Source organism: Motacilla alba, chromosome 4 (genome assembly GCF_015832195.1).
Source record: "Motacilla alba alba isolate MOTALB_02 chromosome 4, Motacilla_alba_V1.0_pri, whole genome shotgun sequence".
NCBI lineage: Eukaryota > Metazoa > Chordata > Aves > Passeriformes > Motacillidae > Motacilla > Motacilla alba.
Window position 1 is genome coordinate 10415318 of NC_052019.1, and position 61411 is coordinate 10476728.

A 61411-nucleotide genomic window follows, 5' to 3' on the forward strand; every position below is an offset into this window, starting at 1 on the left:
GGCTTCACCTCCTTCTTCCTATGCCTCATCTTCTTGTTCATAAATCCCAGAATTAGATTTATCCCTCTTTTGCAGATCCTTATTTAGTTTGTGATCTATTATATGATCATCACCCAGTCAGTAACTCAGTATGTTGTATTTTTAATGCTCCCTGCCTGCCTACAAACACACACCTACCCCCATGTATTGAGCACCTGAATTTAAGTAAATTTCATCTCACTGATTTCAAATCACTTATGCAACTAATCAAGACAATTTTGAATTGTAATTGTGTCTTTCCCTTTCATTTCTTTCCTCCAGGAACTGCCTCCTGCCAGCCAGATGCTGTCTTTTTTAGCTCCAAACTTCTTCTGCATCAAAATAATTTCATTCAAGCAATGTAACAAGTAGCACAACACTGGTATACTGCTGGTATGGAGCCACCTTAGGACTTGCTACACCAAAGCTCAAACACAGAGACTGACTTTCTTCTTTCATAATATACTTATCACTGCATTGTGTATAATAAAGCTACTACATAATGTTTTATTATTTAGCATGGTTGAATTGGATGATCTCAAATGTCTTTTACAATTAAATTTAAAATTAGCCCAGCTGAAACCAGCACAGCACATCATGTTTACACTACTTTATTATTCTTCATGTATTTTCCTGTCTTATTATAAATATCACAGAATAAGCTGAGTTGGAAGGGACCCACAGGGATCAAGTTGTACTCCTGGCCCTGCACAGCTCCATCCCCAAGAGACACACCATGTGCCCAGGAGTATTGCCCAAACTCTTCTTGAACTCTGTCAGGCTCAGGGCTGTGACCACTGCCATGGGAGCCTCTTCCACTGCCCCTCTGAGCAAAAACCTTTTTCTCTGAGCAAAAAATGTTTTCCTAATATTCTACCTGAACCTTCCCTGACACAACTTCAGGCCATTCCCTGGGGTGCTGTCACTGTCACCACAGAGCAGAGATCAGTGTCTGCCCCTGCTCTTCCCCTCACGAGGAAGCTGTAACTGCAGTGATGTCTCACCTCAGTGTCCTCTCCTCCAGGCTGACCAGACCAAGTGACCTCAGCCGCTCCTCACGCGGCTTCCCCTCAAGGCCCTTCACCATCTTTGTTGCCCTCCCTTGGACACTCTGTCATAGTTCACTGTCTTTCTTGTATTGTGGTGCCCAAAACTGCCCCCAGGAGTCAAGGTGAGTATGTCATGCTATGTGTCAGTGCTTGCTTATGCATAAGCCTGGGTTGATGTGAAGGGTGCTTCCATATGGAGGAAGATTGCATTGCAGCTACACTCCTCTTCTTTGAAAGAAACAGTTTTATGCCTTCCATTTGCTTTTGACAGCTAATGAGTCAAAGGAGAATTGCTCAAAGCTGCCTGACTCATGTTAAAAAAACCTTAAAAAGAACTGAGCATACACAGATCTCATCTCTGCCTAAACACCTTCTACTTGTTCAGGAAAAATGCAGAAATGGTTGACACACTCAGTAACAAAAGGTACAGTCTATTTTCAGTGTCAGGCAGCCAACAACCAGAACTAATCTTGTGGACATAAACTATGCAATGCAGGCAGCAATTATTTCTTTCAGAAGTATCCAAGGAACACAAGTGCTATCCTGCTTTTAATCCTCTCTAAAAACCATTGGTTGTGCTCACCTACTGGGATTTATCTTACCTCTCTTTCTCTTCAACACCCACTTGCAGAAGGAAACACAACCTATAGGTTTCTGTCAAGAACATACAGCTGATTCACAATTTGACTCTCCACAGATGTAAACATGGCTTTCTCTAACATGTCACAGTGCTTGGCAGGAATTGCTTGGCAGAAGCAGAACTTCTCCTGACCCTACAGAAGGTCTGACAGTAATCCACAGAGTAAAGTACTTCAAAGAAGCAGCTGGAGCATAACCTGTTTCTTTCACCAGAAACATCAGTGCCCTATTCATAAGAATTGACCACTGATTAGGCTTTGACAAGTCAAAGGAGAAAACACACATAAGAAGCCATTTCCCATCAGGGCACACATTTAGAAACAGCCAAAGCTGATTGCCGGTTGACAAAATTACAAAACACATCTGGATTTTCCAAAATTAAGCCCATAATCTACTAAGAGATGCAGTGCTGTGATGGATGAGTAATGGCAGCAAAGGTGTTCAAAAGAACCCAAAACTGATCAAGGCTTGGTCCTATATCTCAAAAAAGTTAACAGAAAATAATTAATGGCCTTTGCAGGACCTTAATAAAGGGTCCTTTTTTTGGAGGAGAAGAGAGGTGATTTTCCCTTTTTCCCTAACACCAGAATCTGGTTGTAAATAAAGAAGGCATAGGAATGGTGGGGCTTCCTGTGCAGCTGCAGAGGTACCTCTGCTCTGTGATCAAAGTGTCCAAGTCCAGCTCTGATGCACTGGTATGGCTCCAGGGACCTGCCTCCATGTTGACAGTGGTGTGGGATAGATCAGCATTGGAACTTTCTTTCATGAACATCAAGAGCCATTTATATGGCTCAGTGTATTTCTTATTATTATTAAAGTTAGAATCTCTCTACCTAAAAGTCACCCTCGCTAAATTTCTGTCCAGGGAAGTTCCTTCTCCATTTGCTCAGGAGAGGGGTTGCTACTGCTTGGTTGGCTGTTCTTACAGTAGTCAACACCAACACTACTAGTTTTCTTTCACTTTCCTCATCAAACTAATGCTTCTTAGTATTTTTATGGACATTTCCAACGCTTTAGCAGCATTGCAATATGACACAGTATCACCAAAGAGATAAAAAACACATGGTAGCACAAACAGAAGGAATCCCCTTAATCCAAAGAATAAATATTTTCTGAGGAAAGCATCAGTGTTTAAACACAGAGAGTGCTTCAGTGACTGAGACACCACGCAAATCAGCTTTGCAATCTGACACCCTGTGTTAGATGCAAATTGATGCTAAATATCTGGTGGCAAAGAGCAAGAAAGATGACAAGCTCTTTCATTTGGGAACTTGAGCTACGAGTAATTACCTGCCTGAGACACATTTTAAGAGTGTAACTGGCTGTGTTCAGCTGGCATCTTGCTGATCATCCTTTCTTGTTGAATGCCCATAAGGTACATTTATTATTATGACTTTTATTGAGACTCTTCAAGTTGGTTATTCATTTAGTTTTACAGTATTCTTTTGATGGCACAAGGTTCAAAAACATCTTTAAAACACATTTTCCTATTGCAATGATAATTTTACCTTCAAAAGCTGGCGCAGTAAGGAAACAAACAAAAAAAAAAGAAAAAAAAAAGGAGTTCACAAAGGCATTTAATTGCACCATAAAGATACTCCTCCACATAGGGACCCCCATGGACACTAATTTGTACCAGTGCAAAGCATTTTGTGATATTTTTTGGCCACTACAGTCACACAGATTCCAAGAAGCCTTTAAGATTTTGACAGCTCTCTGTTATCAGGAGGCATTCAGGAATTATGAGCTTACCAGAATAGGAAAACTGGCAAAAAGCACCATTATTTCCCATCTACTGCAACACCTAGAATACCACAGGCATTTTTAAAAAGTAAGGAAATGTTTCAGAGGGAGGAAAAAAAAAAAGATGCAACATAAAATACCCACCTTCTTACTAATAATTTGCATTTCAGCTTGCTGAAAAATGACTTGACAAGTCTGTTTCGTGTGATTAGGGCAATTCTCAAAATAATGCCACTTACTTGTGGCGTACTTGAGTTACTTCACTTGGTAATATACTTGAGATACTTATGTTTATTCAGAAGGAAGATGCCAGAGAGAAGTAAACGCAGGTTATCTTTTAAAGGGAGAAAACCAGGAAGAATTCGAAAGAAAGATTCAAGACTCAATTGTCTACATCATCTAAAGAAAGGCAACGCAACCCCACTCAGTTTCGCAGCTGGAGAAGCAGCCCCGGCGCCGCTGAGCTGGGGATCGGCAGCTCCGGCTGCGCTGTCTCTGCTGCCTGGTCCCTTTCCCCACCTGCTGGTCACGCTGGAAAGCAGCACAGCACCAGCGCGCTCAGTAACAGGGAAATATCCAACTCAAGGGATCCTGTCCTCGCACCCAGCTACTTCCACGGGCCACTAATAAAATTGTTCTGCTATTTTTTTTTACTGTTAAAATTGAGATTAGAATCCCTGAGGAGACATCCGAGGGAAAAAAAAAAAAAAAAAGACATGAAAAAAGTGCAAAATTCTGATCATTGAAGCTTTTCAGAGAAGAGAAGACTCACTTGAAAGCACTTCCCATCTGCTTCGATTCCTGACACGAGAAGGAATATGGCTGCTGGGCTAAACTCTGTAATTATATTCACAGCACTGTCAGATCACAGCTAACAGGTGATGTGTTTACTACAGGATTTAAAGTCGTTGAAATAATCTGTCAAAACAAACATTAAACAAAAAGAAAACAAAACAAAAAAGCCAAGCACACCTAAAATTACTGTGTCTATACTGCTCCACAGCAAAACAGAGATAAAGATAACAATGACGGTACCAGATGGATTTTCTCACAATGCACCAAAGGCCAGTGAAGATACACCATGCTGGTGGAAAGTAAAAGCATTGCTCCTAGGAAGGCTACACAGTCAAAGGAAAGAAAAAAAACATGATGTACTGACAAAAGACAGACATCTTGAAAAATCTCTGCTCTCTCAATATTTTGTACCTGAGAAAAGGACAAGCAATTTTCCCTTACTCTCCCAGCTTCATTTTTTTTCCACTGGATTGAAAACTTCTAATGCAAAACAAAAAAAGCAAAGCAAAGCAAAAAGGCTCTAATTTCACAACAGTTGTATCTCTGTGTATAATATATTATATTATACACACTCATAATATAAATTAAAAGTGAGGGCACTTCCCTTTTTGCTTATTCAGGGCAGACTTTCCAGGAGCAGATTGTTTGGATTTTGTGTGCAGTATCTGGCCAGCTGTCAGACAACCAGACTGACTGGCAGCATGAAGGAGGGTGTTTGCACAGTGTGACGGGTGCATCCAGCTTCAGCCGCCAAGTGCAGCTCCCTGGGCATCCCTCCACAGCCCCTCACACCTGAGCAAGGCTGGATGCACAGCTCTGAGCCAAGCACAGGAGGGCTCACAGAGAAATTAATGCAGATGGATCCACTAATCTCTGAACAAAAATTTGCTGTGATTCTCCTGCCACAGAGGAGACCAAAGCTACACTCACCTATTCAGAGCTGCTAAAACCCGTTACAATAAAGTTGCAGAGGGAAGAGAGGCTGTCCTGCAATTGCTAAGCAGTTTTCACCTAGTAGTATTGTAATAGCACCCAGTTAGTACTGCCTAGAGCAACGTTTATGAGGGGGTAAATGAGCACTAACACACACGCTCAGGTTGGAACAGTGTTCACTGAAACCTGCTGGCAGCACACAGAGCCCACCAGGAAGCCACTGCCATAGGAGCACAGAGCTGCTGCACCAGGCTCCCACGAGAGAAATGTGCCAACGCGCATCAATAAATACACTTGCAGTGATACAAACAGAAGTAATGAGCAATAAAAAAACATATTGTCTGACATCAGTTAGTGCCAAATGTTTAGACATTTTAGTGGATACCTGCCTCATTATTTGTTTTAGCTGTGACTTGCTAGGATTGTTACAGATTTTTTTATTTCATCTCTGTTGAGTCTCAAATATCTACCATTACTATGACCTCAGGAAGGCTATTGATTGCTCACTCTTTCCTATTTTATACAAATAAAGCAAGATTCCAGCTTGAGAGCTGAGAATGTGCAAACCTCATAAAGTTCAACGAGTACAGACTATTCAAACTAGCATTTAAAATCTGAACAAAAAAGCCCCCAAACCCATAGGAAGCAGCCTAATTTTATTATAAAGCATAGCTAGAAACCTACATTTACTGTCAGCAAGCTGTAAGACTTCCTCTAGAAATTGCTCTAAATCTGGGCTAATAATTGAAGTACTGACAGTAATATTGTAAACAGACGACTCTAATAATACACATAGAGAAAATTTTCTGGTTTGAGGTGTATTAAAAAATCAACTCTTCTGAGGCTATACATATATATCCCATAAGTAACAATATAGTCTTGGAATTTGCTGTTAGTTTAGGTATGAGCAAATAAATGCAATCCTTTACTGATGTTTAAGGGCAAAGGCAAACACATATTTGTTATTTAACTTAGAATATTTCTTCAGCCTTAATGAAACTGTAGTAAGACAAAATCTCTAAATCCCAGAATTTTTGATTGCAATCTGACATCTAACATCTCGTTATACTCTTACTCACATGAGATATCTACACAGCAAGTATTCGGCCTCTGTAAAATAGGCTTCAAATAAAGCTGAATTAACTACTGGGTAGTGATGGTAAAAAACTAAGGAGTTTAATGACAGCATCACATGAACAACTGAAACTTTATGCTTGAAGTCCTTGTGGAGCAAGAGCTTTTTATAGAGTTGAGCTGATTCTTACTCCACGTAGTATTTCATCCATTGCCAAAGCTGGATTAATGTCATTTCAAGGCTGTGGATTACACAGGAAGCAACAAGATAGAGAATTTACATAAAACAGAGCCACTTTATGCTTTCAGCAGTTACTTTCACATACAAATGTGGAATTATATAAGGTTGGCATTTGGATGCAAAAATGTTCTCTTCCCATTTTTGCAAACAACAGGGAAGTTTCTGTAATTCCAGAAGATTTGCTGGCTGGCTCTCCACCTGCAGGGATGCCACACGTGGAGGGGAAGAACCCTCACCCATCTGTGACAGAGCTGAATGCTGGTGAGTTCAGAAACAAAGCCTGTACAGAGGAGGCAGTGTGCTACAGTAGCTATTTTAGTTATCATAGCATTGCACAAATTTAAAAAAAGTAGTTTTAAAACTAATGCACTAGTCTTATAATATTTGCAACTTCAATGAGTCATTCCCCTTTTACTGTAAAGAAGAAAAAACCCCTCAAAACCAACCTTTTTTCCAGCTTCTTAACCCTCCAAGCCTAGCTAAAAGGCTCCACATGCAAGCTCAGGAAATCACCACTTTCATGTAAAAACATCCTACCTGAAGGTGAATTATCAGGATAGACACCTATGACTGGAAAATAACTCAAAGTCTGTTTTTCCTCTTTGCACCCTTTTAGAAACAATCTTCACCTGGAGACAGCATGAACTTAATTTTACAGGGGCCTCCTCCTCAACAAACACACTAGTATGTTTACCACAATAAATAAGCATCTTGAGATTCTTCTTACTCTGCACATAGCCAAACAAAGGCTAACTCGGGCAACATCATCCTTTGATTATGATTACGTTCAAGTTCACACAATTTCTTCTCTTTTCTCAACTCTTTCAATAAGCAAAACCCTTTTCTGATTCTTACAACAGTAACTACTCTATCAGCTGTGTTCCCTTTCTGTGCTGTCCTGTTTCATGGCAGTTGCAGTTTCCCTGACCTATTCTATTCTTTCCCTTAGTCCAATAACCTTCACTGAACAGCATCCAACATGCCCCTCAGGGTACCTTTTTTTTTTTTTTTTTTGGTAAATGCATAAATTCTGTACTGTCTGTAACACAGCACTGATAAGAGCTGAACTCGGGATGTGATACCAAACACAACACTGCACACCAGAGTGATGGGAAAGGCTCAGAGCCCACAACAGCTCCTGGCACTGCTAGGCCAGGTACCTGTACTACTTAGCACATTGGCTAACGTGGTACACAATCCACGAGCAAGATGCAGCTCCATTTATCGGCGTCTTTGTGCTCTAGCAAGTGCTGCTTCTTTCAAGATCAGAAGAAAAATGCAAAGGAAGAAAAGAGAATATGCAACACATCAGTCAGTTCTTTGGTCCTATCCTGCCAATAGATTTGGAGCCTGTTTCATCTTCATGCAATGGACTGCACTCTGCTCCTTGAAGTTAGGGTGCATGGAACCATTTTGAAAAGTGTTTCCAGTGTCATTTTTCATTTCTCCTCTGCTTTGTATTCAATTGCTTCCTTCCTTTCTTCTCCAGATTCCAAGCTCTTACAGAGTCCTCACGTGGCTTATTTACTCTTACCCCCAGATCTCACCTGCACTCACTTTCTGTGTCATTGCTCCCTCCTCCACATTTCTTCTTTAGTAACTTTCTTCTGTAATCTTCATCTTGCCCTTTCCTCAGTAGGTTTTTGCAATCAAAGTCTTGTCTCAGTAGATCAGAGCAGAGTTTCCACACTGTCAATGTACAAACTGGGCCAGAACACAAGTCCTTGTCACAACTTGTACAGCACATATTGAACTTTACAAGTACTTAACAGGTATGAACTATGACACCAGTTCAACGACTGCCACTGAGTAGTAATTAGGTTCACTGGAAAGTTGATAGAATTATAGAATTGGGAAAGGTCTCTAAGGTCATTGACTCCAACCATTTACCCAGCACTGTCAAGTTCACCACCCTGTCCCTAAATGCCATACGTACACATCTTTTAAATACCTCCAGGCATGGTGGAGTGATTCCACCTTTTCCCTGGGCAGCCTGTTGCAATCCTTGACAAGTCCTTTGGTGAAGATGTTTTTCCTAATATCCAGTCTAAACCTCCCCTGGTGCAAATTGAAGTCATTTTCTTTTAACCTGTCACTTGTTACTTGGGAGAATGATCCCCACCTACTACAACCTCCTTTCAGGCTGTAGAGAGTAATAAGAGCCCTATGAGCTTCTTTTCCACCAGGCTAACAAGCCCCAGTTTCCTGAGTTGCTCCTCACAGGACATGTTCTCTACACCCTTCATCAGCTTCATTATTCTTCTTAGTATGTGAATTTAAAAGTTAAACCTTTTCAAGAAAATGATAGTCTACCAAAGGTGCTAAAAGTTGCACAAGGTGCTAAACATTCCTTTGTTATCTGATACACAGAAACCCCATCATCCTAATATTATTGAACAGATTTTCTACTTTTACTCCCTAATTTGAAAATAAGAAAAGGCCAGGTTGGATGAGGCTTTCAGGAATCTGTGAAAAATGTCCCTGCCCATGGCAGAGGAGTTGGAACTAGATGGTCTTTAGGGTTGCTTCCAACACAACTCCTTCTATGAATCTATGACAGTGCGGCCTACAAACCCCTAAAAACCTACACCTACATCTGAAGGTTTCCACAGTAATTTCCCAGAAAGTTGTGCTAGCAAACCAATTACTTTGAATCAAAATAAAACGCAAGGAAAGGACTATGAAGGGTATTATATAGTATTACTGCATAGTAACATGGAAAGGAAGCTATCAAGCCAGGAAAGAGTGAAATCTCTCTCATTTCTGGCTCTAAGACTCCCAAGAGCCACTGTGAGTTATAAGAAACTATAAATGCTCTTGTTGAGGAACACACTCAGCACAGGTAGTAAGGTGAGTAGCTGCAATGTGAGCTGCAGGTTGAGCTCTGAGTGGTGGGAGCCCCAGGCAAGAGGCTGAGAAATGCCACCCTTTGCATAGGAAAGGGCCTGGGGACCTGCGGCAGCACTGGACACTCAGAGGTGAGGCAGGAGCTGAGGACCCCCAGACTTCGTGTGCTGGGCCTGTGAGGGTATAAAAGCCCAGGAGCTCCTTTGTACAAGGTCCCTCATCAGAGGCAGCAGCTTGAGCTGTTATTTTGTTTGTTGCACAAGTTTCAATTATTTTAAGGATTGAGACATGTGAGACTGTGCTATGGGAATCCTGGGGCCAGGGAGTAAAGGAACCTTGTCTGACTGTGGGAGTGTAGGGGGTGTGGGGAGACAAGCAGGATAACCATGGGCTCACTGGAGCTGCCTGCTGTGAAGGGGCTTCAGTCCCAGCTCAGGTGCTGCAGGTGTGGCTCCCCGAGTGGCACCTGGATGGCTGGACAGAGAAGTTTCCTTAACATTCTTTGAAAATGTGGAAGAAAACAGGCTAAATTTCAGGGTTTGAAAATGCTATATCATGGACTTTTGATCTGATTAAGGACCATGAGGAGTTTCCCAGGAAATTAAGTTTTTAATACTTATACAAATGCATGCTAGACGAGCTGTGACAAATCCAAAAATATATATATATACTTTACTATACCTATTACCTGTTAATAAAAAAATAAAGAATCAGAAATACAGGAGAACTTGTAAACCAACTGCAAAATAAGATGCACAGAAATGAGGAAAATCCCTCCATATTGTACAGATGTTCATGCACTAGGCAGTCCCAAAGTCAATCACAGATTCTGTTATGTACATAAACCTAAACACAAGTTGCAACATTTTATTACTGTGTATGTTTTTTCTTTTTAATCATCTGAGACTGCCTTAGCTCCTCAGTCCCATGGGCATATGGGCAAGCTTCAGAAGGTAAAGAACAACCATCAGGATGATGAATGAAAAACCAACAGAGGCGTGTTTTAAATGCTTCAGCTGAAAGGCGCCGTTTCACTTCAGGTTTAGTTTTACTTGGTGGTTTCTCTTTTCTCCAGTCACGAATATGAACTCTCCCATTTAGAACTAAGATTTAAAAACAAACAAAAATGCAGCTGTTAATAGACATCCATGGCAATTATACTGGAAAAAACTGTAGTGACATTCTGTGAATAAAAAAACATTCTACAAATGGATCACTGAGGCAAAATCGTCTGAGCCATTTGTACAGAAACAGAAAGAAGTACACAACAAACCAAGACAATGTAGACACAGCACAAAGAAAACTTGATTGATTTCCCTGAGAGATGTTTCACTGGGATGCTGAATAGTTTGAGGCACCTTTGCATCTTCTTTGTAGAAGTTTATTAGCTCATTTTAAATATAGCAGTTGGGATCATTTAGACTAAAATCATCTGAACTTAGATTGCAAGTTCTAACAAAAGAAGTTTCTACTTCAAGAACTGTAGTTCTTCCCATGTTTCTAACTTTATGATTCCACATTTAAAATGTGATTACCAGCATCTTCTACTATTTTCACAGTTCACTGACCCAAAAATGCACTGCACCAAGGAGATGACAAGTCTAATCCCTCATGTGAACCAATGCTGAATTATCATTGCTTAATAATGATTCAACACTTTGGGTTTTTCAAATTCATTTGCTGTGTTAGGACCATAAACTGCACATGCACACACTTGTGAATCTCTGTCAACTTCTTAAACGAGTAAACAAAACAGATGAAAGGAAATTTGCCAGAGAGGAAGAAAAAAACAGATGACAAACAACAGTGAAAATGAAGAGGGAAGAATCTGTCACTTTCAAGTTGCCATGCTCTATTTTCATATTCTGCTTCAATCACACCTTCTGTCTCAGACACTTGTAGCTTGGGATAGTTAACCAATACCATTCTGCATTCTGATCATTGCTTTTCAAACAGTAACAAGTGCAGTGAAAGCTAAATATCACGCAGTCTGTCCTGGATGAATTAATGTCTCCAGGTTTCCTTGTGATACACAGGCAGATCTGAACTCATACTAAGCCAATCAAGAAGCAATTTCAGCTGAGCTTTAAAATCCCTCACAAAAGATGAAGAAAAATTAGCAGCTATTTATTATCGAACATAATTTTTCTCTAGAAAATCAGTCTTGCATTGGACAAGATACCTGATCTAAAGAAACTGCCACTGATCAGTTATTCTAATACCCACTTTCTGTTTGGGGGGTATGTGTGTGTGTATCCATCCATTTCCGTGTTTTAAAAGCAAAAAAAATCAGTAAAGATGACAAAAGAGCTGTAGCCATGCTCTTCTCTGTCCTTCTGGGCAGAAGCAATGTCCTTGGAGACCACCAGAAGTTTCATGTTATGGTGACATGCTAAGGGAGCAATCACATGGTCTCTCCCCAGGCCTTGTGACATAAATTACTTAGATAGACTAGGATTAAGTCAGACCTTTCTTCATAGGCAATGTGCACACAGCCTCCAAGCCAATTTAAAATGCTCATTCTGTTTACAATGTAACACATTGCAAAACCTATTTCAGCTATTCCTAATGATAGGGAACCAAATTCAGACACATAAAAAACTCCATGTGACCAACTCTTTTTAATGGATAGTAATTCAGGAGGATTTTATCTGCCAAGTGTACACAAACATTTAGTGGATGCTAAACTTGCTTAAATTGACCACTGGCAACAAACAGGTTGCATACTCAGGTTACTTGCCATGGATTAGTTGAGCAGTGGATTAGCTGAGCAGTGGATTAGCTGAGCAGTATTTTACAGGAGACATAGAACTGTTAGGACATAAAACACTTTGAAATTTGAAGCAGCTTTAATACTGATAAAACTTCGAAGATCTCGTATTACTGCAAAGCTGCATTTTAGTTTTGCGAAACTTCACACTCAGAAAAAAAGCCTCAAAGCACAAATTACACAAAGCACACTGTCACCACACATTACAAGAGGGAAAAAAAAAGCCTAACCCAAAAAGCTGCTATAAACAAACCCAGCCAGCCATGGAGACTTGCTACTGAGTTCTTTCTGCCATGCTACCACAAGCTTTATAAACACGTCAAGCCTCACAATTATAGGTTCTTTAGGAGGCTAATTTTGCTTCATGTCAGCATTTACACTTTGGGGCTTGGTGTGGTCAGACTAAGCCTCAGTTAAACACTTTAGTAAAATTGCTCTGTATTTGACAGCTTCAAAACCATCAGTACTTCATAGGAAGAAACAAAAAAAAAAAGGTCAAAGAATAGCATCAAATCAGCCTCTTAAACTAAAGGCTTATCTTTTCAGACACAGTCAGTGCAGAACATTTTGCTGATAGATGCCTTACTAATCTCAATTCTTAAGAGCTTTACTAACTATATCTTGGAGCAATGGGCACATAAAGAATATGCAGTTTTCTTCAGTGATACAAAAAGCAGTTAAAAAACCACCACCATAGTAATTTTTCAGTTAAGTTTAATTGCACATGGAGGAGATAAAATAAACAATTAAGGAGAAAAAAAGAAACAAACCTCAAAACTCCTTTACCTTCAAATACTTGATGATTGTTCTTGAGTAGTGTCTGCAGGCCTCCATATTCACTTTTCAGCTTTTTTAAAATCTCTTTATCCAAGTGTTCTGCCACTTCTCTCAAGGAAAGGCTTTCTGCAATTAAAAAAATGGTAGAATTATTAAAAACTTTTCTCTATAAAACCTTAACACAATTCAACTTCTGTATAAGGTAATGATTATGAGCAAAATGTCAGAATTATCTACCGGGACTGCACCAACTTCTTTCTCACAGTAGGATGTATGGTATATATTTTATATGCATATTGTTTGTAAAACAGCAGCTTTCATTTTCCAGGACTCAGGTTCAGAATTTCCACACTAAGACATAGTTTTTATTTGCTCTGTTTTTTTTTATAGTAACATGTAACTCTCATTGCAATAAGCACTGTTTATAAGCATGTGGTTAGAAGACTCAGTAACATATGACAAACAACAGTAGGTAAATAATAAAAACAGATGGAAGAAAATGGAAAGATGGTCATAGTGAGAACTGAGTGCTTATACAATTTACAGCAGCTTAACATTCTTTTTGTTCCTAAAACTAAACTAAAAATTCCTAATCATGTTGTAACCTAATGGCACTTCGAAGGACTTCTTATAAACTCTTACAGAATTATAGCTAATTATTATGTTAATATTCTAAACCATAATATTCTCCCCAAATAGGGTAGAGTTGTGGGTTTAGTTGGGTTTGGTTTAATAAAAATCGATTCTATAATACTATTTAAGTGTAAACCAGGAAAAAAAACCTCACACCAATTTCAGAATATTCTTCTACGTGCAATAAAACATAGTGGGAATAAAAGCACCTTTGATTGCGACTGTATTGTTCTCAGTGTTTCCTAAAAAATCTATTCACAAACTTGTAAACTTGCTGGAAAAGACATGTTCTACCAGCTAAAGATAGTGTAAAGAAAAGATACCTCACCTCCTTGATTCCAGGTATTCATATTTCCACCCTGCTTATCAGAACATGATTTTTGAGGAGCTGCATTTAACAGCAAGTTCGCCACATTGAGAACTACTTCATCTACAAAATCCCGAGGGAGGGAAGCACAATTTCTGACTTGTTCTAATTTTTCTCTGGGTTGAAATCCAGGCATCCAAATTGTACCAGCTGTCTCGGTCTCATTTTCAGGAGGTTCTGAGCCTGCTTCTTTGCACAGACCACCACAGTGATCCTCATGGTTAAGTCCAACCCTTCTGTCACACGTGGCCACAGCACAGGCCCGACGACTGTTAATAAACTGTGTTATCCGCTTGTCAACCAGAGCACGTTCTGCAGCTGGATAGGTCCTGCTTTTCCCAATAAAGCTGACCTATTTTGGCAGAAACAAGTAAATCACTATCAGTGTCCTGTACTTACACCCAGCCCCACAACCTCCACATGTTTATGCAGGTTTCTCACTGCTACAATAAAATCCAATACCAACTCAATGCACAGTAACATCTGAGGGGTTTCTAATTCCAGTCTTTGAATATTGGTGCCCCAGAAGAAATCCAGTAAAGAAATCATAATCCATCATGCTATACAATCACAGAGCAAAAATATTGCTCCTGACCCTCAGATTATTTAAAGCCAGACACCTCTTCCTACTCAGAACATTTCACTTTAAATTTCACTGTACGAGGAAAACAGCAAAATTAAGTACAAAAAAGTAAGACAGGCAGCTAGAAAAATAAAGGCAAAAAGGCAAAAAAAAAGCTTTTCAATTTTTCCATCATATAGAGTGACAGAAGAGAAAATCATTAAACGTTTCATTTTTTCTGTTTTTTTTTTAATAGGGATTATACCTATAACATTAAGAGTAGGAGTCCCAAGAAAACAATGAGTGTTTTTAATCTCTTTTCAGAGCATACTGTATCAAGTAAGGAAGCTGACTATAATCTCATCTTACAACACTAACAATGAACAAACACCCACACGCTTCAAACAGAGCAGATTAAGAAAAAAGACAAAAGCCCTACAGAGGGCAAAATTACCCTCTTTGTTGATGGAATTCTAAGGTAATCTTCTTCCACATGAAAGCCACATACAAATCCCACTTGGGCAACAAAATCAAGATATTCTCTGTACTGAGTTTTCTTGCTTTGTCTTCGGCTGTATTTTCCATGGAAATCAAAGAAGCAGCATGGCAGCACGAAGTAACGACACGAATAGGAAGATCTACAGGAAGGATAACAAACTGCTGAACAGTAAGTTATTTCAGGAAACAGAAAAATTTAACAAACAACCTATCAGATAAAAGCAACAATGGAATTTTTATTAAGCTACAGAGCTTCATGCAATAGTATTTATAACTTCCTCTTTCAAACAATTAATTTAGTCAAAAGTACCATTTCACAAAGTATTTGATGCAGCAACCTACTTTGCCAATTTAGTTTGCAGAAGTAAAACTCTAAATTACTGTTGCTAGTTGTAAAGAGCACAACAACTCAAGGGAAGGCAGAACCATAAGCTTGTCTTTACAAGAAAAAAAACAGGAAAAAACACCCAAACAGCTTCACATATAAGGAATAAAAAAACCACTTCTGGTTTTTGAATTTCAAAAGCAAAAATGCTGCACTGAATTCTACGAGAAAGCAAATACTGCATCTGTGCTTCTCCACAGAAAGCGAAACACTTTGTAAAAACAATCAACTTACATCAAAAAGAGCCAGTCTTAAAAAACAACAGGTGTGGAACTAAAGGTGACAGTTTTTAATCAAGCCTACATAGGTAATTATGGGGGGGTTGTTTGGGTTTTTTCTGCCTGTTTGTTTTTTTAATACCTTCCATCCCACTCCCCTCCCTCTACAAAAATACCTAGCTGCAATTACAGGTATCCATGGTGTTAATTCATCTGAATGGTTTCCTATGAGCCAGTCAGTGTCTGGAAAGAGATGACTGTCACCTGGAATGATCGTAGCTTCCTAAAAAACAGAACAACACAGCGAGGGAATCCTGTTACACATTTCTTTAAAGCATTTTGCTTAAAGCACTAAGCAATAATATAAATACCAGCTGACAAATACAAGGTGAGTGAGCACCACAGACACCAATGTTTTCCTCAGTTAGCAGTTTTTTATAGCTACAGAGAAGTAATTAAGCAAAAAAAATCCAAAAAACATGGGTCAGAAAACAGTAGAATAGCAACTGTGATTAAAATTAAATATATATAAACAAATATCATCCAGTAAATTATGATTTCTTGCCAATCTCCTTCTGTCATTTGTATGCCTGAACTCAGTTTTTCAGAAAGGCACTTGATTTGCTGTCTTGCAGCCTGTAGGGCTCACACAGCAATTAACCAGAACACAGCTTTGTTGTTATTTTCTCCTCCTTCACAGATGCTGCCCAAATCAAATCCTAGTATACACATACAAGTCTTCACATGCTATCATTCACGTATAATAAAACAATAACAAACAAAAGAAACCCCAAATAAAACCAAGAGGATGAATTCTTCATACAGGCTAAATTCAAAGGTTCTACAGTGGCTATAATGTTTGTGCCTCACAAATAAGTTCTCTCACTTTGAATTAAGTTCAGCAGAAAAAGTACTGAAAAATACTGACACCATGCAAGTAGACACTCTTCCCTGAAAATATGTATGAACATTAAAAGAATTACTGGGCAAATTTTAAAAAAGTTTTAGATTTGAATTTCCACAGTCCTTTAGGAAAAGTTCTGAAAATGATGCCCATAATCTCTTTTTATATAGAAAATATATGTTTTAAGGGCTTAAAATTCACATGTACACGCAAAGCAGTATTTGTATGGGAATTAAAGAATAAAATAAAACAAATTTTATTAGGGAATTTCAGACTATCTTGGTTACTTTCCAAATCCCTCTTAAGGATCAATATGGTGATTGTTCAGTTGAAATTGTTCACTTTAAATACTACAGCTAATTTTTAGATATGTATAAATATTTCCAGATAATTAATGTAACAAGTTTTTTTGGCAGATTACTGGATGATAAATTACCAAGCCTTTGGTAAATGTTTTCTTAAGGTTGATTAAACACGTTACTCATACTTTACATTTCAGTTTTGATCATTAAATTTAGGCATAGCATGAATTATCAGTGCCCCACTGCCCATTTTGACAGTCACCCCTAATCACATTTGTATTCACTGTGTCTGACAGCAGTTTGGAAGCACAGAGTGCCACCTGTAACATCCATTTAGGTTGTAAGAACTGTACTGAACCACACAGGTGGCAACATCTACCCTGCAACTCGTGCTGTAAGTAAAGACCAAAACAAAATTAGCTTCAGGGGTAACAACAGGCTGTGAGCAGGTGATTTTTCCTTCTGCGGCTCCTATGGCTACAGAAGCCTTACAAAATCATTTCACCCTTCCTGTTCATGGTCTAACTCCTAACAGCACAAATCATCACTTTCTTCAGCATTTATTTTATTGTTTCTTTCTGGGCAGAAAAAGGGACATGTAACACAAAGATAAAGAGACAATGCTGTTCATCAAGATCAAAAGTGACTTAATACCGTTCATCAGCAATGATGGAGCACCACAGCTTGATGTTTTGGGTTGTTTGTTGAAGTTTTTCAGTAAGATCTGCTTGCAGACTGCAGTAAAGGAATATGGCAGTTTTGGCAACTTGTACCCAAATGGCAGGATGGCAAAGAGAAGGCTACACAACACTGAAGTCTGTGAAAATTGAGGTTCTTTCTAATTTAATGAGTTAGCATCCTCATTGTTGAATGAACAATTCATATTATGTTGAATGAACTTTAAACAACATTAGTACTAGAGAATAACCACAGGTGGAAAATTATTTTACTATATTGGGAGCTAGCAATGTTTGACAGAACAGAGTAAGAAATTTTAGACCTGCAGAACAAAAAACCAGAACACCTCACCCCCAAAGGGCAACTGCTCATTGGCACCGCACTTTAATGAGTATCATAGTAAGAATGCTTGTAATCAAAGTGAATGTTCCTGTGCTCAAATTGTTCACAAAAATGATAACATGAAACTTGAAATATAATTTCTTTTGCAGACTCATTTTCCTGTTTATTTTTGAAGGCTTTTATTGCAATTATTTATGTTGGCTCCTTTGAGGTTCAACACCAATTTTTCCCCAAAACAGAACATAGCACTAGAAGGTCAGAATCACTCTCAAGTGATTATCCCAAATTATGAGTGGCTTTATTATCTTTTATGAACTAGTGGTGCAAATAAAGCTGCTTAATATTGATCATCCAGTAAAAATAAAGCTTGTTTCATGGTGTGCATGTCTGTGCATCTGGTAAGAAATCATGCCAGTGGTTCTTGGCTGAGAAGCAAGCAAGTTGCAAATATGCAAGGGTACAAGACAATATTTTTCTCATAATTCCCTTTACAACTCACTTCACCCCCAAAGGATATGGGTAGCAGCATAACAAATCCATGGGTCCCTTTACACAACTGTGTGTAACCAATATGCTTCTCTACACTGGCATCAAAACATCCTGAAACAATGAACAGATGAATAAATGTACCTATCAGTAAGACTGACATACATTTGCATAATACCTCTAAATGTGTCTCTGGTCCATACATGTCCCATATTTTTCTTCTCCTCACATCAATTCCTCTTCCTGGATGCTGAAATATTTGAACAAAAATATTCAATTTAAGTACTACTTTTTTCAGAAATTTCAAATAGGTTCAGTAAATGCACATACTAACTTCAATTATTTCATTCATGCTAAAATTGAGACACATAACAAAAACCAGCTTTGCCATTTCAGCTGAATACTCTTATTCCCTTTCTTCCCTTTAAAATACAGAGGGAATAACAAGGAAACCTTAAGAATATATCTGGTTCAAAATTTTACCTGGGCGCACCTACTGAGAGTGCTCTTGAAAATCTGTATCTCTACAAATGTAAAAACAGAGGTGTTGATTTTTGGTTTGTTTTTAAAATACCAAAACCTTTCACAAGTTGAGTACTACTGCGGCACCCACAGAGCTCAAAGAAGAATGCTGCTCTAAGCAGTCCTTAGTGGAGAACCACCTTTCAGCTACTGAAATCCAAACGCTTTATTCCCCTGTCTGAATTAAAGGGAAGAGGAAATAGACTGGAAACTAAAGCAAGAAATGAAGAATGTGTAGTATTTGAAATCCAAGAACCCTGTGCAGAACTAAGAAAAATCAATTACTACAATAGTCTCATAAAACTCTCATACAGGATTGTTTTGACAGTCAATGTTTGTCAGCACTGAATGAGTGACTGACTGAAAAATCCACATGGAAAACAGCAGCTTATGTTACACAAAAGTTTTCTGGCCATACAAGAATAGAAACCTTGTGCTAGGAGAACTTGGAACAATTCCCTACTCCCCCAGTGATGTCTCTCTATCTGGTAAGAGATATTAATTTCCTCCATAAATTTCCCCATGTTCTCCCCAAAGTGGAAAATACAACTTTCTGAAACAGACAGACCCAACTTCAATGGGTTTTCTTTAGTCTCACTTTTTTTCATTGCTATTTCAGAAACTATGCCTCAACAAAGTGAATTATGCTGTTGCCACATTTTTACTCTCAAAAGTACAGTATGCTGTTAGGCATTTTTAATTAAGAAATCTCAGGACTGCTTTCAAAGCTATAAAAAAACATTTTATCACATCACAAGTAGAATTCAGTTCATGAACACATCTTGTGAGAGAGAACCTGTGTCAAAATTCCACAGTACTTTTTGCATAATTAGAGTACTCCATTACCTTTTCTTTTTCCTCTTAGATTCTTACCTAAGCAAAAACAGCCCTGAATTAAATTAAATACACTAATTAAGATAAATAAATGAATGGTCTAATCCTCTGGTAGGATTTTCTGTTAGTAACTAGAGTGACAAAATCCTGTTTCAGCAACATGACTTAATTTATTTTGGCTATTTGCATGCCAGATAAAAGGAAAGCATAAAAAGAATACTGATACTAGTTTTTAATAATTATTTCAAAAGCATTCTATTTACCCCTTCATTGTTTAGAATATGAACCAGCAAACCATTTCCACATCCAAGATCTACAAATGACTGTTTCTTGGTCAACCCTTTTTCTTTTCTCTCTTCTTCCCAAAGAATCTAAGACAAGAAAACAGAACATATTAGACTTCTGCTCTCACGTTTCCCTATAAGAAACCATCAAAGGTTATTGGAGATGAAAGAGGAATCCTGGAAATGCAGACTTGACAGAAAACATTTACTGCACTCACAGGTAAAATAAATTTAGAGGAAAAAAAAAAAGGAAAATCTAAAAAACCCCAAACCAAAACAAAACAAAAAAAAAACCAAAACAGAAAACCACTGTTTATGGAGTGAAACATGAATTATTTTTCAGATTATCACTAGTTTTTTAAGTGCTAAGCACATCCTCCACTCCATTTTGAGTTATTGGGAGTTGAAATTCATCAGGGCTTTACAATTCTGGGCTAGAATGGACATAAATGTAAAATAAGTTGCTAAAACAATGGGTGCAAGAGAAGAACAGTGGAATGCAAGGGAAGTATAAAGTAAACTTCATCAGTGGCTCTGCAAGTAACACCACTGATGCATTTATATCCCCTGTATTAAAGAAAGCATTGATGGCAGAGCTGAAAATAAACCCCAAAATATTCTTTATAATCACTTGGTGATATACTGGTACATGTAACATCCCTTTTACTGAACAAAGCAACAGTGCTGCCTAGCAAGTTAACTGCCCCTAATTCTACACCAGCTAAGGGACCCCAAAGTTTTAGCCAAATTCTAGCCCTGATCTGTACATAAGTAGGTTATTTTTACACAGACATATAATCCATAATTAATAAGTGTCTGTTTCTCTGCAGAGCATGGATTAACCTTGACCATTTTCCAACTCTTTTTCCTTCAGTGAGAAGTTAGAGACCACACATTCATAACTCTGCACTCTGACTTTTCCCTATGACTACCAAAAATCTTCAGGAGTATTTAACTATGAAAATTAGTAACATTGTCAGTTTTGAGTATCAGTTCTGCTAGAGGGAAAGAAGCTGAAGATAAATATATTTTGCTAATCTCATGGCTTATGCTTTCAGATTTACCAATTATTGCACTTTGGCACTCCAGGCAGTATCCCAGAAATCCCTAATTACCTCCTTCACAGATCCTCCCTATACTCTAGTTCCTGCAGTTTTTCACAACACAACAGCTATGTCCTTGGCCATGCCCCTGGAAAGTGAGTGATCTCAATATGATTGGAAAATAAAATGAGGTCACATGCAGATGCCATAAACCCATAAAAACCTAACACTGGACCTACTTTTTCTTAGAAAATCACCTGTGCAATGTACTTCTAAACAATGACTTTCATACACCATCAAATAGATACCTGAACATTTTGCAGCAGGTTAGGTTATTAATACCACACTTTAAGTTTCCATTTACTTAAGCTGCATATTGAATGACTTTAATAACTTTCTGATAACTACTGCTATATTAGTCAAAACATAATCACTGTAAGCCAATATTCACATGTACAAAAATGCCGTCACTCCAGAATTTTCTTGTGGCTACAACTAAATTCCTAATTTTCAACACTGAATAGTAAGATGGTGGTCAAAATGGTAAAGATGAGTCTATTACATAGCTCTTTCCATGAGCCAGTATCTAAGGTTCTACAAGGTTAAACAATTAACAAAATAAATTAGTCCTCAATGAGTACTGTAAATGAGCTAACTTACTCAGAAATACTGATTTAGGTAAGATGGTACAAGTATAGTTCAATGTAGACATGCTCTTACCACATCCTGGATTGAAAAGAAAAATATGTATGTGCCTGCCTTTTAAAAAGCTGAAGTTTCTAAGAACTGCAGGCGGCAGAATTTTCATAGAATCTTAAGTAGATAGATGCTTGAGAAAACTGCACCAAGCATTTATCTGCACTTAAAGCATCTGCAGCTGACCTTAGTACACTTGAAGATGGTATTCGCGCTGAAATTTTATCAAGAAAAGGCATAGCCATGAAAAACCTTAAGTTTTTATTTGTTCATAGTATAAAATGAACAAGTAATAGAGAAATTTATAAACCAATCAATCCTAATCTCAAATTGATCCATCTTATCACTTCTAGTGCTTTTGGCTTTTTCCCTTAGAAATAAATAAATCTTGTGTATGTAGATGACAAATTTCCTGTGAGAGAAGACTGCAAATCTTCATCATGTCTTCATGAAGAAGTTTTTGTTTACCTCTAAAATTATCTTCTTTAGAGAGTTTCTATTATCAGGAAATATAACCTTACAGCATATTATTAGGTAAAGCAGCTCCCTACCAGCAAGTAAGTGGCAATGCCAACATCTTCATAAACAAATTTCTCAGGATCTGTCACTTCAGGCCACACCTTCAGGAAAAAAAAAAAAAAAACCAGAATTGAAAAAAAAAATATTTTCTGCATCATCTGAAATAACCTCAAAAAATGCTCAGACACAGTAATTTGGATACTTATTCACTTCAGTAGGTTTCTGGACTTCAAAAATTTTGCATTTTAATCTCATTAAAATACACCCAAAGAATATAAAGACTGTTTGATTCAACCAAACAATAAAGTTTCTAAGAACATTTTGGCTCCACATGTGCAGGTCACAAGTAAACAGCTGCATCTGTTCTGTAACAGACCATGTATCTTTTGCTTAACCTTCTCACGAGAAAAAAATCTTATCTATACCACTGCAACACCGAAAACCTGAATATTTGTAAATTTCTTTTCATAAGGGAACAGACCTAGAATTATCCTGGCACAACAGAACATGAAGAATCAAAATCCGAAGTAGGAAGACAGAAAGTGCAAGTATTATTGCCCAGTGTTACTTTGTAAATGAAGAATTGAAACAAAGACTGAAATGGTCAACACCAGCAATTCTACTGCACAACTCAAGACTGAATCATTGCCTTACCCAAAACTCTAACTCTCCTCTCCTTTGTTTCTTCCTGTTAGTACAGAACTATTAACAGTAAAACCTTTCAGCATTTTCACTCTATGTTTTACAAAAGCATTTACCCATTTTTTTGTTTGCAGCTAGAGCCAAGTTTGCAAGAACACAGACATTACTTCATACAGCACTCTGTTGCTCTTTGGGATCTCCAGGATTAAGAAAAAAAAATTACAACACTGCTCCTCTAATTCAAACACATATTAAGATAGTATCCAAAGGTTTTGGAGAAGGAGGTGTTTTATTTATGCCTTCTAAAATAAGGATGACCTTATTCCACTGACCTACTGCTTCCTTTTTATCACAAGTGATACATCCTGGAAAATGCCTAATTCCTCCAAATATTTATTGTGAATTTGGCTCTAAATCCTGCTTCTGCAATTAAGTTCTTCCAAGTACTAAACTGTTTTATTATCCATATATGCAAAAAAAAATCCCCAAAACACAAAACCAAGAAAAATACATTATAATTCAATTGCTTCTTGTATTAAAAAAAAAAGAATTTATTGAAAGAAGCAGCTTTGTTACACAAAGTAAAAGGAAGAAAAAAAAAAGGAAGGATAACATTACTGTATTTACTGCTTAAACTTACCTTTACCATCTCTTTGTACTTTTCTTTGAGGTCCTGATAAACCTTGCTGTATTTTGCTACTGAAATGAGTGAGAGTGTACTTTTAAACTCACTGGACTTTTGCTGCACGGACCATTTAGCCAGTTTGACCAAAAGTTCATTTCCAAGCCATGCTAGTTTGGGGTACACAATTCCATCTGAAAACCAATCTTCTGGAAATGGAGCTACAACAGATACAGACCTTAAAAACAAACAAACAAACAAACAAACAACTTAGTATAAATTCAGCATTTCATCATTTCAGCTATCTCAAGGACAGAGAAAACAAGGATGAAGTGGAGAAAATCAGATCGGAGATATAAAACTAGACTGGAGAATAAGTAAATATGTAGAGAAACAAAAGGAAAATAAACCAGAGAAATTACTGAATAATGGATAGTTTCCCCTGAATTTTGTTAGCTCATTATCTCTCAATTCAAACACAGTACATAAGAGTCCATGCTGCATTTAACACAATAAATGAGGACTGATTTCACTGAGCAACCTGATTTCACAAGATAGCCAAACACTAAACAGTGAAAGTCAACTTTTCAAATTCCTGAAAAATAACAGGCAAAATTAAGAGAAAAATATATCCATTGTCACAACTTTTTATTTCATCATCTCTAACTTCATTCAGATTTTATTAGAGCATCCCAAGATGCTCAGGACCAAACTGAATGGTCTACATTTCAATGACTAAAGCTCAGTCATTTACAGCAACTCCGGTTTGACCCTCACCCTTACTAACATCCTTACCCTTTCTCACAGGCACTGCTACATCCTTGTGATCAGAAGAGGCCTATTTTTTCTAGACCACACAAAGGCAGAATCAATCTTTACATTCAAAGGTGAAACAGGTTTGTTTTACGTTTTTCTGGGTATTGTAGATGTTTATTTTTAGAGAACACTATGCCCTCATATCACACCACTACTTTAATTTGCTAATCAAGCAGAAAATTCTAAAATCTAAATTGCCTACATACCAATCCTAAACCATTGTGTGACTCTTGCAATAATTTACTGTTCCCTTCCTCTCTCACTCCCACACTTACCATTCCTCATCTTTTATGCATTTAAGTTGAATTTGATAAATATTGCACTTTTTAACCAGGTATTTTCCTTCACTGCTTTCCTCCAAAGGCAGAAAGGTCACAGTTCCATTGTAAAGATCTGAAAAGATATGCAGATAAGGGTTTATTATTCCATGGTGCAACCCACCCTGGTTAGCACCAAAATGAACTTCTGCCTGCAAACCAGTGAGGCAAGATCTAAGACAATAGAGAAAGGACCACAATGCCAGGAATAGATCTGTTTCTTGGAGTTCCTGACATCTGAAACTACCAGACAATTTGAATTCTCTAAATTTAGCATTCTATGGCATGGCATTTCCAAAATATCTAGGGCTGACCAGGAGTATTCATTTTCATCACACCTAACTATTTTAATAAAGTAAAAACTAAACAATAAGATTTTCCTAGTATATGACTGCTGCTTTTCCATATCCCACAGAAAATCCAGAGTCCTGGGAAGCAGGTGTATATGCAGTATTACTTCCTCTAAAAATTAAAAAATCTTTTGAGATATTGTTTACCCAGGGCAACTTCTTCAGAATAACTTACTAAGTTCTCAGTTTTGAAAATGTTTTTTTTTAAATTACCATCAAAACAAATGTTCTTGCGAGTAAAAATGCTACATTGGCTACATAATCAATTTTCAATGGACTCCAAAATTTTCTGAGTTAGACAAGAAAGAATTAATAGCAATAGACTAAATGTTAAGTCTTGCTATCTTGTCCCATCCTTGGCAATTCCACATCTAACATTTTTAATTGTAAAAAATAATAATTTTTAAAAATCTCCTAGGCTTTTTCTTAGAGATATGCTCTATAGATGCAGCTCAGGAGTACCTTCTCTTAGCATCAAAAGAAAAAATAAATCCAAACTGTAACATATAATATTTTTTTTGAAGGCACCAATTTTTGAAGGCATCAAGTAAGAATCAAAGGCCTCAAGAACATCCCAAGTGGGCCCCATAAATGACTATCAATCTTTCTGAATCGTAAGTCGAGCTGTTTCTGGAATTTTGATTCCTTCCAAAACATTACTATTAGAATTTCATCCATATCAATAATTTTCAAAAATTTGTCTTAAAAATGGTGTCAAGTTCTACCCTATGCAGGTTTATTTATATTAGCAGGATTTATTGGAGCATATTACCATCATACAGTGTAAAAAAACACTGCAAAGCAAAACAAAAACAAAACCAAACAAACCACACACACACACAAAAATAACAAAAAAAAAACCCCAACAAGTTGAGATTCTTTCTTAAGCAATACTAAGCATTAAGAAAGTCGATACAGACACTTCTACTTGGCCAGGCAGGTGCCACAGCAGCCTACTCTCTTCAGTAATTCCGCATTTCAAACTCTACAGTCACTGCTGGCGAGCCCGTCATTAGGTCTGCACTAAGAGCGTGGGCAGCTTACTCCTGGCAGGAGCTCCTGAGCGTCACAGCCCCTCGGCCCCTGCAATTTGTATTTCAGCTGCTGAAATTTCAATGCTTCCTGGCGCAACAACGAAAGGTGAAAATAAACACGATCGGGACAGAAGTCCCTCCTCGTTCCCACAAACAGGGGAGAAAAAAAGGCATTTCTCTCATCTGCGAGACGATCCCTGAGGGGACAGCTCGGCGACAGCCCCGGCCCCTCACAGCTGCGCCCCGGGCCCGGCCTCCGCCGCCCTCAGCGCCGTCTCGGCTCACCTTGCACCGCCAGCTCCCGGGCCGGGGGCGCGGCGGGGCGGCCTCGGGGCAGCAGCGTCCTCAGCACGACGCGGAGCTCGCCGGACCCGCCCCAGGCCCTGAGGGGCGGCGGCAGAGCCAGCTGGCCCCGCACCTCCCTCCAGAGCCGGCCCAGCTCCGCGGCCCCCGCCGCTCGCCCCTCCTGCCCGCCGTCGCCCCCGCCTGCCCCCGCGGTGACGATGGACGGCGATATCTCCCCGCCTTCGCCGAGCGGCACCGTCCCCTCCGCCTGGACAGCGGCGCCGCTCAGTCGCCTGTTGGCCACCTGCGGCTTCTCCAGCCACACTCGCACGGCCGCCCAGAAGCCGCCGGGCAGCGCGGAGCCGTCGGGGTCCCGCACGGTCGTCGTCCCCACCGGCCCCATCCACCGCCCGCTGCCGCCCCGCCGCGCCAGGAGGCGGAGCGCGTCGCAGGCTGCTCTCGTCAGTTCCCGAGGCGGGGACGGCGGCGGCCGCAGGTACGTTCCGGGTCCCCTCGCCCCCGCCTGCGGCTCTGAGGCTCCGAGTGCCGCCAAGTGACCGCTGCGGTGCCGTCCTGCGGCTGAAAACGCGGGGAGCTGCCAGGTCCTAGCAGGGCGTGAGGCTGGAGGGTCGTCACCTCATGTGCTGCTCTGTTTGGGGAAGGTCTGTGCCGCTGTGACAGCGGGTGTAGAACAGCTGCGTGAAAACGCTCCGGAGAGCAAACTGCAGACCGGGACGGCCGACTGACGCCGGACAGTCAGCCCGGCCCATCAGGGAGACATCTCGGTACACGTTTATTAGCAAATAACAGCACATTATGTAGTCCTGTTTTGCCCTGTCTGAGCAGAAGCTATGCCCTGCCGTGAGTTCGGGCCGCTCGAGCAGCGGCCGTGCGGCGAACCCGCGCAGAAGCGGTTCGTGCCCTGCTCGGGGCCACTGCCAGCAGCAGATTGCTCGGAAACGGAATACAAATAGAAAATATTTTAAATATATATATATATATATATATATATATACACACATAAAACATAAATAGAGTGTAATATAAAATAAAACACTGGTTTTGTCATCTCTTAGCCATAAGGGTACAGTATCATTATTCTTGGCAGATACCAAGTGTCTGAGCTGTGTCATCATTACGTGAGGTAGTTGAGGGTAGTACCCTGTAAACTGTCCTTTGCCCTCATGATTTGTGACCCGTTTTTGGTGCCCGGGTATGAATTTGAATTACTAACAGGAGCACTTTCCACGGAAAAAAGTTTCCAACTCAACATTTTGCGGTGAAACTGCACCAGTTCTTTGCAAATTGAAAATAATGTGTTTTTACTTCCACCTTCGCACACGCTTCAAGATTTCAGAGCAAGGCTGAAATTTACACTGAAGTTATTGTTTAGGACAGCCTGTTGTTACTTTCCTATTGCAACCACCTGTTTTGAGTTCTTAATTAGTTTTGAAAGTGTTGACTTGCAGCCAAATTATATTAAAACATTGTGTGAAGTCAGAAAAGTTATTTTATATTTTTAGTACAGAACACTTCTTTAAATGAACTCTTAGGCTTTCTCATTTGGGTAGTGTGTCTGATTTGCAATGTAAATAAAGTTAGATGCAATAGCTACAATATTACAATGTAATTTTTGTAATTTTTTTCTCTTCTATGAGTGAAAGGCTTCCAGCTGCTGCCTGATTTACTTATTTTCCAGTTACAAGTGTAGTATTTGTTTATTTGGCTGGAGATTGAAACACTTTCTCAGTTTTTTTTTTTTTTGCTTTCTTTCTTTTCAAACCTGTTGTGCAGTACTGGAGCTGCATCTTCCTAGAACTGATTTATCCTGCTGTTCCCTTCTACTATGTTTATACTAGTTTCTCTGTTTTAGAACCAGAGCATCATGTCCATAAAAGAATAAGGTTGAAATAAAAAGAGAGGTATCAAGGAGATAATATCAAGATGATGGGGGAGGAAAAGGGGTGGAAAAAGCAGACTGCTGAAGTCGTTTCTGTACTTCATTATGTTCAAAGTCTGTAGTGAGCCCTTTGCCAGCCCTGGGCCACGATGTCCTACATATACCTTTGAGTTGTTCTTTCAGCCAGTTTAAATCCTGGCCAGCTTCTGCTGCCCTGTCCGATGGTTTTTGCTCCCTTCAGCACAGCAGGGATCTCTGCCGTGTGGTGGCAGGGATGGCTGGGAGTGCCTTGAGCAGCAGAGGGCTCTCCAACACCAGCTTCTGGAAGCAGCAGAGGCTCAGCCTCTATTTCTTTGGGCCAGGTTCTAAAGGAAGGCAAGATTCTTCTCTCTCTCCCAAACCACTGCAGTTGTACCTCCTGACAGGAGGTACAACTACGTGTCTGTGCAGTTTTGCAGTGCTCTTGCCTGACCCAGAGATGCACACAGAGTTGCCAGCAGACTTTGTGGGGCCATACTCCATTTGTTGTTTAAGACATGGTATTTTCTCGCCTGGGTCTTTTATCACCCTCTTTCTTAATACACAATGTGGTGATAACCAGTGGTGTCCCTGTTTCATATTTAGCTCATATTTTAATAACAAAGACAATGTAATTCATTTACATTGGTTCAAAGGCATTTTTCTTACTCTGTATCAAGCCAGTTGAATTAGAAAAAGGGCAGGGCAAGATTTTAGTTGCCTCTGCAGTGCTGTACTCATACATTTAAACTAGTCCATGGATTTAATTAAACAACTCTTTTAATTTCTTTTTATAATTAAAAACCAGACATCTGTGGTGCTTCAGTTTGTGTTTTATCTTTTCTTGTTTGCTGCAGTTTAGCTAACAATGAATCAGGAAGAAATGACTGGCAACCACAATTCACGGGATAATCTGCTAGCAGATTTCCCCAAAGGCCCGCTTTCCAGATATCGTAAGAAAGCTTCCTTCAACTGGAAGGAGATGGCACTGTTCATAGATGGTGAAGATACCATCCAGCTGAAGGTAAACTTTGCAAGAATTGTAAGCATGTTGTAATTGAAGAGATACCAGTCGAACTAAGTATGTTGTTCTTTTTTTTTAAAGGGAGTATAGTTAATAATGCTCTGTAAATACGGAGCATGAAGGAATTTGATTTGCACAGCCAATTTTCAGAGCAGAGCTGAATTTTTAGCTCATTTAATTACTGAACATCAGTACAGGGGAGACCAGCAGGTGCTACATTTCAGAACTTGACTGTTCATTTCAAACTGAGAAATAACTATATTCTACCATATTTCTTTACTGTTTGCTTTAAATCATAGATCACATGGTTTTGCAAGGCACGTATGCAGAGCTAAGTTCAAGCCACCGTCGTACAGTGTTTCTGTCTTACTTTGACCTAATTTCCAATGTTCTGTGCTTGCATTAATGCTTATGGGGCATTGCAGTTGGAGATTAGCACGTGAACCTTGCTGAAAGTTAACCCTACCAAGAAAAGAGATGGTGTGGAAATGCATGACTTGGAGATATAGGAGGAGAAATACCTAGCTTTCTGAAGTGGTGTAGATTTACATAGATTTAAGTAATCTTGAATCTTCACCATAATTATAAAAATCCTAGCAAGATCAGAGAAATCAAAAAGGGCTAGTTCTCCATCTGACTGGTGTGTGTTAGAGCAGAGAAAAAAACTCAAGTGTTCTGTGTCTGAAGGAGTTTCAAAGCTGTGTGGGGATGTAGAGTTGTTTACAGTAAGAAAGGGAATGCCTTTCAAAGGAAAGCACAGGAAGTCTGGGTTTCTTCCTTCTTATGTGAAGGACAATTAAGAAGATGTGGATATCTTGAAGACACAGGTGTGGTATTAAAAAAAATGCCATAATATATTACCTGATACAAAAATGATTCAAATTACAACATTAAAATATGCACATCCCCACACTGGATGGTTGCATATGGCAGTTCCATTAAATGGAGCCTTTTTTTACTTTCATCTGGGAACAGAGCAGTTTGGTAGCTTAATGGTTTTACTATCATGGCATATTTCTAACTGAATGTAAGCCCTGGAGTTTTACCTTTACACTCAGACTGAGGGACTTTTGCCCCTTAGATTCTGCCAACAGCTTCATATATTGAGATAGTGAAGCTGCTGCACAAAGCAGGTAAGTTTTACCATATGGTTCTTGTAGATTCAGAGTGAATCACTTCATGGCGAAGGAGATGTCATAAAATTTAGCTGCATGAACTGTATATATGACAGATAATTTAAATATATTTCCTAATTCTCTGGAATTTTTGCTTTTTAAGTTTATACCTTCCAGCAAATGATTGTAGTTTGAGATCCACTGTTACTCTGGAAGGAAGTTAACAGGTTTTGTTAATGATTTTAGGTCAATATTCTCATGTCAGTTTCTTCCCCTCCAAGAACAGAATCTTCTCTGCTCTGGAAAAAGATCCTCTCTTTGCACATCATCCTGGAGAAGATTTGTGCCGTGAGAAATACCAGGAGCTGACCTTCCTGCGCTGTAAAAGGCTCTTTGAGTATGACTTCCTCACTCAGCAAGAGATGATCGAGAACCCATTAAGGCTTTTTAATATGGTGCTCTGTATAGGAATGTATGATTGGTCTCTATGTCTCAAGTTTTTCTTACATTCTGGTGTAAGTACTGTTCAATGGCTATAGTGGTGTATGTTTGAATTTAAGTAACTTCTAATGCCATTCTAATTCTGTTGCCTATTTTATCTAAACTTGATCTTTTCCTTGTCCTTTCTTTTCAAGAATAGTATTAATTTTTAATTGTTTAGAACAGTCAGTAATCTTTGTTGTTAAACCACTGTCTCCACTGGAATCCCATTGGAAATTAAAGGTGAAACAGTACAGACAGAGATAGAGAAAAAAAATTTGATGCCTTCTTTTGTTTACTCCTTTGCTTTCTCTCTAGGTTAGCCACATAACTTGGTTGTTGGTGTCTGTGTGTTTGCTAAAAATTTGCAGGTATCAAAAACTTACCTGCTTGAGCCCCAGTGTCTTAATGAAGGGCAGAATCCAGAAGGAATGGAAAGCAGTTAAAAATTTCTCACTGGCATCAGTGGCTGAATTCTGTTAATCAGTTGTTTCCCAGATGGGTCTTTCACAAAGAGTGGTCAACATAGCTGGTCAAATATTATCAGTTGAACAAATTAATTAATTATTACTATTCACACAGCTGGGGACCATCTAGGAATTAGAGTTCTATTGTGTGAATATCCATGTAGGAAAACTGAAGGTAGCTTTCAAATCAGCATTCTTGTTTGACCTGAAGCAGCTACTTTCAGTTCCCAATCTGTTTGCAGTAAAATGAGCTATAATAGTCTTGAAGTTTTCCTTTGCTCAAGGGAATATCATTAAGGACAAGTGGAATGTATTCCTAAGCATTTGCAATGAAGGCTTGAACAGGTTGGAGCTGGGATAAGTTCAGTCATCTGTAAAGGAGCCTTGACAAGATCAAATCCTGACTTACCTTCCCCAGCTATAGTCTAACTATAGTTTACAGTGCAGCCCACTTTCCCTGGTCTCTTTACTGCACATCTCTATTAAAAGTCATGTGCAAATTGTGCTTTTCATCACAGGGCACTGATTTCATTCATTATTCTGTTTTACAGTCGTTTGCAGGTTCAATTATGAGTGCTTCTAAGAGATTTGCGCACATTTTGAAACAAGCTTATGGCATGGAGGTAATTCTTTTTTCTAATAATTTGGGAGAAATGGACTGTGTTAGAACTGTGTTTGCACTGTTTGTAGTTTTAGTGTTATTTCTGATCTCTTTACATACCTAGGTACCTCTAAATAGCAAAAGGAAAGGCCATGGAGCAGATTCAGGCATTGAGCTCTGACTGTCCTCACTACTAGCTCATAAACCACTTCCTGGATATGTTTTAGACTGTCCAAGTTAACATGCAGAAAAAATTGGGGAACTTTTCCCTAAAGGCAGGATAGATGACATTACACCAGTTCAGGCTCTGTCCAGAGTCATTTAAGAGTATCCTGCTAGGATGCTCTTAACCTTAATGTGTTGCCATAAAAATTCCATTCTAATGCTATAAAATGGAAAATAATAGTGTCTTAATGCCAAAGAAACACCCCATGGAGTTCAGTGGAGACTTGAGACCAAGCACTCTGCAGAATAAATGCAGCCTGTCTGATACAGAAGGTGCCAATCCTAAACATTTTCTCCAGTCTAGGCCGTGTAGGCAGCATTCACTGTCTGGCCAGACCCTCTGATTTTGCAAGATAAATATTTTGATTGCACTTTAACTGAGCCTTGTGCTTCTTTTGTTGCTCTTTATCACTTCCTGTTTTGTTTTGTTTTTTGGGTTTTTTTTTGCCAATTTACTCTCCAACAGCTGAATTTGAAATAATTTGAAAGTCTTGCAGTTTCAATTGATGTAATAAAGTGATCTTGAACTGTGCCCTCTATCTCCTTATTTAGATTTTTGGATGTTTTGCTCTGACCGAACTCAGCCATGGAAGTAACACCAAAGGCTTACGGACTACGGCCACATTTGATCCCAGCACTCAGGTTAGTCCTTGATGCACACTGTCAACCAGGCTTCCTTTCCATACAAAACTGTGTGAGAAGGAGATGGTCCCTGCATAGGCTTCAGCTCTCACAGCTGAAACAAATCTCTCAGTTATTTACTTGAACTCACAGCTCAGTTTAACCTAAGATCTAGGAAATGCTTCCCAGTCCATTCATCTGCTTTTTTTTTTTTTTTTAACTGCTTAAATGAGCAATTAAAAAAGCTGAGTTTCAGTGCTTACCATGAGATAATGAGCTTTTTGAACTCTAATTTTTTTTCTTACTACACGTGTTCTCTCTAAAGTTGAACACTATAAGAGATTTCAGGTGCTGGAGTGCAGTATAGAATAAATCCTGACAGTTAATTAATGATTTCAGAACATTGCCAGAGTGGTGAAAAAAAATCTGTGACCTGATTTTTATTATCTATATAATTTTCCTTTTTTTCCTGGTTACAGGAATTTGTCATCAATACACCTGACTTTGAAGCTGCAAAATTCTGGGTTGGTAATATGGGGAAACATGCCACTCATGCAGTTTTGTATGCCCAGCTCTATACTCCCGATGGACAGTGCCAAGGATTACATCCCTTTATTGTACAGGTAGGGTAGAAATATTGTTAATCATTTTATTCTTTGGGGGAAGAGTGTGTTCAAATTTAAGACTTTTTTATGCTGTTATTTATACCTGACCAGCAGATTCTTTATTTAATACCTCACATTTTATTGGAATTGTAACCAGGATACTTTTTTCAATGTTGACTGATTTTATGAAGGTTGTAGAGCTGGTTTTGTACTGTCAGTTTTCTGCAAAAACTTCAGAAAATACAACAGAGCTGAAAAGTCTCCAGATGATATTGGTACTTATATAGATAGAACTCACCTGTGTCGTATCAAGTCCTGGAAGTCTTGCATAGGACTTAAGGTCATTTATGTCTGCCAGTGCTTCAGGCTGATCTGCATGAATCTGCAAACTTCTACTGCAGAAATCATTTTATAAAATTAGAGGCATCAGAAAATATGTTGGTGCAATAGAAAACTTGTACATAGTAAAATGTACTAGACTAGTTGCAGACTGAACAAAGTTTATTACAGAATTGAAATATCTCAAAGCTGATTGTTACATAAAAATTCCATTGGTTTCTGCTTTGTCTGTGTACACCTGAAGGAGGTTTCAGCGCTCTGATGAGAGCAGTCATCAGTATTAAGTGATATTTATAACAGTGATGTAATTAGTGTCATCTTCCAAAGTAATTTTCATTGAAGCATCTATGTCCTAAATGAGAGCATGCATAAGTACAAGTTATAAACAGGATTATGTGCTTGGAAAAAAACACAGAGATCTCTTTATCATTAATAACAGGGTATAAGTTGGGAATATTTTCAACCTTTGAAAAATTCAGCCAATAACTTTCCTTGCTCTGTTTCTGAAATGTTTTGTTTTGCTTCTGTACAGATTCGAGATACAAAAACTCTCCTACCAATGCCGGGTGTGATGGTAGGAGACATAGGAAAGAAAATTGGGCTGAATGGGCTGGATAATGGGTAAGTCAATATATTTGAAAAAAAAAAAAAAAAAAAAACAGACTGAAAGATCTTGATTTGCAGTATTTTCTATCTGAATAAACAACTTTTCAGCCTTTCTCACTCTTTAAAATGTGAAGTGTTCCTGGTATTCTGTGAATATCCCCAGGATGTCTTGCAGTTACAGACTCTTCAACAATAATAATGAAAAAAAAATCTAGTAAGTTCTGAGTAAAGAACTTTATCAACTTCTGCACTGATCTGGATGTAAGACTTCAATTATTTTTTGTGATGATTTCCAGCCCACAGGAAGGCTAGTGATGGTCGCCATACAAGATTTATTTTCATTAAAAATTAAGATAAGACCAAAGAGAGAAACTATGTATTTTGTTTAAACCATGGGATTTCTAGACTGCAGCCAAGAAAGAGAAAGCTAATTATTTTCTTCTGTATTATGTGTGTAGTTGAAATAAGAAAGTATGTAGCTTCATTTCTTAGTCATGGACTCCAAGGGCCTTTCTGTGTCTACTTTAATAACCAAAGGTGTCTGATGGGGAGACACAGTGAGGAAACAGAAGTAGATTTCTGCATTAAAATAAGCATTATCTAAAAAATTTTTAAACCCTTAGATTAATAACATATATAAAGACATAAACTGAATAAAGAGATAAACTTTAAATGATAAAGAAGGATTTTGCTTCATTAGGGCTCAAATTTACTTCTTTCTGTTGATTCAGCTCGTTACAGATTTATGTATTGTCCTTCAAAACAGGCCATTGCAGTAAATGCAGCATAGGCATCTGAAAGTATCCTGCTTTCAAATATTATGGCATTGACTGTCTTTCCAGAAGGTTGTAGGAATTTTATGGTTATTTAGCTCATTATCATTGATTCTCTGTTTCCTGAAGACACAGAAGAAATAAATTTTAAAAACTTGAAACAACCCAAAATTAATTTATAGGGAAAAGCTATAAGAAAGACTTGGAAAAGAGGGATGTTTAAGGTTTGGTGGGTAATTTTCCTGCTTCTGCATTACAGACTAGTAGCCACCAGATGGCACAGCAGCATGGGCTTGAGTAATCTAAAAGTTATTCAACTTCATATTTCTATAGAATTATTTAAATTCTGCTGTTCATTATTATATTGCAATATATATTTATGTGCAACACGGGAATGAAGAGTATGCTTGTTATGTGACTTTAAAATGTACATAATTATAAATCCATTTCTCCATTATCTACTGGAAAAAATAGAGTATTTATTAAAATATAGGTAATAACTGAAGAATTTGAAATTATAATCCATAAAATAACCTTTTAGTGAGATACCAGTGACTTCCTATCTTAATGTCAGATGAAGTCCCTTATCTTAGTTGACATCATATGTCATTTAAAGCAGTCATAGGGCATTCCTGATTACTTTGTAGATGTTGTTTTAAGAAAATTATTATGTTCGAACAGTAGTGTCCAAAGAGGCCCAATCATGGATATAGATCTCTTAAGTATGCATTAAGATAGTCCCTGCATTAGAAACCTTAAGACGGCACTTGCAGATTAAGCAAGAAGTATGAGGGAGCCCAAGGTTACCCATAGATACCCCACATTTAGCTAAAAACTCCAGGGTCCTGTGTTTCTGAACTACTTTAGCTGCATTTTGATTTGGAGAGGTCTAACATTGGAGGCAGGCCGACATTGCTCTCAAGAAGCAGGGAACCAAGTTTTGTTCTGCAACCTTCCTGCTCACACTGAGGTGTCAGAAGCATCAAGGCTTGGAAATATTGGCTCTCAGAGGTACATGAAGGTCTGGATGGGGACTGGAGAGGAACTTCTGCTGTTGTTTGCAGAGACAGCAAGCCATGCCACCCTAGAAAATGGACTCTTGGTTGCATGATCTGCAAAATGCCAGGATCCACAGGGGGATATTTCACCATATACAGCCTTGTCAAGGTGTTCTCCTTGGCTGTTTACATCCTCATTCATCCCAGAGAAAGCATGGACTTGTGTTAGTCTCCACTGCATGCACTGCCAGGTTTTTTTAAATGTGTCTCTGAAGTCTGGTTCAACTGCCATGAACTCTTAGTAAATCAGGTCTATTTCCATGTAGTTACACTCGGGATTTGTGGTCACAGTGGGGATCAGAGTATGACATCTCTGACAGAGATGTTTGATTTTGTTCCTGTGCTTCAAGAAATTTATGCTAATAATTTTCAATATGGATACAGAGAGTTAAGTTCCTGAGCCCTAAGGAAGGTCATGGGGAAGAAATTCCAGAGCCTCTTTAGAAAAAGCTATTGATTTATGCTATGTAAGAAAACAGAGTAGTTGATTGCAATTGTCCATTCTGGCTTTGAAAAATAATTAATCTCTTGGGTTGTTTGGCTGAAAGCTGGTTTCCTGCTGATGCAGAGTATAATTTTTTTAGTAAGAGAAAGAATGTCAAACTAATGTGGGAATTTTTGCAGTGTAAATCTATTTCTAAAATTATCTTTCCAAGTAATTCTCATAGTTTCATAAATTGAATGTCCAAAAATCACATGGTGTTTGCAGGTCTTTGTAACTTTAGCTGCCCTGACCAAAAAAAAAAAAAAAAAGACAAAATCTCTGTAAAATATTTTAAAATAATATTTTTCTCTTTCTAGAAAATTTACAATAATTTGCGTAATCAATGCATAAAAGGGTAAAAATAGAACTCTGTTTTTTCTTATGGAGAGTTTTGATTGGGTTTGTGTTTTGGTACTGAAAGACAAATTTAAATTAGACTGCCACCAGGGGATGCAAAAGCTTCACTCTTTACTTAATAATATTAAAATGTCCACCTGTTCCTAGTGGGTACTTACTTAATAATATTAAATTACTTAATAATATTAAAATGTCCACCTGTTCCTAGTGCTCTGGCATTCTTTGAAATATGCTGCTCACTGAGGACCCAAAATGGTAGTAGGTGAGGAAAAAAAACTACTGAAAAGATCCCTGAGTATTTGGGATTTCAGGGGTTTTTCAGTAAAATGCTTGGCAGGCATAAGGAGTGGGGAGGTGACACGCACATAAAGGAAGAGCTAGGCTGTGTTGATGTGCATTTCTGTTTCCTTCCTTTGGTGTGGGGATTTTTTTCTTGGTGGGTTTTTTGTTGGTTGGTTGGTTGGTTTTTTTGGGGGAGAGGGGTGGGGAATGATGTACCTTGATGCCCAAATTGCCCTTTACTTCAGTGCACATCAGGAAATGATTGACATTAGGGGTGAACTAGTTTCATGTCCAGTTTTAACTAGCAGCAAATTTCTGCTTTCCTCTCTCCAGAGAGGGAAATGATGCCCAACCGTATCTGCATGGGGAAGAGTGAAAATCAGCTATAATTGTATTTCAGAAGTGGTGCTTACCATGCCTGTCTTTGTTCTGAGCTTATTTGGCTGTGTCCACTGATAATGTGTATACAGTTTGTTGAGCAGATAAAACCTTTTGTAAGGGAAGAACTAGAGAAATAAAACTGTAATTTTACCTTAAGCCTTTGTAGGGGAGAAAGGAGTCTTTCTGGAGGAAGAATTGTTAACTGGATCTAATGATGATTGTGGGCTTGGGAAAACTGATGGGGTTTATGAGCTGTTTAACAGCCTTTCGTGTACAATTAAAGTGTGGGTCAATCTTTGCACACATACAACACCTAAGATGTTCAGCATGTTCTCTAGCAATCAGTGAGGCCAGATTCAGTGTTCTGGATACTGAAAACAAAACAGAATGCCCAAAAAGAAATGGGTAAACGGGATTTATTTAACAGAAAAGCAACAAATTGTGTAAAAGGATCCCTTCTGGAAGGAGATGGCTCAGAAAGCCCTCACTATAATTCCTTGTATATTGACAAAAATGGGATACGTCACATGATTTCCAAGCCTTTACAAATTGCACTTAAATGGTTAATTCATACTTTTCTTCATTACTATTTCAACATCACTGCCAGTAATACATTGTGATGCTGCTATTGCTAGTTTAAGGACAGAACAATCAGTCTAGTCCTTTTTGTCTTCTACTATTTATCCTCTTAAAATGCTCATTTAGATTTTGCAACTGTTGCAGTTACTTCACTGGGAAGATAGGAGCTATAATATATGGTTGAAGCCTGAATAATCTTTGGAACTTCATCTTTCAATCTGAAACAGTAGTTCAGTGAAGATATACATAATCAGCTTCTTTGGTTGTTTGCTTCTACTCCCACACTGCCTTTTTCTTTCCGCTGTGATGAACATTTATGTAGCTGTAGGGGAACTGGGACTGCCTGAGAACTAATGAAAAATACCCTACCAATTTTTGTAGTCTTCAGTCAGATAATTTGTCAGGTCTGGTTCACTGCAAGGCCTTAGGAGTGGCTGTTTTAGTACAGGAAAAAGAACAGAGATATAAAAAATCAAGTCTAAAAATCAGTCCTTCTTCCCAAATAAAGAAGCTTGGGCTTGTTTGATATTTTTTATTGACTTACAGCCTCTGACCTAAGTTTCAAAGAATTGTAATAGCAATAGCAATGAAGTGGCTATAGATGAAAAAAGAATGTTAAAATGCTTGTGCCTGTATTTATGTTATCTGAATACAGCATGAACATTTTAGTCCTTGTGAAAAGTGCCACTTCCACAGTTAAAACTAGGTATTTTGCAAAGACATCTTGCGTGTTTACAGTTTAAGTTAAAGCTGTGCTTTTTGCAGCAGAATCATTGACATTTCCTTACTTTGCCCCCTTCATGTAATTTCTGCAGTCAGGGTTGGAGACCATGTGGGTGCATACAGTGCTGCACGTGTTACTAGGCTGTGGTCACATTGCTGCAGAGTGCTGCCTTATCCCCTCATTTTTTGTCGTGTTCATGTGCCTCAAAATTCTACAGCAATATCTACTTCACACTGAAATGCACTTGATGTGGGCAAAAATGGAAAAAGGTAGATTTAAATCTGGTCACACATTTGTTTTTTGATGCACAGAAATACAGCCTCACATCTGCAGTGAACTTCAACCAGCAATTTTTGTTCCTTAGCAGAGCTCTGTCAGCTCTTGACAGCTGCAGGACTCTGCACATCCAGAGCTCCTCACAACACTAGCACTTGGACTGTAAGAACTTCAGTGTGAGTGGGTCTTTGTATGCCTGTGAAGTCCGTTAGGTTAGGATTAGGAGGCCTATAAACTATCTTGTTTTATCATTGTTATTGAGCATTACTGTACAGAGCTGCATTCTTAGATTACAGCCTTGATTGTAGAAAATAAAACTAAAATACTGCCATGCAGTTTTCCCCAGTTTCACTGTTACTCTTTCCAGCTTTAACCTTTCTGTGAGCATCAGTCTAGAATATGTGGCAGTTTTCTTTCCTTCTGCAAGTTTTTCATCAAACCTCTGAAATGTTATTTTTCCCAAGGTTTAATGTATCCCATAAACAGCCCTGATATCAATTGACTCACAGCCAATACCACTCACCTGCTTTCTGTTTCTGGCCGGAAGTCTGGCATTAGAGATGATTGCACCATCTCTAATGTACTCAGTAACAAAAGCTGACAGAAAAGGCATTTTAGTGTGTCTGAAGTTCACCAAAGCATGTTTGAGCTATTTGTACTATAGGTAACAGTTTATTACTTTAGTACTGGCAAAGGAGCTCGTAGCTTTTCCAGCTGCTCCTCTTTTATCAGCATTACTGCACACCAGATGAATTACTATTGCGTGATTTAAAGTCAGTGAGATTAACTTAGTTTGAAATGTTCCCTAAACTACTGGCCAGAGAACCCAAACAAGAATGCTACTATTGGAATGGCACTTCCCTCTGCTCAGCTGCTCTTGGTAGAAATCTGTGTGATACAGGGGTTTTTTTTATCTGTGGTAAAAAATGTCTACATGATGCAAAATTGCACATTGCTGTAGAGGCCTGTGATATCTATTTGAAATGACAGCTGTCTGTCTGTCATGCTGAGAGGTCTTAATCTCAGTCACGCTATCTGCTGTGCTGAGGAGGCCCTATGTAGGGCAGCTTTCAAACCTCTGGTCTTGTCATCACTGTGTGAAATTTAGCCATTTTCCAAACTTGCTGGTACATGATATCCCCATGACTGTGTATACAGTTCCATTATTGTAAGATATTTCTTCAATTCTTTAAGGAGATTTTTCCCCTAAATGCGTTGACAGATGTGGGCCAAGTCTATGCTTTCTAGGCTAATAACCATTAAAAATGTGATCATTGAGTTCATTAAATCTTACTATTTATTTTTAATATGTTCCACTATCAAGTTCCAATTGGCCAGTATGTCTAACAATTCCCAATAGCAACGTTCTTGGAGAAGGAGCATAACAGCAGTTGGCAGCAATCTCACAAGGTCGCTTAACCCACCAGTCCTGTGAGGTTCTGCTTTTATTTTCAACACTTGTGCTTATAGGCAAAATATCTTATTCCTTTACACGTGGAAATTTTCTGTTGTATTTTTAATTGCTCGTTCTGCCGCTCTGCTTTGCTCTGTAAAGTCTTTGCCATCTGATATGCATATCCACATATCTTTATATAATATATCTTTAATGGATAATATCAAGGGAAAAAAATCTAAACTTTAAAAACCTGTTACTTGAATTCATTTTGATTTTAGAAGAAAATAGGCTATCATATAATGGTAGAAAATTCAGTATTCTGGTTCACTAGCTGTGAAAGAAGTTATTAAAGAAGGGTGTGCTTGTAGTTTTTAATCATAATAATTTTTGGTCATCCTTTATGTGGTACAGAACTAGCTTCCTTATATTTGTGTCTGACAGATTATAATAAAACTTTATTGAAGGTTTTTCACTCTTTCCAACAGAAGACATGCCTTAGATTTAACTGTTTGGGATTGTATTACAGCAAGTGAAAGTGGGTAGAATTGTTTAGGTCATTTTGGGACCTGTTTTTTTCAGTACACATCTGTTGCATGTTCATTATGAGTAGGCTTGGAATTCCTAAAAGTAGGCAATTGGTATATAGATTTATAAAGCAGTAGCTTTTTATTAACACTTGAACACTTTTAATTTGCTTTTTATGAACACTTGAGTCTCAAGCACAGATCATTAGAAAAAAATTTCTACAACTACTCAACTTTGCCTAGTTAATTGAACTAATAACTGCAGTGTAAAACACAACACATAATTTGCCATCTTATTCATTGTCATTGTCTCCCAGGTAACAAATGACAGAACAAAAGGAAGTGTCCTCAAGTTGTACCAGGAGAGATCTAGGTTAGATACTGGGAAAAATTTCTTCACTGGAAGAGTGTTAAGACATTGAGACAGGCTGCCCAGAGAAAAGGGTTGGAATCATTATCCCTGGAAGGGTTCAGAAGATGTGTGGATCTTGCACTTGGAGACCTGGTTTAGTGGTGAACATGGTGCTGCTGGGGTAATGGTTAGACTCTTGACACTGGAGGTGTTTTCCAGCCTAGTGACTATAAATGCTGCAATGAAGTCTTACCATTCATCACATATGAGGCTAAGCAAGTTCCAGATATGTATTTTCAGAGAGAAAGCCTAAGAACTGGAGCCCTTTGAAATATGATCCTAATATGTGTCCCAAAGATTGTATCATCTCTTAGAGTTAGGTCAGCTCTTCCTTTAGTCTGGCTTATAATTCCAGTTTTTATCACCCATTCAATAGCTTTTTAAAATAATATTTCATTGCTTCCTTCCATGCATCCTTTCCTACTTGGGAGGGATCCTTATAAACATCTATGGAGTTCCCTTACTTTCATTACTCTGATTTTTTCTTAAATTTCTCATTTGCTCTAATGGCTTGTAAAAATGCCATTGATGAGCTGCTGGTGTGCTGTGACTGGCAGGCATCCTGTCAGAAAAATACTCTTCAGTAATTAGTGTCTGCTTCACTGTTTGAACATATTTGTAGCTTTCTGCCTTATGCTTGCATTGTAAGGTCCTAGGAGGAAGCACCTTCTTGGAATTCTGTGGATGGATAGCAACTGTGAAAGAAGAGTGTAAACTAGAAACCTAAACCTTCCCACACAGACTCTTCTGTAATTAAAGTAATGATTAATAATAATAATTTAAAAGCTCAAGTTCTTTCTAAGGTGCATGCTATTGCTTAAAACTATCGGTTGTTGTACAGTTTTAGTTGTGATTCTGTTCGGGATATAGGGAGCAGATAATGTGAATTTAGCCAAAAGATCTTTCTAGAAAAAGGTTTTATGTTTTCAGTGATATGAAAAAAATGTTAACATAGATGGAAATCAGATTTTTGGAAAATATGAATTTGCTTCTATTGCAAAGTAGTTTACTCTCACTGAAATTGGCATTTAGCAAAGCACTTACTAGAGTTGTTGAGGCAGCTGGTTCTTGGTTAGGATAGCACGCCTTTCTCCGTGTCTAAGTCTGAAAATACTGTGTATCTCTAAGGCTGAATAAATTCAGTATTCAGATATGTTTCCTTGGAAACAACTCATAATTTAAAAGCACATACAGCAACGCAGCCTTTATGTAATTTATTAATGTGAAAGACCTGGCTCTCGTGAGCCATGTTAAATAGATCAGCCTTTATTGGCAGGAAAAAGGAATTTTCTCTGATTGCAAATACAGCTTTTCAAGTGCTATTAGATAGTGAGGCATTCGTGAGTGGGGTTGATACTGCTGCTATTGTGCCAAATTGTGTTGCCCATTTGGGTGAAACAATTCAATCACTTTCTTCCTGAAGAATATAAATACTCAGGACATTCTCCCTATCTTAAGAACTTCCCTCTTTATTGCTGCTGGAGTGCCACAGTTTAGAAAGTGTTATCCTGCTCTTCCTTTTCTAAGATGCCACATTTCAGGGAATAGAATTCCTAATTTGAGTTTAAACAAAGGAAAATTTTCTCTTCAGTTCCTTCTCAGGGTGCTATTTCAGCTACATCCTTATTTGTATTGCAGTAGAATGTGTGATCCTCACTCATATTTTAGACTTATGAAAATATATAATGTCTCTATTCCAAAGCAGTTTCCAGACTGGACTAAACAACACCTCAGTTAAGAATATAATTCTGCAGAATTGTTTGAGGCAGGGAATTATTTGGAATGAGAATGGCCCAGTCCTGTTCTAGGTGGCAGAAGTAAGTTGTTCATCTTCCCACGCTTTTTGACTGCTGAGATATCAACCTAGGCAACCTAATGCAGCCTGAGAGTTCAGTTCAGCTTTCTAAGGTGTCACTGAAAGTACTTGTCAAACTGAAAATGACTGTGTACAAGGTCTCTAATAAGTGAATTTATTTGTCTCTTCCCTCAACCAGAACACATTGCTTATTCTTCCATTCTTTTTTTATTTCCTTGCAAAGTTGCTAAAATGGTCTCCTGGACTCAATGAAGTGGTTTTTTTTGTTTTGTAAACATCATCTTTTTAAAATAAAAAACCAAAAAATCAGAAGAGGTATAACAAATAATTTCTCTTCTTGAATTTATTGTACTGCTCTGTGTCTGAAAGTCTTTGTTGTCCCAGTCATATTTCCCTAAAATTGCCTACCTGGCCTGATGGGCTATGTTTTCATTCAATGACATGGCTGAGATAATTATGCAATCCCTTCTTTCTTGTGACCTTTTTTTCTGTAATATAAACACCTCAGACTATGTAGACATAGATTTTATACCGTTCGTGTATTTGTTTAAACAGATTTGCCATGTTCCACAATGTCAGGATACCAAAAGAAAACATACTGAATATAGCTGGAGATGTCACAGCAGAGGGGAAGTACTCAAGTTCTCTCAAGGTATGAAACAAGATCTTGTTTCATTAAATATGTAGAGGTATAAGTAGGTTGAGAGACAGAGCACTGGGCCTCTTATGTCAGGAAGAACTGGATACCTGAGCTTAAGAAGGCTGTTGGCAATTTCACATGAGGTATGAATGTTGGTTTTTTAATTGCCTGAGATGTCTCAACTCACCTTGCTGACTTTACTGAACTTTGTGGGTTTTTTGCATGACCCCACTGATCCCAAAGAGTTTGACTGTGTTCAGTCAAGACTATTCCGAGTCTCACCTGAATGCCTCATCTGAGTGAGCCAAGAGACAAAATTGACAAAGTTGCTTCTGCTCATGCTACCAAGTTGCATCTTTGTGGGGGTAAAATGAAATGTTAGCCTCAGCAGTCATTCTGTGCCTTCTATTCATTCAGGAGGTTAAAGAACGTTTCAGTGCAGCTCTGGGATCCTTGTCCAGTGGCAGAATTATGATCACAGGACTTTCCACAGCCAACTTAAAGCTTGCCTTGGTAATAGCCATTCGGTTCTCAGCAGCTCGCTGTCAGTTTGGGCCAACTGAGGATGAAGAAATACCTGTCCTTGAATACCAAACACAGGTAAATACTTTGGAATTCAATCTACAGACTTCTATATAATGAAACTCACATTCAGAGCTACTACAGAACATAGTAGGGACTCTGAAGCTAGTGAAATTAAAGTTGTCTGTGTCACCTGAAGTATCATTCTAGTACCGCTGTGGAGGTTCATTCCAACTCAAAACCTTCTCCTGGCGTGACCAGGCTTTTAGAACAAGTTCTTGGAAGAGCAAAACAAAAAAAAATCATGTTTTTCTGAAGTAGTGAGAAACATATGTCTTCTAAAGTAGTAATCTTGTAAGAGAAAGACTGTCTTACATGCACATGCAAAAGTACTGCAGATGTAGAAAGAAGCATTTGTTTCAAAATATCAGTGCTTCTTTTGTTGCTACACTAAGTTTCTCATTTGTAGCCTGTATGCTTTAAAAGTATAGAACTCAACTACATTTGCTGTGGAAAACTCTCAAGCTAACAGTGATTTGAGGGGATTATAACCAAGGTTTACTTGCAGTTGATGCCAATGAGAAACACTTTTTGCTCTGAAAAAAATAGAAGCACTGTATGTAGAATAACTGGGAAAAGGAGAAAACTCAGATCTGCTGAATGACAGAGGTTATTATATAAGAAGTACTGAAAACAAACCTGCCCAGTTGGTCCTTGCAGTGTGGGTGCCTTTTTCCAGGTTGACACTTATCTTGCAATGTTGAAAGATTTCTTGAGTTTCTGCAAACTGGTGGAAGGTGCCTTCCTTCCACCATTTCTAAATAAGCCAGGGTCTGCTTTCCATTATTCTTTGAGTCTCTCAGTTTTTCCCAGTTTTGGCTTGTTCTGTGGGTTCTGCTTGCTGAAACTCTCATTCTCTTCTTCCTTTACCACAAAGACTTTCAAGCAGTTTTTCTTTTCCTTCATGAGCCCCATGAAATGGTTACAACCTCTGTATGTTTGTACTGAGGAAACTTAGGAATCGTGACTGACCCTGGCATGCCAGACATTTTATAAACACATGGCAAAAATATGTCTTTGGTCCCCAAAGCTTCAGTGAACTTTTTCCCCGGTTTAACAGAATGCTTATCACAAATTCATGAAATGTGAGAACTAAAACAGTATAACCATAACTTGTATGAAGAGAACAATAACCACCTCTAACATCATTAAATGTAATTAAATTACATTATAGGTGGTTATTGTTCTCTTCTCCATTAAGCGGTTTTCCATTTTGAACACAGTAAAAATTAACCATTTGTTTCAATATAATAACTATTAAAAACATATAACAATTTGTACTCAAATCAATTTAATTATTTTCTTTCCAGCAATGGCGTCTTTTACCTTATCTGGCTGCTGCATATGCCTTAGATTATTTCTCAAAGTCCCTGTTTGGGAACTTTGTAGAGTTTTTTGCGGGTGTTTTGACAAAGCAGAGGAATCAGAGACAGGTGAGATGTTTACATATTTCCCCTTCACTGAGCTCTTACTATAATAAACTGGAAACTCTTAAATGGAAGACCTATTTAGAAGACTTAGGCTCTCTTATGATCAGGAATGATAGAGCAATTTCTCAGAAATTTGGGGGGGCATTCAAAGTACTGATTGAAGTTGCATTTAGGAAAGCATTCAGATTAGTTTTGATGGAGTGATTAACAATTTATTGATTTCTGTGGGATTGAAGGTTGCGTTCTCTTGCAGAATTTTTTGTCGTAAATAAATTACGATGGTGTAAATTCAGCTTATAACTGTTGTAAATGATTCTACAGGGAGCATATTATCAAAGATTTTCTGAAAATATCTTAATTCCTGCACAGACTCTCTCAGTCTGACTTGAGTTTGAAATTCAAATTCGTGCATTAAAGTAAATATTTTTAGTGAAGAAAGTTGACTTCTGAGCCTTAGCAATAAATTTTTCATCCACAGTCAGCCTGCTGGAACTCATCCCTTTACAGAGGAAATAGTTTAATCTATGAGTCTCTGTGCAAGGACAATTTGATTCTTATCAAATTACCTGCAGTATTGTGTTTTTAATGCATATATATTTTATTTATTTTAATAATTTTTGGCAATAAAAAAATTTAAGACCTATATACTGGCTGTGTATTTAAGACCTATATACTGGCTCAAGTATTTCTTAAGTCCTCAAGCTTTTTTTAGCTAAAATAAAGCTCACAAAATAATTTGTACTAATGGTGGAGTATTTTAATTTCTCCTCTTTTCACAAAACACAGAAGAATCTATTTGATTCACGTTTGATATTAGGTTTTTACCTGATACTTCGTCTCTGGAGGTCTGCAGTGCAGTCACTAATTTTAGGGAAAACAGTGGCTATCAGGAAAAAGATAGGAAAGAATCTCGTTGTTGAAAATTTTAAGAATGTAATTCTTATGGATTCCTTTTGTTCTACAGGAGATCTTAAAACAAACAACATCAATCAGGGAGGTGCTCTTAAATAAGCTTTGGTTGTATCAAGCCCCTATCTCCAGAAACCAGAATTCCAAATGCATTTTCAGAAGAAGGTCAACAGAGTTTGTGTAAATGCAGGCTGGTGTGATTCTCTGGAGTCTCTGAGGGTGTACATAAAAAATTTCCTCCTCTTTGCAAAACTGATGCTTAAAAGATCAGTGAGAACTATGTAAGGCAATAAACATTATAGCTGTCTTATTGCTGGCTTGGGAGAGAGATACTGCTTATGTCACAGAGGGAATGGTAGCTTTTTCTGGACAGGCCACCCTCAACCACCTGATTCTCCATTTTTGGGAGGGAAAGCTTGGCAGGTGGTGAATTAACTCACTCAATGCTGTGCCTGCTGGTACATCTGGGCTAAGATGCACCCATGTGCCCATTACCTGACACAAATTATGGCTGTCTCGTACAGGAAAGTTGGTGCTGAAGGTTCCTCAGTTGTGACAGGGTTTTTCTGTGGCACCAAAGAATATGCTTTGCACTTACATAGATCTCAGAGAGTTTTATGTCTGTATTGCCAGTTACTGTTTGTTATAAAGCAGTATATGTATCTATGGCTTTAGCTTGTCACCAGCTTAATTTCTGTAAAAGTTATTCCTCATTTATAATTTGTTTTTCACAAAGGCTGATTTGGGACGTGAGATTCATGCTTTGTCTGCTGCCAGCAAATCACTGGCATCTTGGACTGCTCAGCAGGCAGCCCAGGAATGCCGAGAAGCTTGTGGAGGGCATGGTTACCTTGCCAGTAAGTTACAGACACTGCATGCACTGATCAGAAAGAGAATGGTTATTTTGATGTGTTCTTTGACTGCTGTTGTGCTATCATTTCTGAATTTTAGCAATGTGTTCAGAAAGTATTTTATCCTCATATGCATATTTTTAAATTTTATTTCATACCTGAAGTCATAAAAAAACCTCTCTAAACCCATATAGGATCTGCACCAGCATTTGGAAAGACTGTACAAGTAATTCAGTCTCAGTTTCAAATATAAAGATGCAGACTTTATAGATAAAAATTTCTCTTGTAAGTTTAATGCCACACTTTTCTAAAATCTTTACTGTACAAGGTAATCAGTGAAATTTCAAGCTCATCTGTTTGTAACAGTAGCTTTATGTACAGGAATGAATAGACAGCATTTTGTCACAGAATAATTATTTAATCTCTCTTAGCTTCTACTAATACGTTGCAATATTTTAAACCTTGCACTTGTTCTGCTTAAGTGAATCGTCTGGGTGAAATCCGAAATGACAATGATCCAAACTGCACATATGAAGGAGATAACAACGTCCTGCTTCAGCAAACCAGCAACTACTTAATGAGCTGGATGAATTGCATAAAAGGTATGTTTTCATTGTGGAATCTTACTGGACCCAACAGTGTGTAGCTAGTGGAGTAAGGAGGTAATTTCATACTGAAAGCAATTGACAGTCATTTAATAATTTTGTGGAGCATTAATAATGGGTTTCAGACTCCATCATATGGGTACATTCACAATACAGAAATGTTTGCTGCAAGAAATATTCTTTCTCCTGTCTTGCAGAAAAGAGCTAGATGTTTTGCCATCCCCGATCAGGTTAAGCCATATCCTACTCCCTGAGAAGTGCAGTTTAGTTCAACCAAATTACCTCAGCACTGCATCCAGGTCTGGGGTCCTAAGCAAAAAAAAGATGGGGACTTGTTAGAGAGGGTCCAGAGGAGGCCACCAAGATGCTCAGAGGCCTGAAACACCTCTGCTATGAAGACAGAGAGAGGTTTGGGTGTCTTCAGCCTAGAGAAGAGAAGGCTTGTTATGGCCTTCCAGTACGTACAAAAAAGATGTAGAGCTGCTTTTTACATGGGCAGATATCATGGCCCACAGGGGAGTGGATTTAGCTAAAAGATGAGAGATTTAGATGAGATGCTAGAAAGAAATTCATCTCTTTAAGGGTGATGAGACACTGGCACATGTTGGCCGGAGAAGTTGTGGATGCCCCATCCCTGGAGCTATTCAAGGCCAGGCTGGATAGGGCTTGGAGCAACCTGGTCTAGTGGAAGGTGTCCTTTTTCAGGATGGGAGAGTTAGAACAAGATTATTTTGAAGGTCCCTTCCAGCCCAAGCCATTCTATGATTCTGTGACTCTGTATTGGTAAAGTCATCACAAGTCTGTTTATTGTACTTGGAACAGTTCATATCACCTGACTTGGTAGCAATATCCATCACCACATCTTGTAGTTCTCTAGGTTTGTTTCAGTTTTCCAGCAATGAGTTTCACTAGCATCTTACAGAGCTGCAAAACTCAGCAGTTGGAGTTGAATCTTATGGGCAATAATTATAGGCAGTGATGTCAGGTTTTTCCACACTTGTCTACCAGTCCTCTTTTGGCTGGACTGGGCCATAATAAAATAAGTATTATGGTCTAATTGCATCTGGCCTGTCAAGTGTATGCATGGCTTTGTAATAGGCTTTTAGTTCCAAAAAGTCTGATTTCTTTTCTCATAAATCATTTTTATTTTCTCTGGTATTTCAGATAAAGCTCCTTTTGAATCCCCTTTGGGAACAATAAACTTTTTGCAAGACTACCATAATATTCTTGGCTGGAAATTCACAGCCATTAGTGTTGAAGATTGCATGGACTCCTCAGGTAGGCTTCTGCAGTTATTAAACTGGTTCTAGAATTTTAAATTCCTTTCCAATGGAAAGGATCTAGAGATTTGAGATTCAACCTCTGCAGCTTATTAGATATTTGTCATATTTTCTAACATTTTTTGTATTACAGGCATTTTTATTTACTAAGAACATAGTTTACATTTCCAAATACATTCTATTTTCCCCAGATTTATTTCTAGAATTGAGGATAGCATCAGATACTATTTTTTTATTTTCTTCCCTTAAAATAGCATCTCTGAGTTAGGGTTTTTCACCACTGTGTTGCTGTTTTCCATTTCTAAGGGGATTGATTGCCACTACCTTCTATCACTAAAATAGCTTCTTTAAGTAAACTATACAAGGGATTTACAAGCATGTTGAGAAGGCATGAAGTTCATCTGCTTTTGACTGATGCTTTTTGTTGTATAGAGAAAAATGAGTAGTGGTGGAAAAAGAGTTCCCTGTAGTTTTCCTGATTTACTCTGCTATAATCAAGTCAAGTATGACATTAGATGTTCGTCCTATTTGTGTATCACTGAGCCCAGATTGGCCCTTGGACACAAGTTTAAAAGAATACCAACACTTAATGAGACAGCAACAGGACATGTTCTCTCCTCTCATGTAATACCTCCTGAACCATAGTTTAAAAAATGTCTGGATCTGTTTCTTGATCCGTTCTGTTAGAAACTGGACTGTTAATCTAAATGCCTTACTGTAGGCAGCATGTGAACACTCCCTATACCCTAAGGTATACTCTACATTAAATCTTCAGCTAAGAAACAAGCAAGATGGATTCATATACAAGGACTTCATGCTGAATAACTTTTTACCTTAATAGTTCTAGGCTGCGCCTAGAAATACGACACAATTATGTACAAGGCTAGTAATTTAAATGTGATTTCATTCTGCCACCAGTGAAAACAATGTTGCAAATCACATGCTTCCAGTAATTATGGACTGTCTTCTGTTCTTGTATTCTCAGAAGAGACTTTGTACCTTGCAGTCCTAAGTCTTCATATGAAAAAAAAAAAGGGCAAAAAATGTATTTAAGTAAGAAGTCTAAACTGAGCTGTGGATACACCTTGTCTTCCAGCTTGGGGTCTTGGAAGCAGTGTATGGCCAGACATGATTATATCTTCATTGTACCCTCACAATCTAACTGTTATCCCCAGATATTTATTGTATCTACATTAATGGAAAAAGTGGCATGTCAATGGATTGATTAATTGATGGTTTCACTTTTCATCTCAAGTAACAAAATCTGGGACTGCAGTAGAATTTTCATGTGACTTCTTGTATCATAACTGTGAATGTTAAGAATTTTTCTTTTTTTTTTTCATAGTTCCTTTAGCAGCTTATAAATGGCTGGTTTGCTACCTGCTGCGAGAAAGTGACCTAAAAATGAGTAAGGAGAAGCAGGCTGGACAAAGTGATTTTGAGGCAAAAAACAACTGTCAGGTAATACTTAATAATCTTTCTTATTTTATTTATTTCTTTCCATCCAAGTCTTTCAGTTTCTGTTAGTTTTATCTTCTTTTGTCATGAAGTACAATTTCCTGAACCATAAAGCAGCAAGTCAAATAACTAATAAAACTTAATATCTGACCGTGTGCATTGCATAGAACATGATAGCATGAGGACAGTTACCATCAGCAGAAGTCTTCCAAGATATATGCAGGATATAGTTTCCTTCAGAAAAGATGCAGGCATGTGCTGTGTGATGTCTGCAATTTTGATAGCACAACTTCTGAAGACTAAATGTGTTAGTATTAAATACACTGCAGCATCTGATTATTACTTCTCCATCTGCACTTGTGGCCGAATACATAGTGTAGGAAAGAATCTAGCTCTGGCAGGTAGGTAAACTAGATGACCTAATAGGTCTTTTTCATCTCTAATTCCTATAGTGCAAAGTACTCATGAAAGATACCAGACTGACAGCATTGGAACCTGGAAAGGAAACCTTGACAATTTACATATAGCAGATCCACTCTCTCACCAGAGAGTTTTAACAGCTAGGAATGGCTTAACTCCAAATTTTGGTATTTATCCACAAGTTCAACAGATTCCTCTACTACCTCCATGAGAAAAATTGGCTCACATCCAAGGAATGAGCACTTGTCATTTGTCACTGAGAAAGGTCAGTTCCCTGAAGAGGGTCAGTGACATTTACTTTATCTGCAAAGCTAAAAAACAGCAGGAAGGAATAGTCAACATTCAACTCTGCACCTAGAAAGACCCAGTTTGGCTTCAACAGGGGATGATCTGTGTGAAACCATTAATAGAGGAGAGAAAATTTTTCCTGCTTTTACCCTAGAAGCAGTTTATTAGAGAAACTCTTCAGGGTCAAATCAATGGGAATTGCCAGAAACTCCAGGCTGATTGCCTGTCAGTTAGCCAGGTTTTGGTGAAGCTGGTGCTGGGGCCAGTGCAATAGAGAGAATGGTGAGCTCAGAAGTATGAAGATTGTCTTATCTATTATATTTAAAATTCAAAGAGGTTCAGGCACACAACTGCTTTTGAGATAGGCGTTGATATACTTTAGGTTATTAGTTTTTCTTTTCTCCCTACAATTCATCCTCGGGACAGCCAGACTTTTTATTTTAATGTCATGCCTCAAAAACTTTTGAAATTATTTACAAGCTATGCTTTGAAGACATGTACATATTTGATTTAAAACTTTCTGGGCATGAAGAAACACTTTTCTGTCAGCCCAGTGGTTGACTAATACAAAATATTTGTTCATGCTATGGGGGATCTGGAAGAGATTCCTAGCCTATCTCTAGGTTATTTTGGTTTGGGCACAGCTTGATAGAAAAGAACAGAGCAAAAATGCAATCAATGGGAAAGGAAAATAGACTTATAGGGGAGAACAACAGGAAAATAATTCTCAATGTTTCATTTGGTATGTTAAGATGCATTTCATTCTGACTAGGGAATTAGCATAGCTCAAAAAAACATCTAATAAGGGGGCAGTTCTCCTTAATGCTGCAGAGAATAGAGGATGTGTATTTTGCTATTTGTAAATGTATCTGAGCCTGGACATAAATGTGCCACTGGGCAGCTGCTGTAGAGAGAGACAGTGATCTTTGGAATATGTCTGTTTTAGGTGCTGCAGTGGATCTAAATGCAAGGATATTGCAAGTATTTAAAAAAAAATAATTAAAACTAATCAACTAATTCTACATGGAAAAAATTAAACACCCAAACCTTAACAAAACACACTTAAAACAAACATGAGTTACATCATTGCAGCAAGTCAGCCAGGACAGCAATGGCATCATATTCCCCTGCTGTTCACCAGCTAGAATGTTGTCAGTCAGCAATCTATTCCATGGCAGCACATATAGAAAAGTTGAGGTATATAAATGTAGACAAATGTTCCTATGTTAGTACATACAATCACTTAAGGTTATATACTTTGCATTAACAGTAACTGGTGACTTGTCTTTCTCATCAGATAGTTGGCAAGGACTATTTGCATAGTTCCTTCAAAACGTACTGCAATCTATTGCAATCCATCAACAGAATCCATTCATGCTAACATGATCTGATTTTTGTTTATTATTTGAAGGGACTGTAATAATTTTTCAATAGAAATATTTTTATCCTCTTTATAAAACTCTGGATCATATTAAATAAATATAAACCTACCTTTTTCTTCTTAGATTCACATAGGTTTCTTACAATCCTAAAATCAGCAGACTTGATTTTACATTGTCTTCTCACTGATGTAGCTTCTTGATCCCATAAAGCCTGGGTGCGACTGCCAAATTATACTGGTAATAAGCATTCAATATTTTTTCTAATAGGCATTTCATGAGCCATTCCATAACTAACCTTTCACAGAGATTTTGGAAAGTGTTTTCTCCTACTGTTAGAATTTCTCCAACTAGATCGTCACGCCTGAATCAGCAGAACTCCACTAACTTCACCAATGCCATTCTGCACAGGCTGAGGACTGGTTCTTTGTGTTTTGTTACTGAGTGTTCTTCCTCCCTGTCTCCTCAGGTGTACTACTGTCGGTCTCTGGCTCTGGCTTTCATTGAGCAGACAGCCTTACAGCGCTACCACGACTACACTCACGATCCCAGTGTCCCAGCAGCTCTGCAGCCACTGCTTAGGGATCTCAGTGCTCTCTATGGGCTCTGGTCCTTGAGTAAACACCTGGCTGTGCTCTACCAAGGTGAGATCAGCTCCCTGAATGTGCTGTGCATGTCACTTTTATGAAGTCCTGACATGGCCGGGAATCCTAGTGACAATTTTCTTACTGCTTGTTTAATACAAAACAACCATTCCCGACCAAATTTTCAGGAGCAGGAATCTGCAGTGAAAAATTAACCCAAAAGTCTCTCTCTTAGCTCAGAGATGTTGGAGAGATCACAGGTTTTGCTGTGATCCAGTGCTTGTGGGAGAGGATGAGGGAGAGGCAACAAGACACTGTAGTGTAGCTCATTACTGCAAAAGGCCCTAATCTAAGCCATAGCTTAGACTAAGAGTTTTTCAGTCAGCTCATTAATGAAAGACTGTCAGTTCAATTACACAGGTGCAGCTACTTAGTCTTGACTACAGAACTCATAAACTTGGTAAAAAGTTTTTAGCAGTGTAATCTTAACTGGTATAAACTTCTCTGTGAATATTTTTAAGGTGGCTATGCTTCAGGTGAACAACCTGGGAAATTTATTCAGGATGCTATTCTGAAGCTCTGTTACAGGGTAAGACTGTTTATTGTGTTCAAATAGATAGTATATAACACTAAAAAAGAGATACATGGCCTATAATCATCAAATTATTCTGTACTTCATGGGGTAAGTTAGCAGGATATTACAGTAATGGTTTCTGAATAATTTTCTGTGAAGTTTAGCAACTCATTGACCCTGAATCTAGTCTTAATTTATTTATCAATAAATGGAAAACAATATGTCCTATCAAATAACACCATAGTATTTGTGGCCTTGCAATCTTCATTGGAAAGCCAGCGAAATGTGTCAATCCAGTTCTTTTTATTTCATTGTTGAGTTAGTTTGTAAGTTTTTTTGCTTTTTCTTGGCACAAAAAAATTCCAATCTGCGACATATTCTTTGCAGGTCAGCAAAATTTCAAAGAAGAATCTGGTAATTGTTTTTAAAGTCCAAAAATATATATGTTTATATGTGTAAGCAGCACCATATTGGTTAAAATGTGTTTAAAACCCCCTAGGTAAAGGAGGAAAACATTTGAAACACAGTCTCTTTTGGCAGTTACCCTGGGAGTGGAAAAAACTGAAATAAAACTAGGCTACTTATGTGGATTTCTCTTAAATTATCAAAGCTGGTACTTTATGAAAATAATTCTTAGGCTGCTCTATAGTTCAGCCTTAGACAATTACAGAAGTTGTCAAATATATGTCTTTTGGTTTTAAACAGTTGAAAGATGATGCGGTTGCCCTAGTTGATGTCTTTGCTCCTTCTGACTTCATTCTCAATTCTACCATTGGTAAAGCAAGTGGAGAGGTAAGAAAACCCATTGTAAATGTTGTAACTTTAATCATGAAGAAGATTATTGCCTGTAATTAGCCTTAACATATTCAAGACATTTCGCAAGTACAAAAAAAAGAAAGACAATTTTTCAGTTGAAAATACTACGAGAGTTAAATTGATGTCAGCAGAAAATGAACTTTTTCATTTACTGGAGATAAGCTTCAATGGGAAACTTGTACAATATTGCTGTAGTTTGCTGTTGTGGGCATCTATGCACTGAACTGGAAAAGGGCTGAGAGAAATTTTTTTGTGTAGTTACACAAAGCTAGAGTTAAGAGCATAAGGAGGGCCGTACTGGATTCAGGTCACAGAATACTCTGTGGCTGACAGGGATGGATGGCCAAAGAGAACGCTGGGAAACAGATGAAATAGTGAGGTGTTCTTTTACTGATGTCTCAGCTGTTGGCAGTTTAAGAGATGTCTCATGCCATAGGTTCTTTTTGTATAAATTTGTTTAGTAGCCACAGATGTGTCTATTCTCCATTTTTTTCCATCCATTTTCAAATTCAGCTGTCATTAGGCTTATATCACACCATCATTTTTACAATTTAATTATGAGTACTGTTAGAACACACTTCCTAGTCCCAGTCCATATCTATTTACCATCTATGGGAGCCTTTTCATTCCTCTGGCAGACCTTGTTTTCCTTCTCTGTGTATTTTCTGCTTCTACCATATCCCTTCTGAAGTGGCATAACCAGACTTACAAGCAGGACTCGGGATGTAGGTGCACCATGGAGTTGGCTACAACAGCTCCTGCTCCCTCCCTGCCTTTTTATTCTTTTTTTTTTTTTTTAATATATTTCAAGATCTGTCTTTATTCCAAAATCTCAGCAAACCAAAATTCTTGCTTACTGAACCAAACCTATTCATCAGGGCCGAGCTGTGGGATAACTATTCTGTAGAGACCAGTGTCACAGTACAGTAGTTTGGCTTGGTGGATGGATGCTGCAGACAATCCCTGGAGCCTGGGGAGCCTGCCAGGATGTTTGACAGGAATGCTGCATCAGACTCCGTGGTTTTCAGTATTTCATGTGAATTCTTGTCTGAAGTTGCCCCTTGTTCCCATGGTGATCCAGCAATACAGAGGGCAGAACAGATGTTTCTAAGCTGACCTAACACAATGATTACTTTTTAGCAGTCTCTACAAATGAGGCAGGAAAGGCTGGCTCTACCTCTCCTAGAGGACTGTAATCATCAGTGGAAACTCTGTTTCCATTTCTGTAGGGTTTTTGAGCATTAAATTAATGCAAGAGGTCATGGGAGGGAAGCTCCGAAGGCGACCCTTCAGAGAAAGAACATAGAATGTTCAGAGTATCTGTATTGGCCAAAAGCCCATTTTTACACATTTTTCTGTCTCTAGCAGAAGCTGTGAGCAGATACTATAGGCAGAAATATAAAATATGGTACAAGTACACAGTGATCCATTCCTAGAATAGTATCCCCTCTCTAGCAGTCACCTGGAGATTTCTTATCTGTGGCTGATAAAGCTGTCATGATGGATTTGGCTGGCTCCTCATTGGGTACCTCTTAGCTCTTGCAAATGCAGAAGCCATAGAGACTTACTAATATTAGATACTAATATTAATAAGTATAATATGTGAGAAATGCATGTAGGCATCTAAACACTTCCTCATGAACTTAATTTTTTATAAAGTCATTGAATCATTGAGAAAATAATTTTAATCAGTGCTATTCAACCCATGTTCTATAGAATTCAGGATGGTTTTCTGAATTGCCTGTATGTCTGTGGTTTTCAACTTGTGTAAATATTTTCAACTGAAATTCAAAAAAGGCTGTCAATCCCTCACTCAAAATACTTATTAAAGACCACTGTCTCCTGGCTGTCTATGTTTAATCCTCTATTCATTGCTATCTTTGCACCTTCTAAGAACCAATGCAAACATTTAGTAAAAATTACATTATTTTAAAGAATAGATTATCCAAGTATAACAAAAGGGTGAATTTAAATCAGGATAAATTGTGTTGTGCTGCAGTGGCGTGCTTTGCACCGTAAGCCACAGGTCATAGTTGGACCTGAGGAAAGGTTTCAAATTTTATAGGCAGCTTTAAGCCATAAAGAAGAATTCAGATTGTCTTTAAAAGGAACTTTGATGGGGTGGATAATATCTCCATAAAAGTTTTCACAATCTCAGCCTAAGTCTGTGAAGGTATTGCCATATTTATTTCAGGATTAATTAAATAAATGACAATATTTAATCAAAATTAGAATGGAATAAGTAGCCCATGTAAACAAGGTAAACAAGGTAAAATATATTTATTATTAAATATATTATATTTTAATATTTATTTAAGTCGTCACAGATACTTAAGACCACAGCATCTTTTGATTAAGAAAAATGGCATTTCACTTTACCTCACTGCTTTTATACTACACTATTATTTTGTTACACTGTGCTCTCTTACTGCTGAAAGTATGTTTTTTCTTTCCTGGTTTTTTTATAAAGTTATTTAAAGCTTTAAGCTTTTGTTAATTATGAATTAACAAATATTGTTAAAATTCTACTTTTGCAAAATTTGCTTCTTTTTAACTCTTCCACAAAAAAATTACAAATTAGTAAAATGACAAATAAGCAATCTGCTCTTGAGAGAAGAATTTCTTAAATCAAACAGTTCACACTGGGAAAGAAGTTCTGTTACTTTCCAGAAGTGTGTTCAAACAAAGATAACAACAGCTGCCCATGAGTGCTTTCAGACACAGTCCTCAGGTTTGGACAGAACAAAGATTAGCTTAATATAATCTTGTTTCCAAATTTCTGCCTTTGATAGTACAACTGCTGTCAAGTTGAAAACCAGAGATAATAAAGGTTTCTGGTTTCCTGCTCTTATGCCAAGGATGGTCTAAAGGATTTACACAGAAATCTGATGTTTACAGTACTTTGAAATTTTGTGCTTGTTGTTCTGTTTGTTTTTGCCTATATGTAATCATTCACATTTGTTATCTAGAAATTCAATCAAAATCTCATTTCAGCCATTAATTTAACTTAATAATTTATCTTGCAGAAGTTTTGTTTCTTCTCTGTGCATTAATCCTTTTTTATTATTATTTTGCAGTTATACAAAAATATGTGGGGAGATATCCTTCAAGGCAACAAAGCTCTGAACAGACCTTCATGGTGGGCAGAATTTTGCATGAATAAACCTGTTATAGGCAGGCTGAGGTCAAGATTGTAAACCAAACAGCTTTTCAGAGTCTGGATGGGCCTGAGATGGATACCTTGTGACAAACATCAGGAGGAAATGAGACCATATGAATGCTGAAAATGGAAGGGATTTTCATTGAGAGGTGCCAAGTTTTAAAATAACTTTGAAATCAAGTCCAACTTGATCTGAGGGACTGTTAACATAATAATGACAAGATCAAGAGCAACACATCTGCACATGATACATATTTGCTCCATTAAATTTTAAAAAATGAAGATTTATTTTAATCACTGCTTTGCAAAGTTTATATTAAAAAAAATTCCAATCACCCTCTTGTTGTTACTTTCATATTACAGAAGGTAAATAGTTAAAAAAACATTTTCCACCAGGAATTATGAATAAGCTGATAAAGGCAAAAAAAAAAAATTAGGACAGGCTGGACAATACCTGTATTAACTATGATTATAGTGAGAGAACATTGGGGGAGCACCTTTCCCTCTGCTCCCCTATCCTCAGATTGCAGAGAACCAACCTGCATTGCCTTTCAGAACACCAGAAAGGAAGAGGTAAGGACAAGCAATGGTTTCAGTGTCAGCAAAGGCAGGTGTCTGTCCTTGGAGGCACGGGATGCCTTCGGGAGCTTGCTGGCTGTCCCAGTTCTGAGGAACCAAACACTCAGTAACGTGGCAATGTGAAAAGATGGCTCTGATTAGTGGCACAGCCTGTGTTGTCTTAGCTCAGAAGTGGGAAATTGGAAACAATCACACTGTTAGCTTTTAGCTGAAAGGAATGTTCTTTTAGTAAAGATAACTTCTTAGCCAGACTGAGAGCAGTCTTAAATGTTAAAAATTTTACCACCTCAAGTTCAAGGTCAATTAAAAATGATCACCCTCAACACACTTCAGTTAAAAAAAAAAAGTCTGAAATTCTATGGCTGTTGTTTATAGTCCCATTGGAAAAATGGATAAAAGCCATCCTGTTAAACTGTATTTTTTTCCTTAATTTCTTTTTCTTCACTAGAGATAGTCAGTGTTGCTTGTGGTTTTTCTGCCTCTATTCTTTCTTCTTTTCTAATGAGGTACCATAACTCAGGATGTCCTAATAGAAGCTCTTTTTCTTGCAATTGAACTGTAGGAAAGTTTAACCTTCTTTGTTTAAAAAAAAACAACCCAGTATAAAATGTTTATTTTCTTAGAACTGTTTTGCCTCTTTTAATGAAGTCCAACAGGTGGCATCATCCTATGGAAGAAAAAGTAGATCAGTTAAACAGCTGTTTTAACACCTATCATTAGATGTTATGGAGACATGGGGTCTCATGATTATCTTTAGGAATTTTCTGTATCAATGGAGAATCCAACAAGTGTCTTTGAAGGAATGAGGCAGAGCTTGTAATGCCCAGTATCCAATGTGAACACCAGGAACTCTGGCAGTGAAAAAGGCAAATGGAGAAGAGATACCATGCTACATTAAATGTAGCAGCATTGATCTGTCAGTCCCCATCCTGCACCATCAGTGCTGATCGGCAGCATTATTTTGCTGTCCTACACGTGTGTGATTTCACCATCACCTCTGAGCTCTTCATAAGTGACTCAGTCTTTTCTTGCCTCCTTCCCCACAGCTGGGAAACAGCTGTGTGTAAATCTTGTGTATAAACTGTAAGTCTGTTTATGAGGCCTTGGTAGCCCAGAAGAAAGCACAGAGGTGTTTGGCATATAGCTTAAGCCAGCTTCATCCCAATAAAAAAAAAAAAAAACACAGAAAACTGTGTCACAGTAGCAGAGACCTGGAGACCTGGTGAACCACAAGGATTCTCACCAAACACATGACAAGATAAACAGACTTCCTGCAAAAATATATCCCTAAGCCCTTCCTGCTAATCTTATTTATTATAATAAATATTATTTATTATGGCTATTCTGCAATAGCCAAACTCCCTGATACAAGCTGTGCTTCTCTCTGATAATAAGGACTGTACAAACTGGCAGGAAAAAGGGCTGTTTGTTCTGAAAAGCTTCTATCTTCAACTAGAGCAAGCACAGCAGAGGCTGCACCAGCAAGGACATGATTATGGGCAGCAAAGTGAGATACTCAGTAAAATAGCACGGTTATGGACTCTAAATATGAAATGTCACACAGCCTGCAGTAAGCTTAGAGTTTCATGGGACCCTTGAACACCTGGTTCATGGCAGGAGTTAGACCTGAGCACCAAAGCTGAGCACCACAGAAGCTCTGTGAGGCCTCGGGCATTTACTCTAAAAAATCCTGCATCCCCAGGCACTGGGTGCTGGTGGCTGCTCACCAGGGCTGTTTGCAAGCTCCGTGCAGGTGCTCAGCAGCTTTGCTGCAGCAAAGGCTGTCACTCTTTACTCTGACACCCAGTGCAAAGCCACGGTGCAGCAAAGGCAGGCTCATTCTATGGGCCAGAGCCACTCTGCACTCAACATTATCAAAAGTAGTATTTCCTCTATGAAGACCTGGGTAACTGTGATCAGGTTCTTTAATCAGGTATGACTAGGAATTCCTGACCTGTATTTTTAGCCAGATCTGTGTAATCAAATGGGAAAAAATTTCTCTGAAGTCAACAGCCAAAGGTTCCAGAGATCTACGTCCAGCTTCTCAGAGCAGGAGAATTTGTAACTTTGAACTTGCAGAGCTGCAGCATGGAAAGAGAGAGATGTCATGAAATTTGGCATCCGATTATCTACTAAATCACAGGGCAATAATTCAACAACTACCACAAGATGTCATTATTATATGCAGTTTCTTCCTCTTTGTAGAACATTAAATAAAAGAGGCCTCTGGCAGAACAGAGAAGTCATTCCTCTCCCACTTCAAATGCCAAATAAAGTTGGATGTGTTATTTTGTCTTGGTTGGGGAGCTGGGTCAAAGTCAGTCAAATAGCTTCAGTCCAAAATAATTTGGCCTCGGGGATCCATCCTTTTAAGCTGCCACGTGAAGGCACCAGAAAGCTGAATCCAAGTAGGCCTGAAAGAGCCCTAAGACTGTTTCCCCAGGGCCCTGTGCCCTGCTCCTCTCCTGGAGAGTGGCAGTTTTCTGCTTTGTGACTGTCAAACCACCTACCTGCCCAGGGCATTTCAAACCAGGTACGTCTCCTATGGTAAGATACTTCTGCTGATGT

At 38.2% G+C, this 61411-nt stretch overlaps 2 protein-coding genes across 5 annotated transcripts; one reads left to right on the forward strand and one right to left on the reverse strand.

Moving 5' to 3' along the window:
- Positions 1-9928: 9928 nt before the first annotated feature.
- On the reverse strand, positions 9929-26665 carry TRMT44 (tRNA methyltransferase 44 homolog). 2 transcript variants are annotated; one of them, XM_038135521.1, is made up of 11 exons: positions 26226-26665; positions 24515-24632; positions 23442-23661; positions 22192-22260; positions 19881-19988; positions 18440-18511; positions 15726-15832; positions 14903-15086; positions 13848-14238; positions 12896-13012; positions 9929-10442 (listed from the first exon to the last, which is right to left on the reverse strand). In XM_038135521.1, the coding sequence occupies exons 1-11, from the start codon at positions 26626-26628 to the stop codon at positions 10210-10212; spliced, it is 2022 nt and encodes a 673-aa protein (XP_037991449.1). In that variant the 5' UTR covers positions 26629-26665; the 3' UTR covers positions 9929-10209. The 2 variants fall into 2 exon arrangements, with proteins under 2 accessions (XP_037991449.1, XP_037991450.1); XM_038135522.1 differs by having other exon boundaries at positions 10275-10442; positions 12880-13012.
- Positions 26587-58599, forward strand: ACOX3 (acyl-CoA oxidase 3, pristanoyl). Of its 3 annotated transcripts, none has more exons than XM_038135519.1 (18): positions 26587-26721; positions 29001-29167; positions 30564-30797; positions 31781-31852; positions 32608-32697; positions 33156-33299; positions 34153-34241; positions 43844-43940; positions 44346-44528; positions 45821-45943; positions 47586-47706; positions 48183-48302; positions 49470-49583; positions 50931-51046; positions 53600-53774; positions 54236-54303; positions 54994-55080; positions 58182-58599. In XM_038135519.1, the coding sequence occupies exons 2-18, from the start codon at positions 29012-29014 to the stop codon at positions 58299-58301; spliced, it is 2109 nt and encodes a 702-aa protein (XP_037991447.1). In that variant the 5' UTR covers positions 26587-26721; positions 29001-29011; the 3' UTR covers positions 58302-58599. The 3 variants fall into 3 exon arrangements, with proteins under 3 accessions (XP_037991447.1, XP_037991445.1, XP_037991448.1); XM_038135517.1 differs by lacking the exon at positions 26587-26721 and adding an exon at positions 26873-27010; XM_038135520.1 differs by lacking the exon at positions 26587-26721 and having other exon boundaries at positions 29029-29167; positions 30569-30797.
- The last annotated feature ends 2812 nt before the right edge of the window (positions 58600-61411 follow it).

Coding starts and splice junctions, on each gene's coding strand:
- TRMT44 (XM_038135521.1), bottom strand. CDS start 26,628: ATGGGGCCGGTGGGGACGACGACCGTGCGGGACCCCGACGGCTCCGCG. Junction 14,239..14,902: donor GAATTCCATCAACAAAGAGG/GTAATTTTGCCC, acceptor CTGCCAAAATAG/GTCAGCTTTATTGGGAAAAG. Junction 10,443..12,895: donor CAATCATCAAGTATTTGAAG/GTAAAGGAGTTT, acceptor TTTAAATCTTAG/TTCTAAATGGGAGAGTTCAT.
- ACOX3 (XM_038135519.1), top strand. CDS start 29,012: ATGAATCAGGAAGAAATGACTGGCAACCACAATTCACGGGATAATCTG. Junction 45,944..47,585: donor AGCAGAGGAATCAGAGACAG/GTGAGATGTTTA, acceptor TTTTTCACAAAG/GCTGATTTGGGACGTGAGAT. Junction 47,707..48,182: donor AGGGCATGGTTACCTTGCCA/GTAAGTTACAGA, acceptor GTTCTGCTTAAG/TGAATCGTCTGGGTGAAATC.